Raw genomic sequence first — 70,985 nt, 5'->3', positions numbered from 1 at the left:
CTTCGTTGGTATTTCGAGCTGTCTGCGCTTCATTGGTTCCACGACAGAACTTGTACTCGAAAACATGAATTTTTGATTTATCCATGGTTTCACAAAAAGTGCTCTAAAAGAATTTATAAGATAATCACAAGCCAAAACCATGCATTTGAAAAAATGAGGATGTGCCTTCACAATAAAAATAAAAAAAGAAGTGTCAAAGTGAAATGTCAGAAGTATCAACTGTCAAACTTAGTACTTAAGGAAATCGGACATTTCATACTTACTAACCTAACCGTGCACGTCCCTCGTGCTGTGTGAATTAACTTTGTGTCATGAAGTGGTGTCGCTGTGCATCTCGGCATTTGGATGGGTTAGAGCCATGTTCGCATGGGGCCTTGTGCAGATTTGGACAGTGCCCATCCAGTTATGGCCCATCAGTTAGTTAGCCATAAAACCTCTGAAGTACTTTTGGCTCAGACACCTGATAAGAAAGGTTTGAGCACAAACCTTGATTGAAGCCACGTCGTAGGGAGGGGAGCCAAAACCGCGCAGCGTCCTGTAAGTGGAAAGAGCCTCACTGCTGGTCTTGAATAGGAGGGAGCGGGGCGGAGCTCTTCCTAAAACCCCACCCGCCTCTGGAGCGCAGCCAAGCTTGTTGGGCAAGGCGAGGACCATGCAGCGAAGGGGAATGAAGTGTCCCATCACCATCAGGGCCCCAAGCAACCTGGGTGCGTGGCCCCATATAAGAAGGGAAAAGAATTTCTCTCAGGTTGGGAAGAGAAGAGGTGTTTTTTTGTTTCTTTGTTTTTTTCTCTTAGGAATGGGTCCACTGGCTCCACGCACTGCTGTTCTGGAAGTGGAACTCTGTAAGAGATTCCTTAAAAACTAACCCAATGAATTCTGCTAATATTTCTTTGGCCAGGATTATGATAGATGGCCATTCCTGTTTGCAAAGGAGGCTTGGATACGAGCAGTTTAACTAGACACATAAGCACCTCAAGTCGGGTCTGTGGGTAATGGGGTTTAACCAGCACCATTGCCCACAGAAAGGCTAGACTGCTTAGTGGTTTTGGAAAATCATGGGCATACATTATTTTGATAAAAGTTAATTTTAAAATTTGAAAACAAACTCAGTGCCCACCAGTGTTGTTTTACATTATCTTCTCTTTCATTACATGATTGGCTTAAGGTTGTACTCTACCAGGTTTTATTTTTTCTTTTCCAAAAAGTGGTCATGGAAATGGTATTTTAAAATTTCTTATCTGTTTTGAAAATAACTTTTTCTTGACTTTTTGCATGAATTAATGTTGGCTGCCTATAAAATTCTTAGGTCAAACTTTGCTTTGAGATTTCAACTAAATGATGTTAAACAGAAGTCTTGATTGTTATCATCCATAGATGCCTTCATTTGTCTATTTTTGCCCATAGAATTATTTCTTAGTCTTTGAAAGGTATTCCCAAGTGTTGCACATCCTGAATCCGTTTTTCGTGAGACACATTCTGCCTTTTCAATTGATAGATCAAAGCATTTCTTTATTTCAGGAAAGTTTTTTTTTAAGTCTTTAATGTTTTTTTCTGTTGCATTTACTTTTGCTTTTGTTTCAGAAACAACAATTATTTACAAGTTGGTGTGAGGAGGGTGCTCTGTGGCTAGCGTGTGCTCTGGCGAAGCCTTCAGGAATTGGAAGAAAAGGCGAGTGGCAGCATGCAGGTGAGACATGCTCTTTATTGATGGGAGGACACAGCAGTGGCGAAACACATGGCCGAGAACGTGGCGAGCGCTTACATATGGCTCTGAACAGTAGTGGCCACACGCCATGGAGAAGCGCGATCCCATTGGTTCACGCACGAAACAACACCTTGGTTACATGAGTGTGCTGACACACACCTCCCCGGAAGCCCAGCAAGCCAGTGGGGCTGGGCCAGAGAAAACAGTATGGCAGGCATCTTCGTTTGGCCTAAGAAACCTGTTGGCTATACAAATGCACTTTCCCTTACATTCCACCCCTGAGGTAACGGGGCTGACACACGGGCCCATAGGGAGGCCCCTTGGGCACAAAGGCCACCACAACAATACAGGGAACAACACAGTATCACCAGACCACAGCCAGCAGCTCCTAACACTAAAAGGGTCCAACGCCGGGAGGACTAGAGACATTCCCACCATTGCTATAGTGGGTCTCCAGTTAACTGTTGGATGGCCTGTACCTCCTCAACTTCCTTCAGTGCGGAGGAGATATCCTCCTGGTGATCAGGTATCTACACCACACTCAGTATGTACGACTGCGCATGGGCCTCCTTGAGCTGCAGTGAGGAGAGCAAGGGCCATGCGGTTGTGCAAAACCACTTTCCTCATCTGAGTGACCTCATCCATCAGGAGGGCCGAGGCCTGCCGGGTTTGATTCAGGGCCCGAGCAGTAGCTCCACTAGGGCACCCACTTCTATCTCTACCTTAATGGCTCCACCCCCAGGAAAAAGGATGGCTACTGGGAAAACCACCATGGAGTGGGTTTCACCTGATGCCAATGGGAGAACACGGCATCCCAGTAATGTGGCTCCTCAGTAAAGGTGCGGAGGACCTTCCCTGGGATGTGTGGCCGTCCCCACGAGCATCTTCTCATCCAATGAGCAAGAAGATAAAGCCACCCATGTCTTCCACATACCCACGGAAATCCTGGGGACACTCTATCCGTAGGGACAGTCCCCACCAAAGGTTTTCCACTCCACCAGCGGGTAGCATAATTATTCTGAGTAATGTTTTCACAAAACTCTTTCAGGATCCATCCCATAATGCGGTTTCTCAATCCCATTCCCTGTTCTATACATAGAGGGGCCACTTGGCACAATTCTACTTGTTCCCATAATAGCCAACCCTGACCTTCCCAAACAGTGTATCCCAAAGTGGGATGTGGGCGCGGAGTTCATTGTAGGTGTTTTCTGACTACCCTGCGAATGGGGTGGTAGTCGGTGTCCTGGGGATGCCACATGGTCAGGAAAGGCCGGTTCTGCAGAGAAGCAGGGGTGATGCTCCAGGCCAGGCCACCGGAGGTTTCCACCAGGAACTCCGTGCAGACCCAGCAGTGAGAAATGTTCTTGACTTGAGCACAAGTCCAGGAGGTGATGCTGTCAGCCTGGATTACCTGGGTCGGTAGGAAAGAGCAGATGGGGGACCGCTAAGGATAACTCACATCCTTCAGGCTGCACACAGGCTACCTGTCTGTCCTGAGACAAGATTGCGGCCAGAGTTGCCTTTTGTCCTGGGCGATGGTGCCACACAGTCTCACCTAGAACAGGTCTGGTGGTTTCAGGTGCCAAGACGAGGGGAACCCGGGGAATTACCCAAAGGGCAAGAACTAAGGTGCCCATGAGAAGGGTGCCCTTTCCATAGTTGCCCGCTGTGACTGTCACCAATTGCTGTTCAGAGGTGAGCACGGTGGGTGACATGTTGGAGAGGTACTGTAACCCATCCCCCCACAGGGCTAACAGTCCAATCCACTGGGGTTCAGGGCCCGTTATACTCCACGACCGTGTCCAGGTTTTCATCTCTCCTTCCTTGAGGGGAGTTGGGGCCGGAAGCAGAACAGTTTCGTCCTGAGTTACCTGGGGTCACAGCAACGGGTCCTTGGAGACATCTGTCAGTTGGAGGGGAGTGGTCTGTTGTAGGTTAAATAATCTAGGGGGCAGGCCCACCCTTTCAGGGCTGCTCTTTCAGCACCCAAATGGCCAGATCTCACCTCCATGTCCAGTGCCAGAGAGATGGGGGAAAAGTCCCACTTTTTAGCTTCCCCTTCAACAAACCATTGTATCACTCTATCATGCAGCGGTCTGAGGCCGGTAGGGCACATGGGCTATCCACTCAGTGTCCATTTGGCATGCCCACTGTTGGACTTCATGTCCCATAAAATGACTACCCCAATCACTTTCTATAGTGAGGGGCCACCCATATAGAGCAGATAAATGTTCCAGTGCCTTAATGGAGGGTGTTTGGTCAGCCCAGGCCGCCGGGTAGGCAAAAAGGAGGCCGGTAGCGGTATCAACCGCTGTGGAGGCGTACACCGCCATGTTAGACCAAGGCAGGAGACTGAAATAGTCAACCTGCCATCTCTCCAAAGGACGGTCTTCCCGTCGGACATAGCCAGGAACAGTGGGGGGATGCCTAGGACGTGGATACTGTTGGGCACATACCTCACATTAGCGACAAGCCGTCCATAAATCTGCCATAGGTGTGTGTAGATTCTGCCTCTGGTTCACTTGAGCCATAGTCTTTACACTGGCATGGCCCAGACGACGGTGTAACCACACGGCTTTGTCAGCCAGCAAGGGTGACCTGATCCATCACACTCTTGCCAGGGTGTTGGCCTCATCACTGCCGGGGCTGACTAGAGGTCTATGTCCTGAAACACGATACACCCAGACCTCCTTCTGGTGTCCTTGCTGCAGCAAGTCCTCCCACATTGCCTGTCCCCATACTGGGCGGTGCCCTATTAGCCAACCTTGGGCTTTCCATGTAGGTAACCAGACAGTGAGGCCCTTAGACATGGCCCAGCTGTCAGTGCAGACATGCAAAGGGGACGGCTCATGCACAGCTACGATCCACACGGCAGGCAATTGAGCCCATTGGCTGCTCTGCCCTGCCCTGTTTCAGACCAATTTCATCATGATCCAACTGGACGGCCCTTGCTGTCCACTGGGCTAAGGGGCCATGACTGGATCCGTGGGCATACGAGGCCTCCACTGGAGAGTGACCCCGTCCTACAAAGTACGGGCTCTATTCCCTTAGTATTACCATGGTCTGAGGGTTGGTTTAAGACAAAAATTCAAGAGGACCCAGTACTGTCTGCAACTCTGCAGTTAAAGGGCTGGAGCTGAACTCTGCTCGTTGCTCCAGGGGAGCTCCCCACTTTGCCAGAGTAGGTGTCTGGGCTGCCCTTGATCGTGGGCCGGTTATCCATGACCTCACCCATCCTGCTATGGGGTATGTGGTGAGCACCAGCACCTTAGACTGCCCAGTTATAGCTTCACAGGCCTGAAAGGCAGCACACACAGCCACCAGCTGCTTTTCCACCAAGGAATAGTGCTCCTGGGGCCCCTTCCAAGCCTGGGACCAAAGCCCAATTGCCACAAACCCCAGCCCATCCCGCTTGAGTCAACTGTCACATCGAGGTCAAATGGCTGTGCTCCGTTCTACAACTTTTAGCGTCTGGGCCTGTGCAGCAGCCCTCTTGACTGCCATAAAAGAGGCCTCTGTCTCTGGGGACCATTCCCACTGTGCCCGCTTTTTGCACAATGAATGCAATAGCCGAAACAGTTGGGCCAAGTGGGGAATGAGTATACACCAATACCCCAAAAGTCCCACAAACACTTGTAACTGTTTCACTGTAGTGGGTCGGGGAAGGCTTGAATCTTACCTATAACTACCTCGGGGTTTGCTTTTGTCTTACCTGACCAGACAGCACCCAAGAATTTGACTGACAAGCCAGGTCCCTGGACCTTGGAGTCATTCACCGCCCAACCCTATTGTTCCAACAGGTTCAAAGACTGGTGGCGGCTTCTTCTAGATCTGTAAGGGAATCAGAGGTTAACATTATATCATCAATATAATGAAACAGAAACACTGAGGATGGCCGACTCCATGTGGCCAAATCCTGTGCCACCAAACCATGACCTATGGTTGGTCAGTGGAGGTAACCGTGCTGCAACACCTCAAATGTCCACTGTCGTCCTTCCCACCTGAAGGCAAACTGGTCTTGACTGTCTGTAGCCATGTCTGTGGAGAGAAAGGCGTTGGCCAGGTCCACTGCACAGTGGTGCTGTCCAAGCACCAGTCAGTTGCTCCCTCAGATCCAGTATCGATGGCAGTACCATGGCACGCAGGGGGGCGTCACTTTATTCAGCTCCCGGTAGGCTCCTGCCATTCTCCAAGTTCCACCCAGTTTCTTAACCCGCCAAACAGGAGAGTTGAATGGACTGTGAGCTGGGCGTACTATGCTGGCCTTTTCCAGCTGTAATATGGTTTGTGAAATTTCTTTGTGCCCCCCCACCGGGCAAATGATACCGTCGGGTGTGTACCGCACGACGAGGTGTGGGCACAACCTGTGGTGGGTGATGGGGGTGGCCATGCACCACCAGCTTCACACCCCTAACTCGGAGGCGGAACTCGCCTGTGGAGGTGGTTAGGGTTAAGCCACGCAGAATGTCAACACCCAGGGTATTGACACAGGGGACACATACACAGTGTAAGGCCTGGGGGCCAAACGCCCTATCCTCAGTGGAATACTCACTTGTTTAACTTTGACAGTTTGCCACCACAGCCATCTATGTGGGCTGTCTGCCCAGCAAACCACTCAGAGTTTCCATAGATTAGGGAGCAGTGAGCTCCCGTGTCCACCAAGGCAAAAACCCTCTGCACATTTGTAGGGGACCAATGAACAGCAAGTTCCACATGTGGCCTCTGGTCATCTGGGGTCCCCTCTAACTGGGTGCCTTGGCCTAACCCTAGTCTATATCCAAGAGGGGGTTTCAACCATAAAATCTTGCAGCTGCACATTGTAGGACTCTTTGCAGGTATCTTAGCTCCCTGCCTCTTGGGTGCCTTCTTGAACCGCTGGTGGGAGCCAGCTGATCCCACAGGGCCAGCAACACCTCATTAGGCTGTTTTTTTCTCTTTACGCCTGCTAGTAGGAGGTCTAGCCACGTCTGGGTTCCAGACGCCTTCTGGGATCCTTGTACTGCCTTCTTCTGCAGGGGCCCTGAGCTCCTGGGCCCTTCTTGGGTCCTTGTGGCATAAGCACTTGTCCCTTCCCCCCTTTCTGCTCTTCAGCGTCTCCCAGAGTTGCCACGGCCGTGGTGACCTCGTGTGTCTGCTTCCCCACGTGGGGAGTGAGCACAGCTGCCAGCGAGCCAAACGAGCCTGGGGGAGCTGTAGCTAAGATTGGGTCGCGTGTGCATGCAGTGAAGCGCTCCTCATCTGCCCCCGCCAGTTATCTACTGCAAAAATTGCTTGGTGCATTCCCAACTCCTGAAGAGTCTGAATTAAGTCCGCGTATGAAGTCCACTTACTCACGGTTTCAAGTAGTTTTCCGGCGTCATCCCATGCTGTGCGAGCGGCAGCCAGAGCCATTCAAGCAAGGCGTGGTCGCCCTCACCACAGTGACTGCTTGTCTGTAACCTCTGCCTCAGGGAAGGACGTATAGTCATGGATGCCAATTGCTTCGCCTCCCTTGGGGAGCACAGGACGCTATCCATCCCTTCATGTCATAAATGCAACCACCAGGCAGGCAGTCACCCCAGGACGCTGTCTGCACTGTTTCCCCAGCTCCCGCAGCTCCTCAGGGGTGTCTGCAGAGTAAGAGACACGCTCTGTCACTGTCGGGCGCCGGCCCCCAGCCCCCAGCCCCCAGCCCCCATGGGCTGTGCACGCTCCATTCTCTGTTTTACGACTGGGCGGGCTCTCAGCAGAGGGGACGCCCGCCCTCAGTCTCTGCATACTTTTTTGCTCCTTAACTCTTTCTCCAACTCCTGCAGGCGGGCTTCCAAATTTTCCTCTATCTCTTGTAACTCCCTTACCTGGGCTTCTTGTCACAGGATGTCTTTATGCTGCTCCCTGAGGGCTGTGAGGAAGAGCCGGCCGACCCGACCAGCTGCTGCTCACTCCCCAGGCTGCAGCGACTCCTCCAAGGCCTTTTCCAGGACTGCAGGGAGACATTCCACCTGCTCCCCATTGCAGAAGCCCATGACATGAGGACCATTGCCACTGGCTGCCACAAGCTCGTAGGAGGCCACATGTCCTCCCTGCTGGGGTATAGGGGACACTTACCCCTCTGGATCCTGCCGACTACGCTGGGTGTGAGGAGCATGCTCTGTGGCTAGCGCGTGCTCTGCCACAGGCTTTGGAAATTGGAAGAAAAGGCAAGTGGCAGCAGGCAGGTGAGACATGATGCTCTTTATTGTTGGGGGGACACGGCAGTGGTGAAATGTGTGGCCGAGAACATGGCGAGCGCTTATATATGGCAACACGCCATGGGGAAGTGTGATCACATGGTGATCACATGGGTTCACACAGAAGACAACACCTTGGTTACATGAGTGTCCTGACTCACGCCTCCCCGGCAGGCCGGCTAGCCAGGGGGCTGGCCAGAAAAAACACTGCAGCAGATATCTTAGTTGGCCCTAAGAAACCTGTTGCCTATATGAATGCATTTGCTCTCACAGTTGGGTCTCCTTTGACTTAAACATCTTTCATTTGACCTTAAAATGCTCCTAAATATTTTGTACTTCCCTGTTTCTTTTGCTCAGTTCCTCAAGCATGTTCTCTACCACATGGAATGATTTAACAGATTTTGTTTTCTTTTTTGCTGCTTTTATTGCAGTCTTCATTTCCGCAAAGCTTTCCTGCTTTCAGTCTGAGTTTGTCAGCCTGTCATTTCATCTCTATTTGCTCATGTCCTTAATGCCCAACCCTATGTCTCTTCTTCAGACTTTTATTTGTGATAGACAATCCTTCCTGTAAATTCTTCGACTTCACAGAGATCTAGTTGCTACTAATTGTATTAGTTTTCTGTGGCTGGCATAACAAATTGCCATAAATTTATTGTCTTAAAACAACAAAAAATTTAGTATCTTATGGTTCTGCATGTCTGAAGTAAAATATGTCTCACTGAGCTAAAACAATGGTGCCGGCAGGGCTGTGTTCCTTTCCGGGGGCTCGAGAGTCTCCCCTAGAGCCCTTAGAGTCTAGCTCGAGGAAAAGGCCTCCCTCATTCCTTAGCTCATAGTGCTTCCGTCTGAGTCCTCACATGGAATCACTCTGACCTTCCATCTCCCTCTTTCACTTGTAAGGACCCTTCTATTAGGGTCTTTATGTTAGCCCCACCTGGATGATCCAGGATAATATCCCTACCTTAAGGTCAGCTGATTAACAAACTTAATTCCATCTGCTACCTTAATTCTCTTTAGCCATGTGTCTTAGTTCGTTTTATGTTGCTATAATAGAATACCACAGACTGGGTTATTTGTAATGAACAGAAATGTATTTGGCTCATGGTTCTGGAGGCTGGGAAGTTCAAGAGCATGGTGCCCGCATCTGGCGAGGGCCCTCATTCTGCAGTATCCCGTAGTGGAAGGCACAGGGCAAGAGAGAGCCAGACTTGCTTTTGTAACAAAGCCACTCTTGCAACAACTAACACGCTCCCTTGATGATGACATTAACTCATTCATGAAGGCAGAGCCCTCAGGACCTGATCACTTCTTATTAGGCCCCACTTCCCAGCACCGTTGCCTTGGGGATTAAGTTTCCAACACATGAACTTCAGGAGACACATTCGAATCATAGCACTGTGTGTCATAACATTCATTGTTTTCAGGGAGTAGGTTGTGGGCATCTTTGAGAGCCATTATTGTGTCTGCGACATGAATTTTCACCTGGTTTATGGCATATTATCATTGTTAAGTATTCTTCATTTATCTTTTTGTTTCCTATATGCCTTTTTTCCTGTTATTTCTCCTCCCACATTATCTTTTTGTAGTTTCCATGATGGTTCCTTTAAAAATATGGTCACTTTTCTTTGAGATAATGGATTTTTTCCTGGAGTAGCTCTTTTTTGAAGAGTAGTTGGAAGAAAGCCTAGCAAATATCCCCAAGGAGTCTGGGGATACAATTCAGGGGATCTGTGAGCTTGAATGGGAAAAATTATCATCTTTAGTTTTTTTAATGTATGCAGGCAGCAGAGCTCATGGGGATCGGTAGATACATTTTTCACCAGTAGAAATTACATATTTTTATATCCCTTTACCGTTGTTACAGATATGCTGAAATGTCAATTGCCTTCACCACTACTTTCAAATTATACCAGTTATTAGGCCCACTGCTAGATCTGATTAATCAGTGTATAAATATCACAAACTTTTAAAAATATTTTGAGATGATATTCCCTGTGTGCTCTCTGTGTTTTGTCTCATGCATTGGAAGGCATTATTCTGAGGGGATGTGTGCGCCACGGGGCAGCAAGGATGTCCACAGGAGCAGGCGCGAGGCCCAGGGCTGGAGGTGATCTGGCAGGGCAGGCACCGTGGGTCCAGCATCCCTACCTTCCTCCTGTCCTCTCTCCTCCTCTCCGCTGGGTGTGGTCCTCTCCAGACTAACAGGAAGTCTCGCTGACTCACAGCAAAACCCTGCATGTTGCAGAATTGGGGTGATTTAGCTTGCACTTCTTCGCTGAGCAGTGTCCATATGGGTTAGGCTCATACTGACCCTCAGTTTCTCCCCACATGGGTGACAGATAAGCACCTGCTCTTGCGGACGCACACGCCTGTTTCATCTCAGCTTCCTGCCACTATGGTGGTCCACACGTTCAAAGGTGTTTCAGGGTTTGCCCACGCACTGAACCTTGCAGCTCCAATAAGGGCGGGGCTTGGGGTTGCTGATTCGCACTGCAGTGCGCCCCGACTGGCAAAGCCTGGATTCTCTTTACTGCTCCCAACCAAGGTCCACAGAGAGTCTCGCTCATCACATCCTCCTCTGTCCGGTCCCAGGCGCCAGCCACCTGGGGGCTAGTCCTCTCCTGAGTTGTGGCTTCATAGAAGTGGAGATTCCTCTCTGTTTCTCTTTCTTGTAGTTCTTAGTTGATTTCAGAGATGACACAGGGGCTAGAGCTTTCTCCTCTGCCCTCTTTAACAGGGAGTTATTTTAGCTTTTCCATAACTTTTTACAAATTGCTGACATTCTCTGCAACAAACACAGATGATACAGAATTGCATAAAGCGGAAACTTCTCCTCTTTCTTCCCACCTAGTCACCTCTTTTAGTGATCATCTAAGAGGCAAAAATGGTGTGTATTCCTCATTCTTTTCTCTATGCTTATATAAATATTTTAAGTATTCAGTTCATTTATTATTTGTATTGGTGTATGTGATAGAGTGAAATGTAATTGCTTTCAGCTTTATGAGTGGTAGGAACAGCATCTATACCACAGCTCGTTCCTCTCTCTGGGCTAAATGAAAGAGAGAAAATGAGGGGTGGAAATGTATAAGATGACTGTTTTTATGCTTGAGTCCAGGAGTTCCAGATCAGCCTGGCAACATAGCCAGACCCCGTCTCTACAAATAAAAAAAGTTTGAAAATTATCCTTGCGTGGTGGTGTCCCAGCTACTCAGGAGGCTTTGGCCCAGGAGTCTGAGGTTACAGTGAGCCATGATTGCACCACTGCACTCCAGCATGGGTGACAAAGTGAAACCTTGTTTCTAAAATAAATATGTAAAAAATAAAATTAAAAGTAACTTTTTCTTATTTTTTATATTGGAAAAAATATGTCACATAGAATGTACCATTTTCATTATTTTTAGTGTACAGTTCTGTAGTGTTAAATACACTCACGTTGTTGTACAACCAATCTCCAGGGCTCTTTTCATCTTGTAAAACTAAAACTCCGTACTCATTAAACACTAATTACCTAATCCCCCTTTCCCCCAGCCCCTGGAAACCACTATTCTGCTTTCTGTCTATGAATTTAACTACTGTAGGAACCTCATATATGTGGAATCATATGGTATTTGTTCTTTGGTGACTGGCTTATTTTACTCAGCAAATGTCCTCAAGGTTCATCCATGTTGTAGCATGTGTCAGAATTTCCATCCTCTTTAAGGCTGAATAATATTCCGTGGTGTGTGTATGCCACACACTGTTTTTCCATTCATATGTTGATGGGCACTTGGGTTGCCTCCACCTTTTGCCTGTTGTAAATAATGCTGCTATGGACAAGGATGTATTAAAATAACTGGAGTTTTCCCCCTATGATTAAGTGAACTTTCTCAGAGGTGGCTTCTTTCTGATGAAGTAACTGGGTTTTTGTTGTTGTTGTTATTGTTGTTTAAAGATAAGACTGAATGTCATGAGTTGTGAATTCAAGTTCCTGCAGTTTCCACCAGACAATATAAATATGAGAAATGGACTGAATCTGAGATGTATTAGGGAGTGGTGGAGACTGTGGAAAACTGAAGTGTTTATGCTCAGTCACTGGTTTTTAGTCAGCTGATGTAGGCCTCACAAGTACCACCTACTACTTCTGTAACCAAGAATATTTATCTGTTTTCCTTCTGGTTTTGAGTTTGCAATAAAAGCTCCTCAATTTGGTTTAACTTGGAATGTGTCTTGCAGAAATATTGGGAGCATTGGCAGGCATCACTTACAGGTAGCTGAGGTGAAGAACCACAGTTGTAAGGCCACACCATGGGTCTCTGACTCTAACATTCTTTGTAAGTTCTAGAGAACAGATTATGAACACAAGAAAATGACAATGAGAAGCTGATTCCAAACATGGCACATGGGACAGTCATATGGAAAACTTGTCTCTTATGAAGTAGAAATTGACAACTTTTTGCATGATGGCCAGCCAGATCTTTAATCTGTGTCTCAGAAGGTGTAGAGATCCAAGAATTGGGGGCCTCTGGAACTCTTGGGTCATAAACACATGAATAAAACCCATCTCAGCTGGGGAAGCTGAGTGACTGAATAGGGAAAGCGGCAACCCCAGCAGTCCAGGCCCCAGGGAAGCAGCTGTGGTTGGTGAGAGAGAAGCGCAGCAGAGTAGCCGTAGCAACATAAGGTGGCATCTCCTCACGAGAACTCAGACTCAGCAATGCAGCGTTGTGACTGCACTTGCTAAAACTGGATTTGTTTTCGTTCATGACTTTTACCTTCCTACCATGCCACCTTTCTGCTGATGATAGAAAATGAAATTGCCATTTTTAAGGTCAGCCACTTTCAGTTTCAAACACAGTCTCCTTTTTGATAAACTCAGATGCTTTGGCCCTCTTCACGTCCCATTTCTACCATTCTCTCTGGTGGGAGAGGGTGTCTGGTTGCTGGGCTGATCTCAGTCTTTGCTGAGCCCATCTGAGATCACCCCACCCATCAGGGCTTGTGTCTTAGTCCGTTTGTGCTGCTTTAACAAAATACCCAAGACTGGGTAATTTAAAAAGAGCAGAAATTTATTTCTTACAGTTCTGGAGGCTGGGAAGTCCCAGATCAAGGTGCTGGCACCGGTGTCTGTTGAGGGCTGCCCTCTGCCTCCAGGATAGTGCCTTGCTGCTGTGTCCTCACGTGCCCAAAGGCCGAAACGCCTTCTGCCTTTTATAAGGGTGCTAATCCCATGAGGGTGGAGCCCTCGTGATTTAATCACCCAAAGGCCACACTTCTTAATGCTGTTACTTTGGGGATTAAGTGTCACCATGAATTTTGGGGGACACTATCATTCACACCGTAGCAGCGTGAGTACCAGCCCCCTTCCCAGCTGCATCTGGCACTACATCCTCATCCCAGCCTCAGGCCTCTTGAGATTTCCAGTAATTCTAGAACTTTGGGTCTGGGCCACGCAGGATTTTGTGAATATGTCCTGGCTGCCCACCTGGCCACCATTTTTTTGTTGTTTTAGAAGAGGGATTTCTCTGAGAGGTATATACTCTCTCTAGGCTCCATCTGGGACAGTGAGGCGTGTTGTCTTCTGCTAGACCCTAGTAGGTTCTGTCCCTGCCCAATGCTGGTACTATGGTGCATCATAGGACAGAGCACATACTTAGCCTTTTGCAATTCATGCCTTGACTTTAGGAAGAATTAGCACTTACTGGGGAAGGGAAAAAGAACAAAAAGAGGAGCATTACTAGAGGCAGGACCGGTGTGCTGATTGTTGTTAAAAAAGCAGGAAATATCCATTGTTAGCATCTTCCTATTTCAGAGCCACTCAAATTACACCAGCTTGATCCCTGTGCTAGATAACACCCCTCTTTTAAATTACAAAAAAATTACTTTAAATTACAAAGTTATATGTACTTGTTGGAAGAAAAAAGTCAATCCATACATAAATAGATAATGTAGAAAATAAAAGTCCTCTTTGTTCTCCCACTTCCTACATGGAGTTTCAAATATATAGATCTTCCAGATTCATCTACACATGTACTAGTCAGTGGAAATATGTTTTATTTTATTTTTAATTGTTTCCCTTTTTATTGTATTAAGATGTACAACATAATATTTTTATATTCATATACATAGTGAAATGATTATGACAGTCAAGCAAATTAACATTCCATCATCTCAGTTACCGTGTGTGTGTGTGTGTGTGTGTGTGTGTGTGGTGGGGGGAGGTTAAAAGTACTTAAAATCTACTCTCTTAGCAAATTTCCAATATACAATATTTTTAACTATAGTCCTCATGCTGTACATTAGATTTCTATGCTTATTAATATTTATCCTGCCTAACCAAAACTTTGTACCCTTTGATGTCCATCTCCCATTTCTTGCACCCCAAGTAACCACTATTCTAGTGTTTCTATGTATTCAAGTTTTTGTTTGGTTTGTAGATTCCATATATAAGTAAGACTACGCAGTGTTTGTGTGTCTGCCTTACTGCGCTTTGCATAACGTCCTCCAGGTTGACCCATGTTGTGACGGATGGCAGGGGCTCTTTCTTTTAAAATGCTGAATAATATTCTCTTGTGTGTACATGCCACAATTTTTTATTTATTCCTCTATCAACAGACACTTGGGTTGTTTCCGTATCTTGGCTGTCATGAATAATGCTGCAATGAGCTTGGGTGCACAGGTATCTTTACAAGGTGGTGATTTTATATCCTGTGGGTGTATACCCAGAAGAAGAATTGCTAGGTCATATGGCAGTTTTATTTCTAATTTCTTTGGGGGTATCTATATTGTTTTCTTTTCTTTTTCTTTTTTTTTGAGATAGAGTCCCACTCTGTTGCCCAGGCCTCAGTGCAGTGGTGTCAGCCTAGCTCACAGCAACCTCAGCCTCCCGAGTAGCTGGGACTACAGGGGTACACCACCACACCCAGCTAATTTTTTCTATTTTTAGTAGAGTCGGGGGTCTTGCTCTTGCTCAGGCTGGTCTCAAACTCCTGAGCTCAAGGGATCCTCCTGCCTCAGCCTACCAGAGTGCTAGGATTACAGGTGTGAGCCACCATGCCCAGCCACCTCTATTGTTTTCCACAATGGCTGCATCAATCTATATTCTCACCAACAGTGTGGCCACACCCTTGCCAACTCTTGTTATCTCTTGTCTTTTTGATAATGGCCATCCTATTGTTGTGTGAAGTGATAGCTCATTGTGGTTTTGATTTTCATTTCCCTGAGGGTTAGTGGTGTTGAGCACTTTTTCACAAACCTGCTAGCCATTTTGGTTTCCTCTTTGGAGAAATATCTATTCAGGTCCTTTGCCCATTTTGATTGGATTATTTGTTTTATTGTGATTGAGTGGTGTAAATTTCTTACATATTTTGGATGTTAACTTTTTATCTTATATATGGTTCATGAATATTTTCTCCCAATTTATTGGCTGCCTTTTCACTGTGTTGATTGTTTTCTTTGCTATACAGAAACTTTTCAGTTTGATATATTCCCACTTGTTCATTCTTGCCAAAGCCAGTATCAAAGAGTTTTCCCATTAGGCTTTCTTCTATGAGTTTCACAGTCCCAGGCCTTACATTTAGGTTTTTGGTCCATTTTGAGTTGATTTTTGCATATGGTATAAGACAACGATCCTGTCTTATTCTTCTGCATGCGGAAAGCCAGTTCTCCCAACATCATTTGTTGAAGAGACTGTCCTTCACCCATTGTGTCTTCTTGGTGGCCTTCTCAAAAATTAGTTGACTGTATATGCTCGGGTTTATTTCTGGGCTTTATTCTGTTCCATTGGTCTATATGTCTGTTTTTATAAAGGTGTGCATTTTTACTGTATATAAATTATACCTTAATTCACCTGACTAAACAAACAAGCAAACAAAAATCCTTGTTCAGCCAATGAACACCTTTCATTCTGAGCATATTTGATCTGCTGTCTCTCTAGCTTTAGCATCTGAAGTCCTTGCCACTCCGGCCCCAACTCCTAGCAATGTGCAGCACATGGTTCATTGAAACTTGGGCCTGCTCTCATGCCCTTACTTCCCTCTCCCTCATCTCTCGGAGCGTTCTGTACGTGCAAATCCATAGCAACTGCAGTAGAGTGGGACCCGACCGCCGGCACCGGCTTCTCTGTCGCAGTCTCGGTTCTAAAGGCCTCACGTTTGCCCACTCACTCAGTCCTTCTGACAGCCCTTGACGTATCATGCCATTATTGTCCCCATTTTACAGATGAGGAAACTGAGGCACACAGAGACTAAATCCCTTGCCAACACCCTTCCACTGAACTTGGACACTCGTCCTTCTCGCTCCAGGGTCCCTGTACTCACCCAGGAGGCTGAACGAATGCCTCTCCCTCACCAAGCCCTGTTGAACTCATGCGTCTGTCAGGCAGTTGTCCCGCAGCCACCGTGTGGAACTGCAGAAGCAGGTCTGTGTGTCTGTCTCTGCTCTAGCTCCTTAAGGGTAAGGCTTTGTGTTCGTGCCTGGCATGTACAGGCTGCTCCATAGCTGTTAGTCCGACAGGTGGGCCGGCAAGCCAGGGAGGAGAGTCTGTGCCTCAGAAATAACACATGGTCGAGAGAAGCTGCACTGCCTGCAGCTGCCTCCGCGTGGGCAAAGAGCACGCAGTCTGGGCTTTGAAGGCCGGTCACGCTCTAGATCCTTCACTTACTGGCTCTGGTATGTCCTTAGTTTCCCTTGCCTCACCATCGCCGGGGCAGTCACAGCACTGACTGGGCTGCTGTGAGTGCCAGAGGTAACACTGATCGAGCACCACCAGTTTCAGCCCCCGCCGGACGTTCCTGGCCTTCCCTTCTGCAGGGCACCTCGGAGGCGAGGCGAGGCGGACCCAGCTGCACAGCCCAGGCTCAGTTCTGAGAACACTGTTGATTCTGTCTGGAAAATCCAGCTCTGTGAGTAACCATTAGTCCCCCCGACTTTGCCTGTGATGCAAGCTTGTTCACTCCATGCTGAGACCACATCCTTCCTGCCGCTGCTGGGGCTTTGACCGCTATAAATTCATTGCATTTCCTCTCTGGCTGTTCCTGAGTCTGGTGTCTGGGTGAGTCCAGCTCCGTGGAGCAGGGCGGGCGAAAGAACTGGGGGAGCAATGGGGAGGGTGTGTTGAGGGGGCACAACTTGTCTCGGTTAATGGACTAAGAATTTCTCCTGCTAGCCTCCAGGTCCATCCTTCAGCAGTGTTTCTGAAATGTTCTTTTTTGTTTGCCGTGATTTGGGCCTCTGTGTATGCAAGTGCATGTGTGTATGTGGGTGGGGAGGTAAAGGCCAGAGCGGAGGGCGCCAGGGTAAGGGTTAAAGGAGCACAGAGCAGAGGTGGAAGCTGGTGTAGAGGGAGAGACTGATGTGGTGGCAGCTGGGAGGGGCTGTGGAGCCGAGAGACCTGTCTGGAGACCAGCTCCCCTAGGATATATAAGGGATGGATTTGGGGGTGCTCCTGAGGCCAGGAGTAGCAAGGCATGAGTGGAGATAGAAGGGGACAGATGAGTGAATTTGAGGTGTCTCGGACATCGAACTGCAGTCGCATAAATTCCCATTTGGGGAGTGTTGCCATTTTCTCGAACCTTTCCCTCTCTTGAGCATCACTATAGCTTTGTGTCGATGTGTTGCTTTGCCAAATAGAGTAAAATGAAGGCATCAAGAAGGGAACAATTCCAAACAAAGCTAACTTGTTCATCCATCCAAACTCTAGGAGATACAGAAGATCAAAAGATACAGCAGATGATTACTAGCTTTTGTGGAATTCAAACTCTAGTTAGGAAAATTATGTTGGTGAACACTACAATAAAAACATTTGCGATAGATGTTGGGGAAGTGTATTTGTCTTTTTGCCATCTATTTTGTTGTCTCCGTTTTTGTTTCTGTCCGAAACACCTAGTTAAGTCAGACCTCTGCTAGAAATCCTGGCCCTGTTCCTTCCTGGCTGCAAACCGCTGGGCAAGTTTCTTAGTCTCCTTAAGACTCAGTCTCTACATCCATAAAATGGGGCCAGGAATATACACACCTCACAGAGCTTTGTGCAGGTTAGATGAGAAAAAAACATTGGTCAGTGCCTAGCCCATGAGAAACTCTAAGTAAATATGAGTTATAATAATTATTATAATTGTGAGTTTTGCAAAAAGCCATTAAGGACATGTGTGTGTTTATTATTCCCCCTTATGCACCCAAGTTCCAGTTTCTGTCAATGAACGGATTGAGAGAAGGGCAGTTGAAGGCCGTCCCCCTCCATGGTGCCTTGTTCTCTCTCCTCCGTCCCCAGCCAGGTACCTGCCGTGCTGTTATCACCATAGAAACTCATCTCCTGGTCTCTTCCTTCCCTCGTCCCACATCCATCTTCCCTCAGGTCAGGACAGAAGTAAGGAGCCAGAGCCTTCATTTGGAAGGAACTCGGAAACAATCTCTTCTGCGTGCTCATTTTATACATAAGGAAATTGAAGTGGAGGAATAATAAGACGTTTGTCCAGGCCATAGCCCAGGAACCAATGTGACAGAGGTTCTCTTGGTGACAGTCAAGGAGGCATTATGACGTGGTGGTTCATTGTAGCCTGTAATAGGATCATGTTTTTGGGTTCATTTACATATTTTTCCTCCATAGGGAAACTTTTCTTCCATGGCTCAGGACATACTCCTGCATCCAGCCAACAGGAGAACTTTCAGGTAAGCCTTTGGCTCACTTCTCAAAATTAGTGATGGTGACTTGGTATAGTCATGTAATATTTTTTCCTTTGACTTTTCTGAGTTTTTGATCATTTAGTTTGCTTTAAGTGGAAACTTTTAAAAAGACTGTTCTTATACATATGCTGTTGTCACCGCGTGGTATCCCAGTGTGGACTGGAGCCCAGGGACCCTGAGAAAGGCCGCAGATGAAGATGGCAAGCATCCGCTGCAGACTGGCCAGATACCTGGAGGACCTGGAGGATGTAGACTTCAAGAAATTCAAAATGCATTTGGAAGACTATCCTCCTCAAAAGGGCTGCATCTCACTCCCGAGGGGTCAGACAGAGAAGGCAGACCACGTGGATCTGGCCACCCTCATGATTGATTTCAATGGGGAAGAGAAGGCATGGGCCATGGCCATGTGGATTTTTGCTGCAATCAACAGGAGAGACCTTTATGAGAAAGCTAAGAGGGATGAGCCGGAGTGGGGTGAGTGGAAGGAGGTGTTTTTTTTTTTTTTTAAGTTGTGGTAAAGTACGTATAACATAAAATTTACCATCTTAATAATTTTAACTGTGCAGTTCAGTGGTGTTAAGTACATTCATACTGTTGTGCAACCAATCTTCAGAACTCTTTACATCTTGCAAGACTGAAATTCCTTACCCATTAAACATTCATCCCTCCCCACTGGCCCATCCTCCTAGCCCACGGGTGGGGAGCCTGTGGCCTTCTGAAGCCTTGAATGCAGCCTTTTGACTGAATCCAAATTTTTCAGAACAGACCCTTTTAATAAAGGGGTTTGTTCTGTGAAGTTTGGACTTGGTCAAGGGCCACGTGGACCTAGCCCCTAGCATGGTAACCACCATCCTGTTTTCTGTGCATTTGACTATTCTGGGCACCTCATGTAAGTGTACTCATATACAGTATTTGTCTTTTTATGACTGACTTATGTCACTGAGCATAATGTCCTTAAGGCTCATCCATGTTGTAACTCATGTCAGAATTCCCTTTTTAGGGCTGAGTAATATCCCACTGTATGGACATAACACAGCTCGTTTATTCATCTGTCAGTGGACACTTGTGTCACTTCCACCTTTCATTATTGTGAACAATGCTGTTGTAAGCATTACTGAAATATCTCTTTAAGGCCCTGCTCTGAATTACTTTGGGTATATGGCCAGAAGTGGAATTTCTGGATCATATGGTAATCCTATGTTTATTTTTTTTAAGGAAATGCCATGCTGTTTTCTATAGCAGCTGCACCGTTTTATATTCCCACAGTACACAAGGGTTCCAACTTCTCCATATCCTTGTGAACACTTATTATTTTCTGTTTTTTCTTTCTGATGGTAGCCATTCTAATGAGTGTGAGGCGGCATGTCACTGTAGTTTTGTTTTCATATCCCTAATGGCGAGTGATGTGGAACACCTTTTCAAGTGCTTCTTGGCTTTTTGTATTTATTTCCTTGAAGAAAAATATGTTCAAGTCTTTTCCCCATTTTTTAATCAGGTTGTTTGTTTTTTATTCTTGACTTGTAGGAGTTCTTTATATATTTTGGATATTAACCCATTATCAGAGATATGATTTGCAAATATTTTCTCCCATTATGTAAGTTGCCTTTTCACTTTGTTAACTGTGTCCTTTAATACACAGAAGTTAGTATGTTTTTTTAAAAAAATCACTTCTTGTGTTGTCTTGGCTTCTTCCTTTCATGGTAGTCCTTTGAGAAGATGGAGGAAAATAGTTTGCTTTTTCTAACTCCTTTAGGAACCCAACTCAGATTTCACCCACCTCTAGGAGCCTGCCCTCATTACTCCCACCTTTTGCAAATCTCTCTGTGCCAGGACCTGCCTCCAGGTTTCCATCCAGCTCCTCATACCACATGTGGTTGTGCTTAATAACACAGTTATAATTGTGTCGGTACTTACATACCCATATAACCAAATGAAAGTATAACAATCATCGCTGCAGACGTACTTCCCTAAGCAGTGTTTATGGATTCTGTTTCACATTCAAGAACCCCATGTGGTAGATACTGATACTGTCCCTATGTTCAAACCAATGAAGTGAGCCTGGAAGAGTTCTCACTGCTTCTTTTTAGTCAGAGCCGACGCCGGGTTAATAAGCCAGGTGTGTCTTTGACCAAAGCCCAGCCGTTAACCACTATGTCTTATGGGCTTCCATATCTGGATTTTGAGGCAGAAAAATTATTAACGAGGGTTAGAAATTATTATTATTTTTTTCTGAGCTAGGGTTAGGCTATAGGTAAGAAGTAGGCTTTGGTTTTGGTTTGAGTTATATGTTTGGATTTTTTTTTTTTTTTTGTGATCAGCGTACCAACGGCATTTGCTTTCAGAATAAGTGGACAATTACCAAGAATCCTTTATGTCACTCTTGGGTGGTTCCTACCCACCTAACGCTATCTGTCTCACACATTTCCCTTCGTGACTAGCTCTTGTTCTACCATGCTGCCATTTCTCCTGTGACACTCCTCTTTGGGATGTGTTATCTAGTGACTGCTTAGATCTGTGGTTCTCAGCTGTGGATGCACGTTGGAATCACCTGGGAACTTTGACTATGTAAGGGTGCCTGGGCCTCACCTCAGATGGATTGAAAAAGAATTTCTGGCGGTGGAGTCCTGGAGTTGGCATTCTAAAACCTTTTTAAACCTTCCTGGGTGACTCAGCCAGGACTCTGAACCACCAAATTAGACATGAAACAGATTGGTAATTCTTACTCTTAAAAACCCAGAAACCTAGACCTGAAAGCGCAAGATGTGGGTAAAATAGATCACAGGCATTTGGAGTCAGGGACGGGTGATCCTTAGCCCAGGGCCTTCTTGGGGATATTGGAGGATATTGAAGATGGCCTCAAAATCAGTGTGCCAGGGACTGCCAAAGACAAATGAGGGTAAAAGAAGCGTTGCCTTCTTCACACATTTGCTGATCGATTTCTGGGCCTGGGAAAGAGATTCTGAGCCTGGATACAGTGGGGGGACACAATGGTTGGCAGGTAGGTGACAGCCATTGAAATTTGTGCAGGAATGTTCCCAGCTAGACTTTTGACTACACACCTGTCATCTGCAACTCTGAGCCATGTTTTGATTTGGGAGCTGTTTGGGGGATCTTGACCCATGCCAAGTATTAGACTGGGTGTCAGTTGCATCCTCTGAGTTAAGAGTTCTGGTTTCTGACACTTTGTATTTTTTTTTCCTTTTATGTTCAGACAATGCACATGTTTCTAATCCCCCTGTGATATGCCACGAAGAGAGCATTGAGGAAGAGTGGATGGGTTTACTGGGGTACCTTTCCAGAATCTCTATTTGTAAAAAGAAGAAAGGTAAGCAATCGGTAGTGCTTCCAATTGGGTTTTGAGACCTGGTTCAGGAGGCGCTGGGAAATCTGGCCATTGTACATAATCCTGCTCTTTGGGGATGCAAAGGCCTGTCTCAGGAAATGCACCATCAGCTGAAGAAATAGATGCATGTTTGCCTGGTTCCTTACAGCCCCAGAACCCAGGGAGAGGGGATTGGCTGTTTCACGTTTTAAAAGGCATGGGCTACAGATTACTTAAGATTGAAAAAAAGGGTTATCTGGCTGGTGGCTGCATAGACAGCACTGGTCTTTTGCTCAACTGTATATATGAAAAATGGACACCAGAGTTTCTGGGACCTTCCGTACTCAAGCAGTAGAGAGGAACTACCCTTGCCATTTCTCCATTCCAACTGCCAGTCGCTCAGGGTCACGGGCTCCTGTCTGGGTGGATGTGCGCGGGCTTTTCCCAAAGCCTAACTTTCTGTCTCTGCTGTAGATTACTGCAAGCAGTACAGAAAACACATGAGGAGCAGATTCCAGTGTATCGAAGACAGGAACGCCCGGCTGGGTGAGAGCGTGAACCTCAACAAACGCTACACGCGGCTGCAGCTCGTCAAGGAGCACCCAAGCCAGCAGGAGAGGGAGCACGAGCTCCTGGCCATCGGCAGGACCAAGACGTGGGACAAGCCCGTGAGTCCCATTAAGATGGAGCTGCTGTTTGATCCCGACGACGAACACTCGGAGCCTGTGCACACGGTGGTATTTCAGGGAGCGGCAGGCATTGGGAAAACAATACTGGCCAGGAAGATTATGTTGGACTGGGCGTCGGGCAAGCTCTACCAAGACAAGTTTGACTATCTGTTCTACATCCACTGCCGGGAGGTGAGCCTGGTGACACGGAGGAGTCTGAGGGACCTGATCGTTAGCTGCTGCCCTGACCCAAACCCACCCGTGTGGAAGATCATAAAGAAGCCCTCCAGGATCCTCTTCCTCATGGATGGCTTTGATGAGCTGCAGGGCGCCTTTGACGAGCACGTGGGGGCACTCTGCACCGACTGGCAGAAGGCTGAGCGTGGGGACATTCTCCTGAGCAGCCTCATCAGAAAGAAGCTACTTCCCGAGGCCTCTCTGCTCATCACCACGAGACCCGTGGCCCTAGAGAAACTGCAGCACTTGCTGGACCATCCCCGTCACATAGAGATTCTGGGTTTCTCGGAGGCCAAAAGGAAGGAGTATTTCTTCAAGTATTTCTCAGACGAGGCACAAGCCAGGGAAGCCTTCAGGCTGATCCAGGAGAATGAGGTCCTCTTCACCATGTGTTTTATTCCGCTGGTCTGCTGGATCGTGTGCACTGGACTGAAGCAGCAGATGGAGAGCGGCAAGAGTCTTGCCCAGACGTCCAAGACCACCACTGCAGTGTACGTCTTCTTCCTTTCCAGTTTGTTGCAATCCCGGGGAGGGAGCCAGGAGCACCCCCTCTCCCCCCACCTTCGGGGGCTCTGCTCTTTGGCCGCAGATGGGATCTGGAACCAGAAAATCCTCTTTGAGGAGTCCGACCTCAGGAATCACGGCCTGCAGAAGGTGGATGTGTCTGCTTTCCTACGGATGAACCTGTTCCAGAAGGAAGTGGACTGCGAGAAGTTCTACAGCTTCGTCCACATGACCTTCCAGGAGTTCTTTGCTGCCATGTACTACCTGCTGGAAGAGGAGGAAGAGAGAGGGACAAGGACCGCGCGGGGCAGTTGTTCAAAGCTTCCGAACCGAGATGTGACGGTCCTTCTTGAAAACTATGGCAAGTTTGAGAAGGGGTATTTGATTTTTGTTGTCCGTTTCCTCTTTGGCCTTGTAAACCAGGAGAGGACCTCCTACTTGGAGAAGAAATTGAGCTGCAAGATCTCTCAGCAGATCAGGCTGGAGCTGCTGAAGTGGATCGAAGTGAAAGCCAAGACCAAGAAGCTGCAGATCCAGCCCAGCCAGCTGGAATTGTTCTACTGTTTGTTCGAGATGCAGGAGGAGGATTTTGTGCAAAGGGCCATGAACCACTTCCCCCAAATTGAGATCAATCTCTCCACCAGAATGGACCACGTGGTTTCTTCTTTTTGTATTGCAAACTGTCGTAGCGTACGATCACTTTCCCTGGGGTTCCTCCATAGCACACCCAAGGAGGAAGAAGAGGAGGAGGAGGAAGGTAGATACCTTGACATGGTCCGGTGTGTCCTCCCAGGTCCTCATGCTGCCTGTTCTCATCGGTAAGGAAATTCGGCTTCTGGCAGGTAGAAGAACATGGCCTCTGCTTTCTGGTCACCTTTTTCTTTTTCTTTTCTTTCTTTTACGTTTTCAATTATTATGGGTACATAATAGGTATACATGAGGGCTGTCCAGAAAGTATCCAGCATGTGGCCGTGATTGTTGTGTTAACGGTGGCTGGATACTTTCTGGACAGCCCTCCTATATTTATGGGGTGCATGTGATGTTTTGATACCTGCGTATGATGTGTAGTACTCAAATCAGGGTGACTGGGTATCCACTGCTTCAAGCACTTATCATTTCTTTGTGTTTGGAACATTCCAATTCCACTCTTATAGTTATTTTAAAGAATACAATCACTTATTGTAAGTCACCTTATTGTTGACTATAGTCATCCCAGTTTGCTATCAAATGTTATATCTTGTTCCTTCTATCTAACTATATTTTTGTACCCATTAAGCATCCCCACTATATCCCCACCTTCCTGCTACCCTTCTCAGTCTCTGGTAACCATCATTCTACTCTCTGTCTCCCTGAGTTCAATTTTTTAAATTTTTAGCTACCACATATGAGTGAGAGCATGTGACATTTGTCTTTCTGTGCCTGACTCATTTCACTTAACGTAATGACCTCCAGTTTCATCTCCATGTTGCTGCAAATGACAAGATTTCATTCTCTGAAATGATATGGTATGAACAACATTCCATTTTATATGTACACCACATTTTCTGTATCCATTCATCCATGGAGCACTTAGGTCGATTCCACATCTTGGCTATTGTTAATAGTGCTGCAATAAGCATGGGGGTGTGGATACCTCTTTGATGCACTGATTTCCTTTCTTTTGAACATACACCCAGTAATGGAGTTGCTGGATCATATGGTAGTTCTGTTTTTAGTTTTTTGAGGAACCTCCATACTGTTCTCTGTAGTGGTTGCACTAATTTACATTCTCACCAACAATGTATGAGAGTCCCCTTTCTTCACATGCTCACCAGTGTTCATTACTGCCTGTCTTTTAGATAAAGGGAATTTTAACTGGGATGAGATGATATCTCACTGTGGTTTTGACTTGCATTTCTCTGCTGATTAGTGATACTGAGTGTTTTTTCATATACTTGTTGGCCACCTTTTTCTTGGCACTTTCTTCCTCTCCTCTCTTTTCAACTATTATCTAAATACAATAACCAGAACTATATAGTGCCACCACCACCCATTTCTGCCAGAGCCCTAAATTGGCAGAGATTGACTTATGTTGGGTAGATAAATGGGATGAGAAAAAAAAAACAAAACAATGAAACAAGAAATAAGAGTTTAGGGAATGCCAGTCCAGCACTAGGTATTAGATGGGGCATGGGATTCCATACAAATGTTTGTCAACTTAAATTGCTTGTAATCTACTTGGAGCGCTAGTGCTTGGTAGTTGGAGCCCAGTGGACAAAACAACCCCGAGTTTCTGTGTCCCAGGAACACAGAGGACTGGGGTTCCTTCAAGCTGGAGGCTGGGGGAGCTTTCTAAGAAAAGTAAAGTTTGATCCTCTCTTAAAGGATTGGTAGGACCTGGGTGAGCAGAGGAGAAGGTGAAGGGTTGAACAAGGTCATGAACGTAGTTTGAGAAAATAAAGGACATGCACATGACAGTGGGGAGGGACACAGGTTTCTTGGAACAAATATAACGAGGGTAAATCGAGGGAAACAGAGCTGGAAAGCTGAGGGCCTTTCTCCTGGGCCCCCGTGTTGCTTTGCATGAGGCTGTTGCCAAAAGCACCCCCTGTCGGGTGTGTCACAGACTTGCTAGGGGATTGGAAGCCACTGGAAGCCAGTTGCCGAAGTCTGCACAGTGAAGTGGTTGAGTCACCTGACTTCTGAGTCCCTCCCTGGTTTGGGGTTCAGTGCCTCCCGCCCTGCTACCCAGGGGCCACCCGCAGTGGCCGTGGGAGGGTGGCCGCCCTGCTGATGTACGGCTTTGCGCTCTGCAGAAGACGCCTCACGCGGGGCAAGAGGAAGGGAAGCAGGCGGCTAGGCCCTCCCGCCGCCACTACCGGGATGACTTTCTCGTCACCATTTGGCCATGGAGGACTGACTGACCGGCCACCGGGGCTGCGGTGGTGGCTAAGATCCAGGTCCCGCTCACAGGGGCTCGAGCCTGGTTGTGGGGATAGTCGGGAAACAAGGGCGGGCGGCGGAGGGCCGGGGGCCGCGACAGGGGCCCTTGCAGAGCGCGGGGCACGGGGCCTTGGCCAGCAGGAGGCGGTTGAGGGCGGCGGGCACCTCAGCTGGATGCTGAAAGATGGGGCGAGAGACCCGAGTGTGGGCGAGGGGAGGCCGACCGAGGGAGCAGTGGGTGGAGGGCAGGCGTAGGAGAGCAGGGCACATTGAACGGCGGCAACGGCTCAGAACGGCTAGGAAAGACGTGGGGTCTCAGTCCATTTGGGCCGCTCTGATAAAGTGCCATGGGCCGGGTGGCTCCTAGACAGCAACAGAAGGTTATTTCCCGCAGTCCCGGAGGCTGGGAAGTCCACGCTGGAGGCGCGTGGTCCGGTGAGGGCCCACTTCCTCGTTCCTAGGTGGCACCTCGCTGTGTCCCGTGTGGTGAAGGGGCACGGCGGCTCTCTCGGGTCCCTTTTATCAGGCCAGTGACTGCTTCCGTGAGGGCCCCACTCTCATGACCTGATCACATCCCAAAGACCCCAGCTGCCCAATGCCATCGTGCTGAGGGGCAGTGTCTCAGCATATACACTTTAGGGGGACACAAGCATTTAGAGCGTAGCAACGGGAGAGCGGAGAGAGAGAAAGGCAGAAAGCCAGCCAGACCCGCTCGTTAGGGCCCTAGGAGCGAGGCGCAGAGGACGAGCGCCTTGGCCAAGCCCGCAGGCTCGCGGACACCCTGACTAAAGCCCCTGGGGAGAAGCTCGGCGTCCGGGTCTCATGACAGCTGCCTTCCTCTGCGGGCGGGGGCTTGCTTCGTGGCCCGGGACCCCCCGAGGACCGGCTGTGTGGGCCTCTGCCGGGCGCCTGTCAGAAGCCCGAGTCACAGACCCAGTCCCGGACCTGCAGAGCCAGACTCCGCGACGGAGCGCGAGCCACGGGTGATTCACACGTGACTGCGCGTTGGAGTCACCTGGAATTTTGAAGAATATCCGTGTACCCTGGCTCCAGACCTTATTGCCACGGCAGTGGCCTGGGCTCAGGACTCGAGAGCACCCCTGATGCTATGTGCATCCAGTGTGAGGACTGCTTTCTGGAACATTCAGCACAGAGTATGTGGGGTCATGGGCAGGAGAGCGGACTGACGAGGGAGGGAGGAGGACACCAAGGGAGAGGCTAGAGGTCACCCATGGTCAGCCGGGGTCACAGGCTCACACTCTGCCCAACAGAAAGTGTGAGAGCCGGTCTTACCAGGCTCACTGGCCTCTTTGTTCCTCCGGGAAGGATGTTTGGCTTCGTGACCCGTGTCTTCACCCTGGGAGTCGCTTCTCCGAATGGGTGCCCCTGTCCCCCGCTCCAGTTTGTTACCGTGAGAGGCTGATTTCTTTTCTCTCCTTCTCCCTTCCAATTTCTAGACTGGTGAACTGCTATCTCACCTCCAGCTTTTGCCGGGGCCTCTTCTCGGTTCTAAGCACCAACCAGAGCCTAACTGAGTTGGACCTCAGTGACAACACCCTGGGGGACCCGGGGATGAGGGTGTTGTGTGAAACGCTGCGGGACCCCGGCTGTAACATTCAGAGACTGTGGTAAGTCCCCGTGCGTGTGCATCAGAGAGTGCGTGTGACAGGGAGAAAGAGACAGGCGGCCTTTGGAGAATGAGCCGAGGGACTGGGTCAGTGGTGTGCTACCTTCCTAGCCATTCCTTTACTGCGCTGCCATAGCAGAGTACCACAGACTGAGTGGCTTAAACAACAGAAATTTATTCTCTCACGGTTTAGGAGGCTGAGTCCAAGGTCAGGGTGTTGGCAGAGCGGGTTCCTTATGAGGCCCCTGGCTTGTGTTCCAGACGGCTGTCTTCTCCCCGCACCTGCACGTTGCCTTGCTTTCGGGTGTGTCTGTGTCCTGCTGTCTTCCTTTAAGGTCACCGGTCAGAGTGGATGAGGGTCCACATGGGTGACCTCATTTTAACTTAAATACCTCTTTAAAGACCCTATTTCTAACACAGTCAACGTCTGAGGTCCTGAGTGTTAGGGCTTCGACATGTGCATTTTGAGGGCCACAATTCAGCCCTTAACAAGTGAGAAGGCAGAATGACCTGGAGGCCTGCTGTTTGGGAAGTTTTGGATGGGGAAGTAGAAGGGGAAACTGAAAAGAAAGTCATTTCTCGGTGGTACAGCAAAAAATCATGACTTTCAATATCTTCTGTTTCCTCATGGCCATGTACATAGATGAGAATTGAGAGAGTTTCATCATATACAGCAATGGTTTGAGCTAGAAACCATCAAAATACTTGGTATTGGTTGAAATGTCACAGGGACTCTCCTGTGACTTTATTAGTGATGTGCCTGCCCTCAGCCTGCACCGTGAATCAGACTCACATGCCCCGTGCTGCGCACGGAGGTGCCGGGCCACGTCGCCGGCTGTTTCGTCGCTTGCTCTGTGGACGCAAGCAGGCGTCTGCATGTTTCGCAAGCCGCGTGTCCAGTATGAAAGCCTTCCACTCTAGGATGCTTTATACCTCTCTGTCTTGCTCGTCATACTCACCTGTCACCGGTCTTGTCAATTTGCACACTGCACAAGCCACTGCCCACTGTTCCTCATCCTCCCTCCACCCGTCCAGGTCCAGCAACCACCGCCGCTTGCCTGGACACTGCAGTCACTTCCTAGCGATCAGCTCACCGAGGGCAGGATTCACGTTCGTCTGTCTTGCCATTATCTTTGAACTGTCTGGACAGCTTAGTACGTGTGAGTGCTCAAGAATGAGGATTGAATGAACTTTGGCTGTTTGGTCTGCCTTTATCTGCTTTGGCCTCTACCAATCCCTTCTGCACATAAAAGGCAGAGGATCATTTAGAAAATCCTAATGTGATGGTGCCATTCCCTTGCTTAAATACTTTCTCTTTGGTCTTTTGATAAGTTACAAATCCTCTTCTTGTCTTCAAGGCTCTGGCTGTTTGGGGCACTTAACCTTGCTTCTCCAGCTTTATCCATGACACCATCCTCATCACCCACCAGGGGTGGCCCCGCATGATTCCAGAGAGTGAGACGCAAACAGGGAGGCTGGGACAATAGTGAGAGGGTTTGCAGATAAGTGGAGATCTAGTTGTTCATTTGCTTGGAGTTGGGATGAAGATGGGGACAAAAAGGAAGGTAGTCACCAGGCCGTCTAGGACAGATGAGCTATTGCCCTGGAAAGGAGCTGGAATGTTGTTCTTGTCCCTGTCACAGGGACAAAGTATTGTTTCTGTTGTTGTTGGTGGTGGTGGTGGTAGTGGTGTGTGTGTGTGTGTGTGTGTGTACACTCATGTGGTTGTAACACAAATCAAGAATCAGAGCTGCTTGCTCCTTCAGGGTAGAGGGAGGGCTGGGATTAACTCATCGAACAGGACGGGGGACAGTGTTGGCAAAGACAGGAAGTAGATGAGTACAACTGTAGCGAGGCTTGCTCACAATGTGCTTGGCATTATTTGCTGCTGGGAGTTCCCTGGCGCTCCACACTGTGGTCTCAGGGGGCCTGGGAGCTGCGTTGCCAGTGTATGCTGGGCTGTATTCAGGAGTTCTTTGATCAGATGGTGCTTCCATGAAAACTTCGTTACACTTTTCCCTTTACAACATGGGAACACGTGTGTCCTCCCTGGTGCCGAGACCAAGCACAGGCTGGAAGGCAGCGGCAGAGAGGCAGGCCGTGTTCTGACACTCTCTGCTTCTGTGCTTGGCGTGAAGGTTGGGGCGGTGTGGCCTTTCCCATCAGTGCTGCTTCGACATCTCCTTGGTCTTGAGCAGCAACCAGAAGCTGATAGAATTGGACCTGAGCGACAACGCCCTGGGAGACTTTGGAATCAGACTTTTGTGTGTGGGCCTGAAGCATCTATTCTGCAATCTGGAGAAGCTCTGGTGAGTCTGTTCGCATTGCCCGTGAGAAGCCCTGCCGGCAGCCGTGTCTGGGGAGCTCTGGCTTCAGGCAGGCACGGCGGGCCCGAGTTTTAGTGTGAGAGTAGCTTGGCTGCCCGGACGACTTCCCATGTTTCTCTCTGGGTGTTTGTTGATAACTCAGTCAGTGTTTGTTGTGGGGAAAGCCACATACTAAGCCCTGGCAAGGAGCATAAATAATAATAAGAAAAATGATGCCTGTCTTTGAGGTATAATACTTACAGCCTGGCTGAGAAAATGAAACAACATAATGCATTGCTTTCCAAGAGTTTTGGAACATCACGACCTAACCTCGGTCCCCACACTGAGTAGGAAAAATGGTGCCAAAGCAATGCAGACACTTGAGGTTGTATGCAGCCCTTCACTGAATGCTTCTGGAAGAATTGAAGTTTGAAGAAGGAGAGAAGAAGGCACTTAAAAATAGTAGGGCTGATTAGCGCCCATTAGGATTGCTGTTATAAAACAAAAACAAACAAACAGGGTAACTGGAAAGCCAGTGTTGGCAAGGGTGTGGGGAAATTAGAAGCCTGGGCATTGCTGGTGGGGGTGTAAAATGGCACAGCTCTGAGGGAAACAGTACGGTGATTCCTTAAAAGACATAGGATTCATTAAAGATGGAACTACCATTGGAGCCAGCAGATTCTGGGTATATCTGCGAAAGAGTGGAAAGCGGGGACTTAAACGTGTGTTCCTAGCCCACATTATAGCAGCATTAATAATAGCTAACAGATAGAAATAACCCCAAATGTCCATTGATGGGTAAATGGATAAAAAGGGCTATTTGTATACATTACAGCCTGGATGGCCCTTGAGGACATGCTAAGTGAGACAAGCTAGACACACAAAAAAGCAAGTACTGTGTGATGCCACTTATAGAAGGCACACGTGTGAAACGCACAGAGACAGAAAGTAGAATGATGGTCGCCAGGGGCTGGGGGAAGGGGAAACGGGTGGTTGTTTCATAGGTACAGAGTTTCAGTTTTGCAAGAGGAAAAAAAGAGTTCTGGAGATATTAATAGATGGTGGCGATGGTTATGCAACGATGTGAATGTACTTAAGGCCATTGAATTTTGTACTGAGAAATGGTTAAATGGTAAATTTTATCTTACATATATTTTGCCACAATAAAAATAAATGCAGGATGGCCGGGCGCGGTGGCTCACACCTGTAATCCTAGCCCTCTGGGAGGCCGAGGCGGCTGGATTGCTCGAGGTCGGGTGTTCGAGACCAGCCTGAGCAAGAGCAAGACCCTGTCTCTACTAAAAATAGAAATAAATTATCTGGACAACTAAAAATATATATATGCAAAAAATTAGCCAGGCATGGTGGCGCATGCCTGTAGTCCCAGCCACTTGGGAGGCTGAGGCAGGAGGATCGCTTGAGCCCAGGAGTTTGAGGTTGCTGTGAGCTGGGCTGACGCCACGGCACTCACTCTAGCCCGGGCAACAAAGTGACACTCTGTCTCAAAATAAATAAATAAATAAATAAATAAATAAATAAATGCAGGGAGCTGGGGAGGTGTAGTGTTGGGATGAGCTTGGGAAGTGCTTACTTGTTATTCCACCAAAGAACGGAAATCAGAAGTTGATACAGAGCTTGGACTCACTGCCTTCCAGGTGTAGACTGGAGCAGAGGCAGCGGCAGGTACAGGTGCCTCCTTATTTCTTGGTGCAGCGTGGGTGAGGGGCGAGACTGTGACGTTCCTCCGTCTTTGCGCAAGGTTGGTCAGCTGCTGCCTCACGTCGGCGTGCTGTGAGGATCTCGCCTCAGTCCTGAGCACCAGCCGCTCCCTGACGAGACTCTACATGGGGGAAAATGCCTTGGGAGACTCGGGAGTCAGAGTCCTGTGTGAAACGGCCAGGCAGCCACACTGTAACCTGCAGAAACTGGGGTAAGTCTTGGTGGGCGTCTCAGCAGAAAAGCAGCTTCTCCTCAGCGGTGAGTTGGGCAGATGTGCAGCGGGGTCACTCTCGAAAAGATCAGTCAGTTGGAGTTGAAGGTAAGGAGGTAACACTGTCAGAGGGCTTTGAAGCACTGGATGCATGTGACACGTACTATCACTAATAAGGTAATTTACGCTAACTTATGATTATAGAATTGGAGTTTCTTAGACTTGGAAGAAACCTTAGAGATTGCATACTGCCCACTGAGTAAACAACTCGCTTCTGGAAGACAACTGCATGAACAGTCACCAGTTTATTGCTGCGCAGTGAGGCGTCCGCACCGGGAGAGAACTCTTACACCATGCAGCGCCTTCTCTGGTTTCTGGGAATTAGCCCTTGTGCTTCTGCCCAGGGCTTTGAGGAGCAACCCTGTCCCAGTTCCCCAGAAACGACACCCACAGTCTAGGTCGTCTTATCTTGCGTAGCATCTCTAACCCCGGCCGTGGCACGGCTCAGCACCTTCAGCGGTTTAGTCGCGTTCTCCCAGGTGAGGGCTGGTTCGTGAATGGCCCTTTTTGAAACGAGGAGCCCAGACCTGAAGGTGCTTGGTGGGACTTTTACCTCCCGCGGCAGCCCTCTATGGTGCAGCCTGTGGCTTCCTTGTTTTGGGCAATCACATAAGATTTTTGGTTCATGCTGGAACTCTGCAGTAAGTAATAATGCAGAACACTTGCTAGTAATCGTGCGCTTCCCGGCGTCTCGCCACTCTTTCATGTTCTTTGCATGGGTTGTCTCGGTTGGCCTCATGAAGATGATACAAAGTAGGTATTAGTGTCTCTAAAGGAGGAAAAAAAGGCTTAGGGAGTCTCATACCTTTGCCCAAGGACACCGGATGGGTGGGAGGTGGTGGACCTCAATGTGACACACGTGTGACCCCACCGGCCACTGCCTTAATTCCCAGTGGGGATTTTCGTTTGGCTCTCACCCTAAGTGTGGGGTCTCCCATTTAGCTCTGCTAAATTTCTTCTTATCTCTCTTTTAACCCACTGTCTAGGCATTTTTGAATCTTGATTCTGTCAATATTATCTACAAATAATAGATTTCACATTACTGATATAAATGCCAACCAGATCAGCATTCAAGACAGAATATAATACTAATAGAAAGAGTCTTTCCTGAAGTAATCCATTAATCTGTTACTAATCCATAATTAACACCCAATATATGTTCACAAAGCTCTGCTGCTTCCTTGAACTCGTCCCGTCAGCCCCTCCCCAGATGTTGCCGTGTCTCTTCTGTGAATGCCTGTGTGCACTGCCTTCATTTCTTCCCCTTATGTTATTACTCGTTTTTTGTTTTTTTAAAGCAGTTTGGCTTCTGCTACTCTTGGTTTGTTCAACAGACGTGATTTGGCCTGTTTATTTTGCAGGCGTGCTGGGGGCTCTGTTGTGGGTGCTGATGGTAGCAGAGAGTAGGACAGACCAAGACCCTGTTTTCACAAACACTCATTCTTACAGGGAGGGGCTGACATACAGTAGACGACACACCAGCAAAGCAACGTGCACATATATAAGTTCTGCAAGAAAAACTGGAGTGACAGGGAGGGCTGCTTCTTCGCCCAGGTCGGGTGAATGGCTCTCAAGCAGGTGACACCAGAGCAGGCCCTAAACGAAGCGTGAGCAGGAGCCGCGAAGGAGCCAGGGCGGAGCACTGCCGGCAGAGCAGGCAGAACTGAAGAGGCCCAGGGCCCGGGCGCTCAGTTGAGCCTCGGTGACCCTGGTTCCGACTGTCATAGATCCATCCCAGTCCTTATCTTAGCTGACATCTGCTGCCTTTAATTCGTCTCACTTCCTCTTTGAACGCCTTCTTCTCTCTTGTTTTTAGGTCACTGCTCAGTCTTTCCTGCTGATGTTATAGCTTCCCCTTCCCTGGAATCTGCGTTGGCTTCTCTTCCTATGGTCTGGGGATTTCACCACTGGTTTTCTTTATTTTGCTAAATGTTTCCATATTCCCTGGGATCTCTCATACACCCTTCTGCTTGAGAACCAATCTGTAGACAGGTGGCTCCCCAAACAGGTCTCAAACCCAGGTATCGCTCACCAACTTTTTATTACAAAACTAACGCATGCTTAGTGTAAACATACCATAATTCACACAAAGTAAACAGTGGAAGCTCCTTCTCAGCCCACTTCTGAGAGAGCCATTTACAATGGTCTGAGGAACAGCCATCCAGATATATGTTATAAGACAGATTGTTATGCAGTCCATCCATCCGTCTGTCCGTCCATCCATCTGCATTCTAATACACTTTATATGGTGTTATTTGACCTAGTTTGCTAGGGTCTTGCTCTGTCACCCACACTGGAGTACGATGGTGTGATCACAGCTCACTGTAACCTCCACCTCCCAGGTTCAAGCAACCCTTTTGGCTCAGCCTCCCAAGTAGCTGGAACTACAGGTCTGTGCCATCATATCTGGCTAATTTTTCTCATTTTTTGTGGAGATGGGGTCTTGCCGTGGTTCACAGGCTGGTCTAGGACTCCAGGCCTCAAGCGATTCTTCTCCCTCGGCCTCCCAAAGGGCTGGGATTACAGGCATGAGCCGCTGCACCTGGCTACATTACCATAATTTATTTAGCCACTTATCAAATAATGAATTTTGGGATGAGTTTCTACTGTTTCACTATTATAAACAACTCTGTAAATTGTAAAACAACAATTTGCATATACAATTTTATGCATATGTACTTTTTTAAGAGGGATATCTATAACAGGAATTAATGAGTCAAAACTTAGCCTGAGAAGAGCGAGACCCCCATCTCTACCAAAAATAGAAAAAATTAGCCGGGCATGGTGGTGCATGCCTGTAGTCCCAGCTACCCAGGAGGCTGAGGCAGGAGGATCGCTTGAGCCCAGGAGTCTGAGGTTGCTGTGAGCTATGATGATACCACAGCACTCTAGCCCGGGCGACAGAATGAGACTCTGTGCCCCCCCCCACCAAAAAAAACCAAAAATGAGTCAAAACTTCTAGGCATTTTATATTTTGTTAGGCATAGCCAGTTTTCTTTTCTTGAACTTCAGATCCTTATCTCTGGCTGCATATTTTGTGCCCCCACCCCAATATTATTAATATGTAAGCATCACATACTGAACATTTGAAAAATTGGTTTAGTTATCATAATCTACCCCCCAAGCCCCATCCGTTGACCTGCTCCTGCCCTCCTTTTTCCTGCCTTGTTGAATAGTGGGACTTTCCGGGAGCTGCCCAGCTAGGGCAATCCTGAATTCTCTTTACTTTCAGTTCCCTACGCCTCTCATCTTTCTTACGTAACACCAAGGGAACTTTATAAAATGCAAATTTTGAAAATATCGAGCCTTTGTTCAAAAACCCACAAAAACTCTTCTCTGAAGTCAGGGTGAATTTGGCATCTCTTAGTTGGCACAGGGGTCATGCCTGACCCTGCCCTGTCTCCTGCCACATCTTCCCGTCCATTCTGAGTCAGACTGAATTAGGTTTTGGTCTTAAGAACCCGGCCTGCTTTTTGAATCTTTCTTACGCTTACCTACTCTTTTCCTTTTGTCTGGAGGGTAAGTTATCCCCACCCCCATTTTCTACCATTCATCTAAGTAGCTCCACTATTATTCTTCCAGTAATTGCTCTGATTCTCATTTTTTCAATTTAAAAGTGGGATGAAAATAACACCCCTTGTTTTGGGTTTGTAATAATTCAATGAGATAATCTTTTTTTTTTTTTTTTTTTTGGGACAAGGTCTAGCTCTTTTGCCCAGGCTAGAGTGCAGTGGTGGGATCGTAGCTCACTGCAGCCTCAAACTCCCGGCCTCCAGTGATCCTCCTGCCTCGGTCTCCCAGGATGGTAGGATTACAGGGGTGAGCCACTGCACTCAGGTGGTAATCGTGTTTAAAGTCATTATCCTATGGTCAAGCACATAGTAAATACTCAAAAAATATTAGTTCTTCTTCAGTTTTCATTATGAGATATTTTTGTGATATGAGGTAGATACTTAATAAATTTTTAAAACCCGCCAAATTAACCTTATGCAGTACATGGCAAGATATATGTGCTCAGTAAAGGCAGACTGGAGTTGAGTGGGTTGGTTGAAGCCAAGGTACATTGCATTGGTCCCATTCTTCTAATCCAGTGGATTGGTTGGTGGGACGTGGTTGTTTGATTTTCTAAATACTTTATTATGTGCTCCATGTACTCAGCGCTCAGCCTTCATGGTTACCAACATTTGGACAATTTGTGTGGCTTTTTCTTAACAAAACCGTGCTGTGTGTTTGTGACTGCTGCCACTGCCCTGTGTGGTGGTCCACAACATCTGCTGAATAATCCATTCTACTCTTTTTCTGGAAATAGTGATAAAGCTTGCCACTATATAACTTATTTATTTTTGCTCTTTCTTTGAAGACCATCTCTAGTCTATTGCAATGTTCCTGATTTTTGCAAATACCTGCTGCATGTTCCGTTAAGGACTCTGTATAGAATTCTTACCCGGGAATGAGAGCTTAGTAGAAGCCATTCAAAATTTGCTTGTTTTTATTCATCCCCCCTTGGGCTTCATTTCCCCCCTAGCCTTGCTTAATCTGCCTTTTTAATTTGATTCATCATTGACAGGGAGGATGGAGACCAATGGATGGATAAATACTTCTTCTTCCTTCTGGCCATCTGTTCATGCCACACTCTCTGAACGAATTCCTTCTGTATTTCTATTTTTCTGAATTCTTAGATACCAAGATACCAAAGAGTGTAAAAAACATGCCGTTGTCAAGACCTCTGACAGGGAGGAGCGTAATGTGTATGTAAGATGCTCTCAAGCGAAAGCTTTGTTGAATGCCTGGCGTACACGGTTTTCTATGTAACACACCGCCCTGTGAGCCCCGTGCGGCAGGGACACAGCTGTCTGTTTCAGAGCCTTCATTCCCTTTTGAGGTGACAGAATATGCTTAACTTGACCCAAGAATAGTATTAAGCTTAATGCAAACCTGGGGCTTTATGTTCTGCCACACACCTCCTCTTTGACCTTGCGAGAAACACAAGATTTCATGAGGCTCAAATGTCTGATCTGTGAAAGGTGTGTGAAGGTTCCAGCTGCACTGCCACCTTGCCAGGTTGACACGGGGCTCGGGTAAGACAGGTCTCTGCAGGGTTGGGGCATGATTGGTCAGGGGCACGCGGGTGTCTTTCTGGAAGCAGTGGTGTGAGGGGCATTCACTGCCGGAAGGAATCTGTGTAAGAAGGTAGGGGAGTGTGGGCGGGAATCGGAGCAGTTTGCTTTTGCTCTTCCTGCCGTACTGATCCCAGCAAAGTGTCTGCTGAGGCTGCTGTCTGTCTGTCCTGTGGGGGCCGGAGGAAAGGCTCTCCTCGGATGATATCCAGGATCCTGGCTCCTGACCTTTAAGTTGAAGGATGCAGCCGCTGAGACAGGACACTGAGGACTCTCTTCCTGTTCCTTTTGCAGGTTGGTGAATTCTGGCCTTTCGTCAGTTTGTTGCTCGGCTCTGTCCTCGGTGCTCAGCACTAACCTGAATCTCACGCACCTTTACCTGCGAGGCAACGCTCTTGGAGACGCAGGGGTCAAGCTGCTCTGCGAGGGGCTCCTGCTGCCCAGCTGCAAGCTGCAGGTGCTGGAGTAAGTGCCTCGGCTCACTGCGCGGCAGGAGTCCAGGGGGCAGAGGGGAGTTTGGGGGGAACAGCCGCGAGATAATCTGCATCTGAAAAGTGAGGTGTCTTCCTGGGGTTTAATTGATTACAGGATCTTGGGACTGGGAGGAGTTCTTCTAGATCTGCGGTCCTCAACCCCTGGGCCACAGCCCATTGCCAGCCCGAGGCATGTTAGAAACAGGCGCGAGTCACTCCCTGAGTTCCGCACCACGCCCCGGCCCACCCACCACACCCCCACCCCAGTCCATGAAAAAATTGTTTCCTGAAACTGGTCCCTGATGCCAAAAAGGTTGGGGACTGCCATTCTAGATGGTGTTAAGGTACACACTTGAGTCCCTTCTGCCACAGTCCTTTGTACCACAAACAAGTAGGGCCATATGGCCCTTGCATTTTATGGTAATTTAGGGGAAGACACAGAATTTGGGAAAAATCAATTCACAAACCACTGCTACTAATTGGATGTGCACAGTCTAGTAGACTTGGAAAAGATACTCCCGTGTAAAAAGGAGAGAAGAGCAACTGTGGGCATACAAGAGTGCTTCAAGCAAGTTCATCTCGTGCTTGGTTTTTTAAGTTGCATTTGGAGCAGTACAGGTTAAGACCATTCGATCCAGCAATCCCATTATTGGGCATCTACCCAGAAGAACAAAAGTCATTCTATAACAAAGACACCTGTACCCGAATGTTTATAGCAGCACAATTCACAATCGCAAAGATGTGGAAACAACCCAAGTGCCCATCAATCCATGAATGGATTAGTAAACTGTGGTATATGTATACCATGGAGTATTACTCAGCTATAGGAGATAACGATCATACGACATCTCTTTGGTTCTCATGGAAAGAGTTGGAACCCGTCATATTAAGTGAAGTATACAAAGAATGGAAAACCAAGCATCACATGTACTCACCAGAAAACTGGTTTCCCTGATCATCACCTAAATGTACATCAGGGAAGGATACCAATTGGATATCAGACTGGGATGGGGGGTGGGGGAGGGGATGGGTGTATGCCTACATGACGAGTGCATTGCGCACTGTCTGGGGAATGGTCATGCTTGAAGGTGCTGACTCGGGGAGGTGGGGGGGAGGGGATAGAGGTATGACTACATGGTGAATGCCAGATGCACTGTCTGGAGAATGGACACACTTGAGGCTCTGACTCAGGGGGATGGGCGGGACATGGACAATGCATGTAACCTGAGCTTTTGTACCCTCATGATGAGCTGAAATTAAAAAAAAAAAAAAAAAGATCTTGGGGACCTGGAGGGATGGTTAAGCAGACATTTTTCTTAAATAACCCCCTTTCTTGCAGACTAGACAACTGCAGTCTCACCTCACACTGCTGCTGGGATCTTTCCACACTTCTCACCTCCAACCACAGCCTGCGAAAGCTGAGCCTGGGCAACAATGACCTGGGTGACCTGGGCGTCATGATGCTCTGTGAAGTCCTGAAACAGCAGAGCTGCCTCCTGGAAAGCCTGCAGTAAGTGTGCGCTGTGGACATTCAGGTGGTGGCATTCAGAGTTCTAAGAAAAATTGGACCAGTGACCAAAATTCAGGATGGCTCCGGCTTCATTTGCACTCAGGGTTAGGTTGGGCCTGGGCCAGTCATTGAAGATTTGTTTTTTAATAGCTCATGAACTACCTATTTAACTTCATGCAGACATTTAGAGTAATCAGGTTCAGCTGGGTGTGAAAAGACTTTGCACCCATATTCCCCAGAGAGACACAAGTCCTAATGAGATAATGGCCAAATCGGATTATATTTCTATGCAAGAGATTGTACTTTGTAGAAGTAGTCTGTGGTTCATCCTCACTGCCAAAGTCTTTGCTGTTAAGATGTTGTTTTGCTTCTGAGGATTTCTAAATGGGAAAAGAGTGCTCTGGAAACACCAAGATTAGACAGTCCAGCAGTGTGTTAGGGGACTGTTGGCTCACTTCCATCTTTAGTGGTACCACTAAGGTAGTCATTACTTCTCTAGTAAGAGTTTCCTAGTGAGTCTCGTGGCTTTTGTCAGCCATGATGATCACAGTTTTCACTTAAGACATTTTCATTGCTTGGTTTTGGGTTAATATTCTCTGAATTTTCTCCTACTTCATCAGCTATTTCTGTTCAGTCTCCTTTTTGGTCTTTCCTTACCGTCGTGACCTTTATGTGTTGAATCCTCGAGCTCAGTTCATGGGCTAATTTTTCTTCTCTATACTTTCTCCCTCATTTAAATCATCTGGTCTTCTTGCTTTACTGTGTATGTGCTATGCCCTCCACGTTGCATCTGCATGAATTCCACGTCTGAATGTCTGTCTCATCTGTCCAAATCCAAACCTGTGTTATTCATTTCGTCTAAGACCTGCTTCTTTCCCATCTTGGTCAAGGGTAACTTACTCCTGGTTGCTCAGGCCAAAAAATACCTGGTGCTATTTTTGACGTCTCCTTTTTCTCCTACCCACATCCAATCCACTGGCATGTCCTGTTAGCTCCGCTTTCACGGTCTGTTCACTCACTGGCCATGTCACGGCTCCCGCCCTGCCTGAAGCCATCCTCCCCGGCGTCTGGGTTGTCGCGGTGGCGTCCTGACAGACTCCCTGCACCTGTTGTTCTGACTGTAGCAGACAAAGGGTGTAGCTGAAACACAAGTCAGATCGTGTCACCGCTGTCAGCATCCTCCTGTGACTTCCCGTCACTTTGAAAGTAAGAGCTACAAACTCCTGGCGGCTTCTGCGCCCCACATGATCCAGTCCCTGCTGCTTCTGAAGACTCATCTTCCAACCTTTGCTCATTCTGCTCCAGTCACAGTGATCTGTTGTTTGCACTTGCTCTTCCCTCTGCCTGGAACTCTCCCCTTCTTGTTCCCACATCCCTAAACTCTCTGCATGGTGATCTTTGGGAGGCTGTCTTCCACCATCTTACTGAAAACAGCGGCCCAGCATGGCCTTTCCTCTTCCCTTCTTATTTTCCTGTGTGTGTAGATCACCATTTTTGTGCTGTGTTGTTTTGTTGTTTATTTATTATCTATTTCTTTTCCCCCAAATATAAATTCCTTTAGTTTAGAGACTTCAGTCCACATCCATGACCTCAAGGCTGAGGATCTGCTGGAATGCACATTTGAATAAACAGAAGTTTATGTATGTATGTATGTATGTATTTAGAGATAGTCTTCCTCTGTTGCCCGGGCTAGAGAGCAGTGGTGTCATCACAGCTCACAGCAACCTCAGACTCCTGGGCTCAAACAATCCTCCTGCCTCAGCCTCCCAAAGTCCTAGGTTTGGGATTACAGACATGAGCCATCGCGCCTGGCCTAAATAAACAAAAGTTTAGATAAACATTGCATCCTTGTGCAAACACAGTGGAACATGTTTGCTGTAGGACAAGCTGACATTCCCGGAGCTGAGAAAGATGAAGGAACAAAGGGAGGAATTAGTGTGGCTGAAGCTGGAGACATTGCTATTTGTGGGATCACTGACCCAGTCCTGGGGGATGTTCAGGACTGGTGGTGGGGCCAGAAGGCTCAAAGTAGACTGACGAATCCATGGATGCGAATCATCCTGTCTTGTCTCAGGCTGCCATAGCAAAGTCCTATAGACTGGGTAGCTTTAACAGCAGCAATTTATTTTCTCACAGAGTTGGAAGCTGGAAAGTCCAAATTCAAGGTTTGGCTATTTCAGTTGCTGGTGAGGGTCCTCTTCCTGACTTGCTAATATCATCATGAGGGCCCCACTCTCGTGACTTTGTATAACTCTACCTACCTCCCAAAGGCCCCTTCCCCAAATACAATTACATTACGGGTTAGGGCTTCAGTGTATGAATTTGAAGGAAGACAGACATTCAGTCCATAATGCAACCAAAGCAAGACGGCTGGAGATGATGCAGGACAAATGGTTGATTCCTTAGTTCAGTTGCAAGGGAGACTTTAATGCGGAGGAGCATGAGCTTGTATCAAAGACCTGAGGCATAGCAAGCACGGTGAGGTGCATACTTCAGAGGGCCCCTGAGTGAATGAACATGATGTAAAAAATTTGACAAGACAACTGAGGACATTTAAACACTGGATATCTGATGATGTTAAGAAATTATTGTTAAATATTTTTGTGTGATAGAGATACTGTGGTTATTTTTTAAAAGCCTTCTTTATTCAGTGTCACAAAGAGAAATGTTTGTAGAGGCATGAAATGCTGTTTTTAAAATAATCCGTTGATGTGGGAAGTGGGTAGGCAATAGCTGAAACAAAGTTGGCCATGAACCGTTTCAATCCTTGAACTTGGGTAATGGGCGCATGGGGATTCATTATACTGTTCTCTCTACTTTTATGTATATTTAAAATTTTCCCAACTTGAAGGTTAAGAATATAACAGAAGCCACACTGGACACAAAGCTCAGCATTTTAGAGCTCAGAGGTGTGTGGGTTAAGAAGCATGAGATGCTAAGATTTTTAAGGCCCCAAACTCCGAGCTTTCTGAAGAGTACAACCCAAGACTTTCTATTTGCTTCTACAGGTTGTGTGAAATGTATTTCAATTATGAGACAAAACTTGCCTTGGAAACACTTCAAGAAGAAAAGCCTGAGTTGGCCATTGTCTTTGAGCCGTCGTGGTAGGGGTGGATCCGGGGCTGCCGGATGCCGGTGTTCCTGGCCCCCACCCGCCAGGCGCCCACAAGTGGAGGGAGCCCTCATCCAGCCTGGGCCAAGACCGCTGCCCTGTGATCCTGCCGGGCCGGCGTCAGGGGACAAAAGCTTGCCGATGGTGCCTTCGCGTGGGGAACCCGAGACTCTCCTTTCCCTCTGGGCGAAGGCACCAAGGCAGGAAAACCATCTGGGTGATGCTGCTCTCACCACAGCGCCTCAGTCAGAGGGTGCTCCTCGTCATGACCTCACGTAATTAACTCGGTTAATAAAACAGTTTCTCTTTTCATCTTCTTACACTTTCTAACTCCCCCTAGCATTTTTCCATCTTTGTTCTGTTTCCTTTTGCTCATATCATCATTCGTGTTCTCTTTCTAGTAACTGACCACGGCACAGAACTAGTTGACTATGTATTATGTTGCATTTTGGGGGAGCTACTTATTTATTTTTAATTTTTGTAATAGTTATGTTTTCTAATAAGAAAAAATCAAACAACCCCATTAATAAATGGGCAAAGGACATGAACAGAAACTATTCAAAAGAAGACAGACTAATGGCCAGCAAACATACAAAAAAGTGCTCAACATCTCTAATCATCAGGGAAATGCAAATCAAAACCACAATGAGACATAGCCTAACTCCAGTGAGAATGGCCCTTATCAAAAACTCTCAAAACAACAAATGCTGGCTGGAGTGGACGTGGAGGGATTGGAACACTCTTACACTGCTGGTGGGACTGCAAACTAGTACAACCCCTGTGGAAAGTAATTTGGGGATACCTCAAAGAGCTAAAAATAGAACTACCATTTGATCCAGCAATCCCATTACTGGGCATCTACACAAAGGGAAAAGAGACATTCTATAATAAAGACATCTGCACTAGAATGTTTATGGCAGCACCATTCACAATTGCAAAGATGTGGAAAGAACCCAAGTGCCTGTCAGTACGTGAGTGGATTAATAAAATGTGGCATATGTATACCATGGAGTACTATTCAGCCATAAAAAACAATGGTGATCTAGCACCTCATGTATTATCCTGGATAGAGTTTGAGCCCATCCTTCCAAGTGAAATATCACAAGGATGGAAAAACATGCACCACATGTACTCGCCATCAAACTGGTACTAACTGATCAACACTAAGGTGCTCACATGGTAGTGATACTCACTGGGTGCCGGTCAGGTGCGGGGCTGGGGGCTGTGGGTTGGAGAGGGTGGGGGGTAAACCTAGAGCTAATGGAGACGGAGTGCACTGTATGGGGGAAGGAAACGCTTGTGCCCTGGCTTGAGCAAGACAAATGCATTTCATGTAGCCAAAACGTACCCCCATAATATCCTGAATTAAAAGAAATAAAAGCGTAATTCATGCTTATTGTAGCTAGTTGAAAATTCAGAAATATGTAACATGTTTTTGTATTTATTGAGTTTAATTCTTTCCTTTTCTTCATTTTAAAAGAGTGCCTACAAATCTTTTAAATTATTTATCTAAACTACTAAAGATAAATTGCTTTATGCATTTTAAAAATGTCTTTGCCATCATCAAAATGTAAATATGAACACATCTGCATACTTCTCTCCTTTCATACTTCCTTCTGTCCCTCTGCTGCCAACCTAATGAACAAGTCGTGGTATACACTGCTCAGAGGTGGTTTAACAATTCCGTGTCCAAGATGCATCTTTTCTATCAATTATAACAAAGATACTCACAAAATGGCTATTCACTAGTTCTACTTTTTATCATACATTGTCATCTCAAGACATCTCCAAAGCTTAGATGTTGCAAAATAATGAAGTTTGTCCACAATAAACAGATACTTTACTAAAAATGCACATTGATATATGTGCATCCCTTTTGGCTATACCATAAGAATATATTAAGTAATTAAATAGAAACATATCTTCTTGCTAATACTTTAATAATATAGATCTGATAATGACTTTGCTTAGAAACATTATACTTAGTGTGCTCTGTTGCTTTGTGTTTGACTTTAAATTGAGCATTAAGGGAATGTAATATTTTAATCGGAACTCTGCAGTTGTTTTATCTAGAGGCCTGTTGCCATTTTTGTCTTCTATGAAATTTTTGTCCCAAGAAAGGCAGGATTACATTTTTTCCTAACAGATTGAGTTGGTGTAGTGTATTCTTGGTTATCAAAATACTCACATAGCTTTGGGATTTTCGATTGGTAAATATTCATGGTGTGTGAAAAAGCATGATGCATACTGTACTATCTCAGTCCCATAAAATTGGATGTTGTGTATGTGTCAGGATCTAGAAGGACACGTCCAACTGTAAACTGCTTATGATTGTGGATGACTTTGTTCTTTGCATCTTGTGTTTTTCAGTTTCCTATATTGTATATATTAACTTTAAAAAAAAAAGGTTATTTTAAAAACTTGAAAAAAAAAATCTCTTTGCCAAATGATTCAGTCATAGTTAATGGAAAAAGAAATCACCTCACCCTAACTCTGACGGCTGAAATTTCAGCTGTGATAGGACAGGAGGATGAAAGTCATTCAGAGGTGGGTTTTAGAGTGGTTGAGCCTACACTCATAATTAAAATGTTATGGAGGAAGTGCATCTTGTCTGCAGCTGTTACAACTTAATCTGGATTTATCCCATGCGACGAACAGTTCATCTATGACTCTTCACAGGCTTTAAATCATGAATAAATATTGATTAATTGCTTCTCTACAAATGCACAACTCTTGAACCGTCTGGAATTGCCCAGGATGGAAATATTACTTCCTCTGCACAATGAGCCATTCATGATCCTGCACTGAAAGCGTGGCCTCTGAACTGTTGATAGGAGGAGCTTGTACAAGAATGTATTAATGAATCAATCACATTACTAAACATGCTTTTTAGATAAACTGACTTTTTTAAGAAAATAGTAAGACTGTCTTAACCAAGGCAGCAGTGTGTGATTTACATTCCGGTGTAAACTCTTTGTCTTGTCCAGCACTTTTGGGTAGCACGGACTTAGAGATTTGCTTTCTGCATCTTGGTGAAGTGAACTGTTGCAGACTGCCCCTGCTGCAAACGCTTCCACACGCTCCATGACACGCTCGATACATAATGTGACTAAAACACACAGCTGAGCTTGAAAGAGAGAAGAACCTCTGGACATTAGGAAAGAAAAACTGGCTTGATAAGCTTAAGAGTTTACCCCCAGTGGCTCAGAGGAATATCTGGATAGATAAAGACCTCGCAGGACTACTATTTAAATCCATGAGGTTTTCCACGCTATTAGAACTAAAAAATGAGTAAAGTGGCTGGATAGAATATCAATCTGCAAACGTCAACAGCGTGAAGTTGGAAAAAAAAAATCATTCTTTTCCACCACAGTCGTAAAGGTGGGATCAAGAATGAAGCACCAGTGGATGCTGACTACACCCAAGGGGCATTTTAATGAAGAACAGGATACTCGCCTGAGAGCATTTCTGCACAGATGACTAATCAGTTACAAAAGACAACTAGTAACTATCTCTGGTCCAGAAACTGGACAATACCTTGATCATATAATAAAAAATAGGATCAATGAGAGCAGATGGGCATTTGCTTTTAGGTGAAATACCCTGAGAACCCGTACCGCCTGTGCAGACTTCTGGATGAGAATGTGTACCCAGAGTCTAATCATCAGGCTACATCAGAAAAACTCCAAATGGGGAAGTTCAACTGTTAATAAAAACGGGAGGAGGACTGTATTCTTCATGAATGTCAATGTCAATGTTGACAGTGGCTAAATCTGGTGGGGGTTATGCAGCTTTTCTGTACCCATGGTATTATTTCCAAATGGAAAGTTAAAAATTAAAATAATTAACAGCATTCCTAAGTACCTGCAATTCAAAATGTAGTAAAAATCCTACTAAATCATAGCAATAAAAATGATCAGGTATCTGGAATAAATCTATCAAAAATTATTCAAAAATCATACAAAAGAAAACCTAAATAAAGGGAGAGATGTGTCATACTTATGGATGGGAAGATTCAAAAGCAGCACGATGCCAGTGCCCTTACAGTAAACTAGGATCCAGTGTAATCGCAACGAACATACTAAAAAGGGTTTTCATGGGATTAAGGAAGGTGATTTTTAAACCACTTTGTTTAGGTATGATTGACATACAAAAAACTGAACATAGTTAATGTCTACAACTTGGCAAGTTTGGAAATAAATATACATGTAATAAACCATCACCACAATCAAGGCCATAAACCCATCCTTCACCTCCAAAAGGTTCCTCCTGCCTCATTATTAATTAGTTAATTAATTTATCAATATGTTTTCCTTTGTAATAAGATCATCTTCTTAGCAAATTTTCATGCATACAACACAGTATCAGTAACTATTGGCTCCATGTTGTGGTAGTAGATCTCCAGAACTTACTCATCTTGCATAACTGAAACTTTGTACATTTTGAGTGACACCTCCCCGTTTCTCTTTACCACTAGCCTCTAGTAACCACCATTCTACTCTTTAGTTCTGTGGATTTGAGTATTTTATTATCATCTGACATGTAAGTAAGGTCCATCCATGTTGTTGCAAATGGCAGGCTTTCCTTTGTGAAGGCTGAATAAAATTCTGTTGTATGTATACATCGCATTTTCTTTATCCATTGATCCGCTGATGGACATTTAGGATCTTTCCATATCTTGAGATTGTAGATAATGCTGCAATAAATGTGGGAGTGCCGATATCTCTTAGAGATTCTGAATTCAAATTCATTGGATATATACCCAGAAGTCAGATTGTTGGATCATATGGTAGTTCTATTTTTAGTTTTTCAAGGAAACTCCATGCTAATTTCTGTAGTGACTGCACTAATTTACATTGCCACCAACAGTGTGTAAGTGTTCTCTTTGCTCCACATCCTTACTAACACTTGTTATCTTTTGTCTTTTTGATAGTAGCCATTCTAAGGGATATGAGACAATATCTCATTGTGATTTCGATTTGCATTTCCACAGTGATTTGTGGAGGCGTATGTATTTCTTCATCTCCATTTTATACGGATGAGAATGTGACTTACAGAGGTTGCATTAATCAAGATAGGCATGGAGGCAGGCAGGAGCCTGAGTGAGGATGTGCCCACCGCTCCCACTGAGCGGTGCTTCTCGGGGGGTGGTGGGCTCCCTTCCTCAGAATCACTTAAAGCTCTTGTTTATAGTATTCCTCCTGACTCAGTGCCAGTGCGACAGACCTAGAGACACCAAGGGCGGGCATGTAGCTGTGCTCCTTTAACAGTCTGGTTTCGTTTGGGAGGGGTGGGGGCTTGTGATTGGGAAGGGCAACTGAGGGGGCTCTGACATGAGGGTAGGTTATGTGAGTGTTTGCTCTATAATTTTTCAGACTCTACATTAACATTTTTAAACTTTTGATTTTGAAATAGTTATAGATTTAAAGAGGTTACAAAAGTGATAAAGAGGTACCATGCACACTTCATCCAGTGTTTGCCTACATCTTACATGAGTATAGTACGGTATCAAAACCAGGAAAGCGACATCAGTGCAGTGCGCGTGCGTGTTCTGTGCTGTCTCGTTGGGCATGTCGACTCCTGTAACCACCACCACAGTCAAGATACAGAACGAGTTTTTCCATTTATTTTTAGTTGATATGTAACAATTGTACATATTTATGGGATGGACAGTGATATTTTGATGTATGTATAAATGTGTAATGATCAAATCAGGATAATTAGTATTACAATCACCTTGGATATTTATCATTTGTGTTATGAACATTCAAAGTTCTCTCTTCTAGCTTTTTAAAAATATTATTAACCAGATTCACCCAACACTGGAACTCATTCCTCCCATCAGTCGCAACTTTGAAGATACAGAACTATTCTGTCACCACAAAGGACTCCTTCCTGCTGTCGCTTTGTAACCACACTCCATACCCGTCTTTCAATATCCCTGGGCTCCGACAACCACCAATCTCTTTTTTATTTCTATAATTTTGTCATTTCAAGAATTTTACATAATTATATATAAATTAAATACTACAGTGTGTGACCTTTTGAAATTACCTATTTTACTCAATATAATGCCCTTGAGATCTAAGTGGGCACAGTTATAGCTATTCAGCTCCTTTTCATTGTGGAATAGTATTCTATGGTGTGGGTGTAGCACAGTTTGTTGGATGATTCACCTGCTGGAGGACATCTGGATTGTTTCCATTTGTGCCTGTTACACAATAACCTGATAGAAACATTCGTGTACAGGTTTTTGTATAAACTTACATTTTGTTTCTCTAGGATAAATGCCCAGGAGTGTAGTTGCTGGGTGGTATGTTAGTTGCACACATAGTTTTTTTTTTTTTTTAAAGAAACTACCAAACTGAGTAACTGTACCATTTAGCATTATCACTGGCAATGTATGAGTGATCCAGTTTTTCTGTATCTTCACCTACATTTGGTCTTGTTACTATTTTTTTTTAAATTTTAACCAATCTGATATGTGTTTAGTGATATCTCATTAGAGTTTCATTTTGCATTTACATACTAGCTAATGATGTTAAACACTTTTAAAGTGCTTATTTGCCATTTGTATATCCTCTTTGGTGAAATGTGGTCATACCTTTCTAACTGAATTATTATTTTTACTGTTGAGTTTTAAGAGTTCTTTCTCTATTCTTGATATGAGTCCTTCATCAGATAGATGTGTTGCAAATCTTTCCTCCCAGTCTGTAGGACTGTCTTTTTGTCCTCTTAACAGGGTCTTTCTCAGAGCAAAAGTTCTAAATGTTGATGAATTTTCATTCGTCAAGTTTTTCTTTTATGGATTGTGCTTTTTACGTGTTATCTAGGAACTGTTTATTAAGTCCTAGATTGTGAAGATTTTCTATGTTGTCTTCTAAAAAAATTTGTTTTGGTTTTACATTTAAATCTTACATTATTTTACAAATATTTTCTGTAGGTATTTTGTATTTCACAAATACACACACACAAACACACGAACAAGGGTGGCAGGATAGAGAGTGGTTATGCTTGGGAGAGAGGTTTGCAGTTTTGATTTTGGGGAAAGTGACATTTAGCAGGGCTTCCACGGAGGCGGGGAGGAAGGGCATGCAGCTATGGGAGGGGACAGTGGTCTAGGGAGAGAAAACCACAAGTCCAAGTGTCCTCATGGGCCTCTGGTTTGAGGAACTGCTGAGAGGCCCACGTGGCTGGAGTGGAATGAGCTGGGGTAGTTGAGGGAGATGATGTTGCTGAGTGGGAGGGTCTAGGAAGGGGCCTTAGCTTCCACTCTGCATGAGATGAGGGAGTCGCTGGAAAATCTTGAGAAGAGGAGTGAGGGCATCTGACATATTTTAGCATCTTAGCTGTGGCTGCTGTGTTGAGAAAAGGCTGAAGGGAAAAGGTGAAGGTGGGAAGGCTGAAGTCTAGACACGTGGGAGCCAATCTACAGGCATTCGTGGTGAGACATCAGCCCGAGTCAATGGAGTCCCAAGCAGCAGACGTGACAGGCATGGTCCGATTGTGGCTACATATATGAAGAAAGACGTCTAATGATAGTGTACGAGAAATGAAGAGAAGTCATGGCAACAAGGGGTTTTCCTGAAAAATTGGCAGGGTGGAGTTGTCATTGATTGGGACTGATAAGATGATAAGACCCTAAGAAAAGCAAGTGGGGAGGGGGAGATTAGGAGTTAGGATAAAATCAAATCCAGTTTATCCATCTGCAAAGCCTCCTTTTCTTAGAAACCGTGCCTCACAGAGCAGCCACAGGTACTGCCACCTGCTTGTCATCCACAGATAGACAAAGCCTCCTCGTCTTTTACTGAGGATGAACTGATTGTTGACTCAGCAAAACCGAACCTTCTGCTTTGCTCCAAGATCTCATCCACTCCTGGCCAGCTCAGAGGTGCAGCTCCAGCAGCTCTCGCCATGTAATTCTCTCTCCCACTGGAACATTCTCATCAGCATAGACGTGTGCTGTGGTTTTTCTAACTAAAGTTTCAAGAGACACCCTTGGCTTTTTACGCCTGATCCTTCTGGGACCATTTTCTTTCTTTTCTCTCTTGACCAAGTATTTACCTACTAAACTATTTCTCTTCTCTTTTTATAGCAAAACATCAAAAATATTCAATTTCTCTTTTCCCATTTTTCTCTTTTTTAGAGCTCACCCAGCTCCACCCTTCCTGGCTCCCCTGCTGTTGTTTACATCTTGTCACCATCCTACTTGTCTGTGACATTCTCTCTGGCAAATCTCACAGCTTTTTACCTCCTTCAAACTTTTCTTCAGATGTCGCTCCTGCTTCCTGAAGCCTCATCTGATGAATCCATTTAAGTTATTTCCCTCCATCCTTACACTTGCTTCCTTCTGTGACCTTTATCCTTCAGACCAACATATCTAGTTTATTTATTGCCTCTTTTTCTCACTTTCATGTAAGTTCCATGAAAGCAGGGATTTCTATTTCACTCCCTGTTGATCACCCAGTGCCTAGGACGATGTATTAGACACGTTAGGCACTCAGTGTGTATTTGCTCAATTAATGTTCCTGTGCTTATGGGTCAGCCGCGTAAAGCTGCACACACACACACCCCTCTGTTGAACTTAGAGTTTAATTTGAGGAAAAATTACATTTTTATGATGTGTCACACCAGCTGTGATCAATTATACATCTATCCCATTATCCTCCTTTCTTATCTTTCAGTAATTGTTTTTTTAATTTTTTTATTTCATCAAATTATGGGGGTACAAATTTTGGTTACACGTTATAATTTTGCCATATCCCAGCCTTGATTTGAGGTGTGCCCTTCCCCCCTACAATGCTCACTGCGTCCATTGGTTGTGAGCTTACCCCCCCAACCCCCCTACTCTGAAAGAATATTGCTACCGTGTGAGCACCTTAGTGTTGATCAGTCAGTGCCAGTTTGGTGGCAAGTGCATGTGGGGCCTATTCTTCCATTCTTGTGATACCTCACTTTGGAAGATGGGCTCAATCTCTATCCAGGAAAACATAAGAGGTGCTAGATCACATCAATTTTTTTATCATTGAGTAGTATTCCATTGTATACATATACCATATTTTATTAATCCACTCATGGATTGACGGGCACTTGGGTCGTTTCCACATCCTTGCAATAGTGAATTGTGCTGCCATAAACATTCGAGTGCAGATGTCTTTATTATAGAATGTCTTTTGTTCCTTTGGGTAGATGCCTAATAGTGGTGTTGCTGGATGAAATGGTAGTTCTACTTGTAGCTCTTTGAGGAATCTCCAAATTCTTCCCACATACGTTGCACTAGTTTGCAGTCCCACCAGCAGTGTAAGAGTGTTCCAATCTCTCCACATCCTTGCCAGCATTTGTTGCTTTGGGATTTTTTGATAAAGACCAATCTCACTGGGGTTAGGTGATATCTCATTGTGGTTTTGATTTGCATTTCCCTAATGGTTAGAGATGTTGAGCATTTTTTTATGTTTGCTGGCCATTATTCTCTCTTCTTTTGAAAAGTTTCTGTTCATGTCCTTCGCCCATTTATTGATGCTTAGTCATTGCCTCAGTATGTATTAATATCTTCTACAACTTTTAAAGTTAGAATTATATATATATATATATATACACACACACATATATATATTTTTTAGAGTTGGATCTTTATTTAAAAACCTGATCTGTCAACTTAGCATTTTCCACCAACTCGGGGAGCAGAAACCTTCACAGGCTTTACAATCTTTTGCTTAGGTGCTGCCTTTGTAGGTGCCTTAGCAGCAGCCATTGCAGTCTTTTTAGATGCTTGCTTAGCCTTTTTTGCTTCCTTTGCAGCCCTGATAGCTTGTTCTCGTTGAGCCTTTCTAACTTCAGATTTCTGATTTCGCTTGCCCATTATATCAGCAAGAGATGCACCAGTGATGGCCCTCTGGAATTTCACTGCATGGCGAGTTCCTTTCTTTTGAATTTCCTCCGACTGTCCCTTTTTGTGCTTCCTTCTGTAGAGTACAGTCCAGTTTATCTGCCGAGGATTTCTCTTAGAAAGGAACGCCGACTCGCATTTTGCATTCAGAAATTGGAAAACCTTGCCATCTGCTCTGGCCTAGCATCTCCCGTGTCTGGGGTAGATCTTGTACCCGCTGAAACTGCACAGCTCGACCTTCATTGCTGCAGCTCCACGGAAAAAGGAAAGATGGCGAAGAGCTATTTCTATATATTTTAACATTTTTGTAACCGTTATAGATGAGATTGTATTTCTATTACATTTTGTTATAGCCATTGTTGGCTTTTGAATGTACTGTATACAAGTAATATTTCATATTTATGTATAGTCAAACAATTGGACGGAGCTGACTTATTGTTCTAATAGTCTGCAAATGTTCCTGTCTTTTCTATAAGATATCACCTTCAAATAACATTTCTGCATCTTGTTTTCCTTTTCTCATACTTCTTATTTTTCCATCTTAGTTTATTAGATTATGTGCCTTTTACTATTTGGGGCAATAATGAATATCTTTGTTAAGTCCCAAACTTTAATGGGAATGAACCTAAGAGTCACAATCCCTGGTTTCTTTTAGAGTAAAATGCTATTTAGAAGTCACAATCAGGACTCTAGGTCCTGATTTCTTACTGGGTTTTATTTTATTATTTCAAAACATTAAGGGGGTACAAATGTTTTTGTTCAGTGGGTCACTTTTGTAATGCTTGAGTCATGGCTGTAAGTGTGTCCATCACCAGAATAGTGTTCATTGTACCTGTTAGGTAGGTTTTTGCTCCTTCCCTCCTCCCCCTTCCGCCCTGCTTGATTTCCAATGACTTGTACTTCTCTCTTGCACATGTGTGCCCCTCGGTTAGTTCCGACTTATTAGAGAGAACATGTGGTATTAGTTGTTCCATTCTTGAGATACTTCACTTAGGATAATGGTCTGAAGTTCCATCCAAGTTATTGCAAAAGGCATAAATTCATCATCCTTTTTTATGACTGGGTAGAACTCCGTGGTATACATATACCACATTTTGTTAATTCACTCCTGAATGAATGTGAACTTCGGTCGATTCCACATCCTTGCAATTGTAAATTGTGCTGCAATAAACATTTGAGTGCAAGTATCTTTTTGATAAAATGACTTCTTTTCCTTTGGGTAGATACCCAGTGGTAGGATTGCTGGATCAGATGGTAGGTCTACTTTTAGTTCTTTGAGAAATCTCCATACTGTTTTCCATAGAGGTTGTACTAATTTGCAGTCCCACCAACAGTGTATAAGCATTTTTCTCTCTGCATCCATGCCAGCATCTATTGTTTTTGGACTTTTTAATAAAAGCCATTATAACTAGGGTAAGGTGTTATCTCATTGTGGTTTAATTTGCATTTCCCTGATGATTAGTGACATTGAGCATTTTTCAAGTATTTGTTGGCCGTTTGTCTATCTTCTTTTGAAAAACTTCTCTTCATGTCTTTTGCCCACTTTTTAATGGGGTTGTTTGTGTTGTTTGTGTTGATTTGTTTGAGTTCTTTGTAGATTCTGGATATTAGCCCTTTATTGAATACATAATTTACAAATATTTTTCCCATTTTGTAGGTTGTCTATTGGCTCTGTTATTTCCTTAGCTATGTAGAAGGTTTTTAATTTAAACAGGTCCCATTTATTTATTTTTGTTGTTGCTATAATTTCCATTGGGGTCTTAGTCATAAATTCTTTGCCTAGGCCAATATCTAGAAGAGTTTTTTCTACATTGTCTTTTATAATTCTTATGATTTCATGCCTTACATTTAAGTCTTTTATCCATCTTGAATTAATTTTTGTGAGCCGTGAGAGATAAGTGTCCTGTTTGAGTCTTCTGCATGTGTCTGTCCAATTTTCCCAGCACCATTTATTGAATAGGGCTTCTTTTCCCCAGTGTACATTACTGTCTGCTTTGTCAAAGACCACTTGGCTGTATATAGATGGTTTAACAGCTCTGTTTTCTGTTCTGTTCCATTGGTCTGTGTGTTTATTTTTGTGCCAATACCATGCTGTTTCGGTTACTATAGCCTTGTAGTATAGCTTGGAGTCTGATAATGTGACCCTCCAGATTTGTTCTTTTTGCTTAAGGTTGCTTTGGCTATTTGGGCTCTTTTCTGGTTCCAAGCAAAGCATAGAATTATTTTTTCTAGATCGGTGAAATATGACGTTGATATTTCCCTGGGAATTGCATTGAATCTGTAAAGCACTTTGGGCAGTATGAACACTTTAACAATGTCGATTCTACTGATCCATGAGCGTGATATGTTTTTCCATTTGTTTGTGTCATCTGAGATTTCTTTCCTCAGTGTTTTGCAGTTCTCCTTGTAGAGATCTTTCAACTCCTTTGTTAAGCATATTCCTAGGTATTTTATTTTCTTTGTAGCTACTGTGAATGGTATTGAGTCTTTGATTTAATTCTGAGCTTGACTGTTATTGGTGTATAGAAATGCTGCAGATTTGTATGCATTGATTTTGTAACCTGAGACTTTACTGAATTTATTTATCAATTCCAGGAGTCTCTTGGTGGAGTCTGGATTGTTTTTATAAACAGAAAAACAAATCATTACTTCATAGTGGTGTTTCCAATTGTTAATTTCCTTGATTTTATATCTTTATTCTATTTTGTCTTACATGGAAAATCTTGGTTTCTGAGCATTTTATATATTTGATATAGATGAAACTGTCTATCTATCATCTATATATTTCTAAATAATTTCAAAATAACACAAAAAATCAAGGCCACTGAATGTCCTTTAATATTTCTTCATGGTTCTTTTTTTTCTTTAAGATTTCCCTGTGCTGGCAGGGCGCGGTGGCTCACGCCTGTATTCCTAGCACTCTGGGAGGCCGAGGCAGGAGGATCGCTTGAGGTCAGGTGTTCAAGATTAGCCTGAGGAAGAGCGAGACCATGTCTCTACTAAAACATAGAAAAAAATTAGCCGGGCATGGTGGCGCCTGCCTGTAGTCCCAGCTGAGGCTGAGGCAGGAGGATCACTTGAGCCCAGGAGTTGGAGATTGCTGTGAACTAGGCTGATGCCACAGCACTCTAACCTGGGCAATGGAGCAAGACTCTGACTCAAAAAAAAAAAAAAAGATTTCCCTGTTAGGCACTTAGGCACTTGCCAGCTATAAATCCCTATAGAGATTATGCACTTTTGGCTGGGATTGAAGCCCATCCTGATTTTTCTTCACTGTAGATGAATTGCTTTTCAGACTAGATACGCTTAGATTATTTTTTTTATCTTTGAAGCTAAGTAACTTCATTACCATTTCTTTCAATGCTACATGCTCTGTTTCAGTTCTTGCCTTTTAATTTGGAGATCTTTAATTTTCTTTGATTTCAGAAACAACTTATTTTATTTTTAAGTAATTTCCAGTTGCATTAGTTTTTACCATTCTCTTCAGTGGCAAATACTTTTATGTTCATGAGATACCCTTAGTTTGCTATACTGTCATCTTTCTCTATTCTCATGATCTCTTTTATCTTTGCTGATTAATTTTCTGTAATTTTTCCCTTGATTGTTTTCTACAGCAGTTACTTTGCTTTTCATTCCTCTAAAGTGATTTTCATGGTGTTACAAGATTCAAAGTCTACAGACTTCAGAGCTCCAGGGGTCTGATTGGACCCTTGTTTACAATGTTGCCGCTCATGTTGCCCAGAAGTATGTCCATGTCACAGTGCTCACTAAAGCCACAGGGTTCCGAAGTGAGTGGGTTGAGGCCACTTCCCTTCTCTCCTCCCTCTCAACCACGGCACTTCCAGCCAGAGGGGGTGTCTGCTTCCCTCCTCCCGGGGCCAACCTCCTTCCACTGCAGATGGGGACCTCACATTAGCCACAGCCTGTATCCCTGCCTTCACCACTGTCTTCACTGCCAGGTATCACAGGGCAAGATCGTGACACCCCGACTCAACCATCGTCACTGTTACACCTCACCATCCATTTACTGTGTGACCTCGGGAGTTCCTTTATCTCTCTGTGTCTGTTTCCTTGTCCGTCAACACAGTGAAGGTTATTGCGTCCACCTCAATGGGTGTATGCGGATCAAATGCGTTAGCGTCTGTAAAGCATTTAGAATAGTGTCTGGCACACAAGAGGTGCTCTTAAAATCTCTCTTAATTATAAGTATTTCCAAGGAACTGGAACTGAAATCTTGGAATGGGATCACAAGTTAAGGTTGAATTGTTTCCACAATAATGGATCACAATGTGCCAGTGGTTAAGGGAAGTAGATTAGAATGGGGTCCCCAGGTTTAACCAAGGACAGATTTGTGATTGTGTGTGAGGCAGGACAAACAATGCCTGTTTTCAATCCTTGTGGCTTCACTTACTCCCATCCAGAACTCTCTTAATGGGCATATGCTTCCTAAATTTTTAGGAGTTATTGTCCTCATGGTCATCACCATATAGGTCAGTAATGTTGTTATTTATGATAATGAGCTTTTGTTTAAGCATCTTTATGTGTTTTGAACTCTGCAGCATTCTCTGTAACTCTATGTTGTACTCTCTCAAAAAATCACGTTGAAGTCCTAACCCCCAGCACTTCAGAGTTTGTATAGTATTTGGAGATAGGGTTTTTAAGGAGGTAATTAAGTTAAAATTAGGGCCTGCTGGAGTGGGCCCGAATCCAATATGACAGGTGTCCTTCTAAGGAGAGAAGATTGGGACCCAGACATACTCAGAGGGAAGACAGCCAACCACAGGCCAAGGAGAGAGGCCTCAGAGAAAGCAACCCTGCTGACTGATGCCTGGATCTCAGATTTCTATTCTCTAAAACTACGAGGAAATGAATTTCTATTGTTTAAGCTACCCAGTCTGTGTTACTTCTGTATAAGAGCCCTAGAAAACTAATGCACTCTACTTAGAAGAGTTACTGGGCAAGGTCTACGCCCTGTGGTACTGATACAGATACCTAAATGAGATAGAGATAGCCAAATGAGCATGGGACACAGAAGTGCTTTTGATGATCAAATCAGGGATAATGAGATTTTAGCAGCACTTGTATAATGTGAATAATTGTGGTGAAAGGAATCAAGTAAAATTTGAAAACTTTCTTTCGCTAGCAAATCGAACTTCATCAAAATTTAAAACATTTGCTGTGTGAAAGATCTTGTTAAAAGAATGAAAAGACAAGTTACAGACTTGGGGAAAATATTTCCAAACCACATATGTGGCAAAAGACTTATATCTAGACTATATAAGGCAATCTCAAATTCAACAAACAAACCAATTAGAAAATTGGCAAAATAGGTAAAAGACAAGGAGATGCACTAAAGAAGATAGACGAAGAGATGTTCATTACTAATGGCCATTGGGGAAATGCAAATTAAAACCCCAATGAAATGTCACTACACACTTGTCAGAATGGCTGAAATTTATGTGTGTGCATGTATGTATATATGTATAAAATGACGACACCAAATGCAAGGATGCAGAGAAACTGGATTGCTGAAACATAACTGACAGGAAGGATAAATTGCACAGCCACTCTGGAAAGAATATGACAGTTTCTTACAAAATTAGACATTCATTTATTATACAACCCAGCAATTGCACTCTTGGGCATTTAGCCCAGAGAAACACAAGCTTAATGATCACACAGAAACCTGTTAACAAATCTTCATGGCAGCTTTATTCATAATATCCTCAAACGGGAGACAATGCAGATGTCCTTCAATGGGAAAATGACTGGTACATCAACCCAGAGAATATTGTATGGCAATAAAAAGGAAAAAACTACTGATACATTCAACAACCTTAACGAATCTCCAGAACTATGCTGAATAAAAAAAGAAATTTTGAGATATTACATATTGTACAATTCCATTTGTAAAAATTCCTGAGTTGACAAAAATGTAGAAATAGAGGATAAATTAGTCATTGCCAGGACTTAAGGGGGCGGGTCTGGTGGCTCTGTGAGGGAGGGGGTGTGGCTGTAAAAGGCAGCAGGAGGCTGATATGTTCTGTGTCTGTGTGCGTCGGCGTCGGCATCCTGGTGACATTACTGCACTTCAGTTCCACGAGATGTTACCGGGGCATGAAGTGCTCGTGGGATCTCTTCCTTAATTCTTACAACGACATCGGTATCTATAATCACCTCAACACGCACTGTTTAATTGGAAACGAATCCATTGTAGCTGACACATTGAAAACGCCTGAATCATAGGCTTGTGTAAGGGTTTTGAGATTATTTTTTTCTTTTGGGTATTTCGTGAGTGGGAACTTGTATATCTGCTTCTTGTCATGATTCTGATCAGACATGGTGCTCTTTCCCAAGAGCGAGTGGCATGCGGGAATTACATTGAATAGGATCCATAAGCTGGCCCTAGCTTTGTCTTCCTCCTAATTTGCATTTTGTATTTCTTTTGTAGTGTTAAGAGCTGTGTGTCACATACGGGAGCCAGTTTCTAACCCATGGTCTTGCTCTAAACTCACACTTGTATCGGCTCCTTTGTGAGTTGGGGCTAGGAGTGTGCCTGTGCATTTCTGCTTTGCTTCTGGTCGGTTCCATATTAGTCTTTGCCCACAATGGGTGAAATAGCCAGATAGGCGGCAGGCTGGCAGGCAGGACGGGAAGATTTATTTTGTTTCGTGTTATTTTATTATTTTTATTTTATTTTATGTTATGTTATGTTATGTTATGACAGAGTCTTGCTCTGCTGCCCAAGCTAGAGTGCCGTGGCGTCAGCCTAGCTCACAGCAACCTCAAACTCCTGGGCTCAAGTGATCCTCCTGCCTCTGCCTCCCGAGTAGCTGGGACTACAGGCATGCACCACCATGCTTGCCTAATTTTTTCTATTTTTAGTTGAGATGGGGTCTCACTCTTGCTCAGGCTGGTCTCAAACTCCTGACCTCAAGTGATCCTCCCACCACAGTCTCCCAGGATTACAGGCGTGAGCCACCATACCCGGCCTTACAGAGGTGGCTTGCTCTTCCCTGTTTGTGTTCTGTTTGTGTTCCATTCTTGTTAATTTGACCCTAGCAACGCTTTTTTCTCCCTGGCAGTTGCAGATTATTAAGTAGCAGCAGTTGCATCAACTTACATCAAGATTCCTCAATGTATTGAGAGCACAGCCAGCATCTCTTTGATAAAAGCACAGCCAGCCACGTCCCCTACTCATCAGTAGGAGGTCTAAGAGTTTCTGCTCCTCAGGGCCACCAGCTTTTAACAATTCCAATCTTTCTCTTGTGTTCTTCCAGTACTAGGAGTTGTGGCTGCTTCCTTTTTGCCTTTTCCCTCCTTCAATATTAGTTAATGATTTCTTATAAAAAATTCTCTCTTTTAAAATGACTGGAGTGGTTTTCATTTTCTGATAGTAGCCTGACAGGAGCAATGCTATACCTATATTTAAATTAAAAAATAACATTGAAGACCGGGCGCAGTGGCTCACATAATCCCAGCACTCTGGGAGGCTGAGACGGGAGGATCACTTGAGGCCAGGAGTTTGAGACCAGCCTGAGCAAGAACGAGACCCCGTCTCTGCTAAAAATAGACCCCCATCTCTACAGGTGAGGTGGTGTGTGCCTGTAGTCCCAGCTACTCAGGAGGCTGAGGCAGGAGGATCACTTAAATCCAGGAGTTTGAGGTTGCTGTGAGCTATGATGGCGCTATTGCACTCTAGCCAGGTGACAGAGTGAGACTGTGTCAAATAAATAAGGAAGGAAGGAAGGAAGGAAGGAAGGAAGGAAGAAAGGAAGGAAGGAAGGAAGGAAGGAAGGAAGGAAGGAAGGAAGGAAGGAAGGAAGGAAGGAGAAAGAAAAGAAAGAAAGAGAAAGAAAAGAAAGAAAGAAAAAGAAAGAAACAAAGAAAGAAAGAAAAGAAAGAAAGAAAGAAAGAAAGAAAGAAAGAAAGAAAGAAAGAAAGAAAGAAAGAAAGAAAGAAAGAAAGAAAGAACGTACATTGCTGGTGCATCAAATTTTACTTTTGATCCTTCCGCTGTCTAGATAAAGCCCTCCCGTTGGCCCTTTTATTGTAGTTAGCACTGATAATTGAGTCTCTCTGATGCATGAAGTGCCACGTGTTAAATCCTGTGAGTAACTGAATCAGACGAAAGCTGATCTCCCCATTGATTCTGAGCCCCTCACCCCTCGCCGGCCATTCTGTCTTTCCCAAATAGCCTCTTGAGAGCTCCCTTCACATCCTTGTTCCTCAAAGTGTAGATGAGGGGGTTGAGCGTGGGGGTCACCAGTGTATAGAAAGGAGTTAGGAATTTCCCTCCCTTCTGGGAAAATGGCTCTGGGGCTGGATGTGGACAGCAGTGACACCGCAGTAGAAGAGGAAGACGACCGCCAGGCGGGAGAGCAGGTGCGGGAGGCCTTGCTCCTCCCCTCGCGGGACTGGGTGGTCAGCACCGCCGGGGCGATGCGACCGTAGGAGACGAGGACGAGCGGGAGCGGCCCCATCAGGAAGACGGCTCCGACCACTGAGGTCTCCAGTTCGTTGGCCCGCGTGTCCCCGCAGGCCAGGCGGATCAGTGCGGGGGCCTCACGGACAAAGCCATCCACCCGGTGGTGGTGGCAGAAGGGCAGCTTCATGGTGGTGGGGGACTGCACCAAGGTGCCAAACACCCCGCTAGTCCAGACCAGGAATGCCAACTTCTGACACAGGTGTGGGTGCATTATGGCCCCAGAGTGCAGGGGCGGCACACAGCCACGCAGCGGTCGAAGGCCGTGACCAGCAGCAGCACACACTCGGCAGCTCCCAGTCCCAGGAAGATGTGGAGTTGAGCTGCACATCCCAGGAAGCTGACGGTCTTGTCTGGGCCCCAGAGGTTGGCCAGCATCGGGGGAATGCAGCTGGTGGTGAAGCCGAGGTCCGGGAAGGAGAGCTGCCCGAGGAGGAAGTACATGGGGGTGTGCAGGTGGGGGTCTATACGGGACGGGATTATGATGGTGACGTTGCCCGCTAGGGTGACCATGTAAAAGATAGTCACGGCCACAAAGAGGATCTTTTCCAGCCTGGGGGGATCTGAGAAGCCCAAAAGGACGAAGCTATCGAGGATGGTGTCATTGTCCATGTCAGCACCCACCTGGCATCAAGAAGGGCAACACATCAAGTGGAAAACTATCTGCAGAAGGCAGAGAGAACTGGGATTTGATTTTAGTAAAATTGCCTATTCTGTATTAATATTCTGTCTGCACATTTACTGGCCTTTCCTTCATATCATTTCCTTCTTGGACATTTCACAGGCTTATTTCTTCAGACTCGGGTGACTCTAGCAAGCTGCTACAAAGCTAGAATATAGCAGGTGACCCTTTCTATCTTTTGGGCGATAGCATTACTTGATTCTTCTACCCTTTTCTTTAGAATCAAAGCTATCCTTTCACTTCTGCTTAAGTGACTTCAGGTTAACAGTTGTGTTTTCCAGTTCACAAAAACGAAAACGAAAAACCAATTTTACTTCTGTTGTCAGCCTGAGTCATATCCACCTCTTTCCTACTGAGCAGAATTCTTCATCTAATGCTGGCTCACTCAGTGACATTTTCGTCAGGAAGTAGCGATGACACCGCCATGATCTCAGGAGCTGACGCTGCACTGCTCACGTCTCCTGCTTGCTGTTGTGGCAGAAACTGTAGCAAGCGGCCACTCAGCTGCTCTCTTCCCACATCGGCAAAAGCCTAGGTTAGTTGATCTTCCACTAGAAAATTTTAGTTTACTAGATGTGCTTGTCCTATTTTGCCCTCAACTCCATGGAGTTGGCTATGGTTTTCTATTAATGTCTGTGAGTCTCAAAACCTCCTATTGATTGAGTTTCAAAATTGCTTTAGGACCTTCTCAAGTTGCCGGCCCACCCTGCCAACTTCATGCTTCCTTTGGTGGGCTGCGACCCTCGTGGGAACGTCTGCAGGTATGAGGCACTGTTACTATTGGTAATTTGTTATTACCAATGGTCTCATTTGATCGAGCTGGGTTTAAAAAAAAAGCCACGGACACGCTCCTCTGTTCATGGCAGATCTCTCCTCTGTAAGCAGCCCTGGCTTGTCCAGTGGACTGGGCCCTGGACCTAAATCCCGCCAAGTCCCTGAGGCACTGGCCGTGAGGGTCGTCAGGAGGCTGGTCCCTGCCCTTCTTGCGCCATCTTTCTACTTGAACTCATCTTGATAGACCATGGAAAACCCCAGTCAAGACCTAAATAAACCACAGAGAGAAGAGCAGAGAACCCAGGCCCATGCCTTGTCTGGCCAGACACATTTAGCAAAGAGCAGAATAACAACAAAGAGGTAGACGTTGAGGGAAGGGCTCGGTCTCACCTAGATTTTGTGCACGTTGTCCATTTGGGGGGGACCAGGAAGTATGTCTGTGTCGAGCACTATGGATGTGATGACATGAGGCTACGGCAGAGGGGAACAGCGAAGCTCAGAACACCCCTCCTCCATGCTCTCTGTGGAACATGCTCCCTGAGTCCCCTCTAGAGTCTCCCGTCTGTTGCTGGCAGCGCTCCCGGGCCCCTTCCTTTCTGCCACCCACTCCCTCACACTGCAGTGTCAGCTTCCCTCAGTCAGGGACGCTGCAGCAGGCCCTGATGTCACACATCTCCTCCGGGGACACCTCTCTGCCATCCTCCTGGTTCAGGACTGACGTTTACAGGCTGTCTTCCCATAACGCAAATTTAGCATAATTAGCTAAACAATCATAACTAGGTCTCTCTTTGTTCCCTGCCCAGTGATCTCTGGCTCGTCCCCAACTCCGCACGCCTCCCACGGCCACAGCACTTGCGCCGTCTCTCGGAACGTGCTCCCGCCTCCCTCCGGCGCCCTGGCCGGCTTGCACCGTCCGTCCGTCCTGCCCAGCCTCCGGCCACTGTCGCCGCGCCTCTGTGGTGTCCGCCGCCTGCCCCGGGGGCCTCACAGTAATTGGTTTTATATCAGTTCCTCGGAATCTAGGGAAATGTTATCCTGGCTGCCACCTAACGATTTAATAGGATACATTTAAATCTCTCCCTATCTACATTCCAAATACTAGGACTGAAAATAATTTTTCAGCTTGTTTGTGTCATCCATGCTTACCTGCTACAGTTCTTTGTTATTAGATATTCAATAATTTAAAAAATAACACGTCTGATTCACACTTATTCATCCAATTTCATGCTGGATCGTATTTTCTCTCTCACGTGAGAATGACCTATGCTGCTCTCCTGCGAGTGGCCACGCTAGGCGTGGTCCCACCGTGGCAAAGCCCGGGAGCTCCAAGCAGACGCCAGCCCGCTCTGCTCATTAACCGCAGACCCCGATTTCTCAGGCTTCCGAAAACGCAGAGAACCTTCCGTCTGAACTGGGAAAACACACACGCTGGTCTTGAGGGATACCTTTGGGTAAGAAGGATGTGATATTTGTGCGTGGGATTTTTAATTCCTTGAGGCAGGCGTCTCGCTTTATTCACTGCAGCCCCCTTGGAAGGGCCACCCGGGCGGGCACCCGCCAGGCACTCCCTGAGCCGCGGCTTCACCGGACCCTCGTCGCCTTCCCGCGCCTTCCCGCCGCCTGCACCGCCGCCTCCCCGCGCCGTCCCGCCGCCTCCCCGCGCCGGCCCGCCGCCTTCCCGCCGCCTGCCCGCGCCTTCCCGCCGCCTTCCCGCCGCCTTCCCGCGCCTGCCCCGCCGCCTTCCCGCCGCCTTCCCCCGCCTGCCCCGCCGCCTGCCCGCGCCTTCCCGCCGCCTCCCCGCCGCCTGCCCGCGCCTGCCCGCGCCTTCCCGCCGCCTGCCCGCGCCTTCCCGCCGCCTCCCCGCCGCCAGCCCGCGCCTGCCCCCGCCTGCCCCGCCGCCTGTCCCGCCGCCTGCCCCGCCGCCTGTCCCGCCGCCTTCCCGCCGCCTGTCCCGCCGCCTGTCCCGCCGCCTGTCCCGCCGCCTTCCCCGCCTGTCCCGCCGCCTGTCCCGCCGCCTGCCCCCGCCTGCCCGCGCCTTCCCCCGCCTGTCCCGCCGCCTTCCCCGCCTGTCCCGCCGCCTGTCCCGCCGCCTGCCCCCGCCTGCCCGCGCCTTCCCCCGCCTGCCCCGCCGCCTGCCCGCCGCCTCCCCGCCGCCTGTCCCGCCGCCTGCCCCGCCTGTCCCGCCGCCTGCCCGCGCCTTCCCCCGCCTGTCCCGCCGCCTGCCCGCCGCCTGTCCCGCCGCCTGTCCCGCCGCCTGCCCCGCCTGTCCCGCCGCCTGCCCGCCGCCTGCCCGCCGCCTTCCCGCCGCCTGCCCGCCGCCTTCCCGCCGCCTCCCCGCCGCCTTCCCGCCGCCTGCCCGCCGCCTTCCCGCCGCCTTCCCGCCGCCTGCCCGGGCCTTCCCGCGCCTTCCCGCCGCAGTGCGGGCGTGGCAGCAGTAACGTTCCTCTTACTTTTCAGTAATAACCAGAAATAAAGGCAATATCACTGAATTATTGTTCAATATTTTTGAACAATATATTTTGAATAATTTTGAACAAAGTCAACCATTGACTTTCTAGCTGATATAATTGACTTCCTGGTCACCCTCCACAACCTTGAAACAGTCATTATGATGCATTTCATAACAATATTATTACTATGCTGCAGGAGGAGGTTTGTGCTTTGTTTCATTCTGTCATTACTCTCTGGCCTGTGAGCACTTCTGGTCGGAAGGCGTTCCCTACCTAGAGCTACAAGACGAATCTGGAAGATACTAGCACAACGTGGCGTCATGGAAGTGCAGGGAGAGACGAGGAAGTTCCTGGGCCATCCTCCCCTACAGCAGTCACCAACCCTTTTGGCACCAGGGGCCGTTTTCATGGGAGACAATTTTTCCACAGACCAGGGATGGGGGTGGTTGCGGGATGATTCAGGGCATTACATTTATTGTGCACTTTATTTCTATTATTATTACATTGTAATATACAATGAAATAATTATACAACTCACCATAGGTTGGGGACCCCTGTTCTAGCAGGGACATGGCAAAGTAGATTACATTTTGGGGGTTGGCTTCTTCCCTCCCTTTCCCATATTCCTGATTCTTCAGCAAAAGTTCCCTTAATCTGGATTATCTGTGTTCTCTTGTGCCTCTGGGTTTTTTCTTTTTGATCTGACAGTGACATTGGTGAGTGCCTCCATTGCTGACGGGAGCAGCCTCTACCGGGAGGTGTCGCGAGACGTGAGCTCCAGTCCTCGCTGGGCTTCTGAGCAGGTGCTCACTCACAGTGGCTGCATGCACAAGCTCTGTTTGCTCCAGCACTATTCATTTATTTGAAGGATGTTCATTTGGCTTATATTCTCTGATTTTCTACATTTCTAAACAAATGGGCTCCTTCTAGTCCAAGGATTATATTATTCTATAAACCCTGGTCATCACACTGCAAGTTCAGGAGCTGTCGTCCGTTATTTGTTCTGGGACCTCTTTTCTGTGGTAGAATGTCCCCAAGTAGACCGTGTTTCCTCCTCACTGCTGGGCTGCGTACGTGCCCGTATCATTTCACAGCTGTGGTGACCCTTCTAGGCCAAGTGTTACCCACTCACAGTGATCCCCCCAACACTGGCTAATAAGTCTACATGTCATTACAGGCCCAAAGACTTGGGAGATTTTTTCTTCTCCTTTTTCTTACCAGCAACCAAGTTTTGTCCAGGACACTCTGAAGTGAGCAAATGTGTACACACTTGCCGTGGAGAATATGCCGTCACGGAATGACATGTCTGGTGCTCACCGCGGCACGTGCTGGAGCAGACAGCGCAGATCGGGGAGGCAACAACAGACTGTGAGGGGCAGAGGCGGACTGACTGTGTCACCCCTCTGGGCCCCAGCTGCCACAGCATAGCAACTGGGGACCCTCTTTCTCTGGTTTCTTACATCCTCTGAAAACCCACCTTTAGCTCTTCTTGGATTTGAGAAATTCCCCGCCTCCCCCGGACCATGTATTCTGCATGGCCAGCAGAGGTGATGACGCTTAGGAGAAATGTCAGAACACGGCAGTGTGAAAAACGCCAGCCAATCTTAAGGCCCGTTATTGCCAGCCGCAGGGCTCATTCGTGGTGCATTAACATCTCTACTGTTTATTTTGAAAAAATAATCTAATGTGAAATGAATATAAAGCAGTAACACAGGAATCATAAGGCTGTGGTTATATAGGTAAACTGTCTCTATTATGATGAACTTCTGGTCCTAAGACCGGCTAAGGAATTAGTAATAGAAATGTTCAGAATGATTACTGAAGTTGTTCGTTTCTAGAGGTTTTCTCCGTCTCACCCTCCAAACCCAGGCAAAGATACGCACATCTGTGGCAGAATTTACCACCTGTGCCAAAGACCGTCATTCCCATTGGCTTCTGTTCTTTCAGAAGAGAGTCCTTGCTTCCATCCCCGGACTAACTTCCCTGCCTTCAAGTGCCCTAAGCATCGTGTTTGAACTTCCCTTCCTCAGAATGCATAAAACATTTCTGATTATCATCATTTTTATCATTTACCATAACGGCCTTGCTCATATTGTCCTCTCTGCCTGGAGTATGTTCCCTTCCCCTCTCAATCTGCCATACCATGCTTGTTCTCAGTGGTATCACTCAGGTTCCTGCTTCCTTCTCAGATGCATTTTATAGTGTTTCGAACCAGGTTTGGCCACCTGAGCAGGAGGGCAGTTGACTCATCTCTAGGACACTGTGCTTTAAGGGGGACTGGGATTAGACAGCTGCTTTATTAGCATCCTGGGCTGCAGAATTCAGGGTAACATGACCCCAACTGGCTCTTTCAGGAGCCCTGGAAATTTCCTGTGTATTGCAGGAAGATTTAGCTTGCTGAGACTGATGAGGCCATTGGGACCCCTTCCCAGGTGCAAATTAACCTCCAGTCTGATTGCCTTCTGCAGTGGGCTCTTAGTCTCCTTGGGACCGAACGATGCCTGCTGAGCTATTAGAGCTAGGAGACCCGTGGAAGTGTCCCACGAAGGACTTGGCTCCTGTCTTTCTGAGCTGCTTAACCACTGCAGTGACTATAAGGCTCAATAAATCCATCCATCTTTGGAGACCTCTCCTGGTTTCATTCCTGTGCTTGCTTCTGGTCAGGTGTTTGGATTCAAACTGTTGTGGTTTCTTCCTCATAGAAAAAAAAATAGGTATTTGAAAAGACTTTGAGACCCAGGGAAAAGGATATCTTATTTTTCATTGATTCTAAACTCTATGTGTTCTTACAGAAAAAATCCATATGTACTGCTGGATCCTGTAAGTAGAACAGTCAAACTTCCCCATTCTGCCTCCATTTTGTGTTCCTTCAGCAGCCACTGTTACGGCTTTGTGCCCGTGTGTAAATAAGAACACACGTAAGATCAGAGATGTAGGTCTTCCTAAAGGTGGAGAGGAAATGGTAGACTGGAAACCCTCAAGGGGAGAAGATCTATTCTTAGGTTTTCTGTTTTTACTCCCGTTCACCAGTGCAAAGACAAATATATATATACATATGCCACATCATGCAAGAGGGGCACCATTGTGTTTTATAAAAGTGCAAAAATGTTTTCTAAGTTCTCACCTCAGGTCGGTTATGAATTAGCTACAGAAACTTGAGAATGTCTCCTCGCCTTTTTAGACACTCAGTTTCCTCTTCTTTAACACTCTGGCCTTGGATGCGAGAATTTCCTGTACCTGGCCATCATCACGATCTTCTCAGATTTGTTATGGCTGCAATATCAAGTAAATCAATAGTAATGACAGCACTAGTAACATGTCTGCCTGACTGTGAGATGAAAATATATCTCACTAGCAAGTGCGTATTTGGGTGCCGTTCGTGTAACAGGAGTTTCTGCCTTTACACGGGAGACGCAGAAGTCACCGTCACCCTTGCTGTTTCCATCTGCTGCCCCACCACATGCTCATCTGACTATGTGAAAGCATTTAGGGCCAGGGTGCTATGAAAAATTTCTCTCATCCACAAAATTGTGATAGCATAGGCAAAGTGATCATTCGTGACATTTTATATGGTTCTCACTTATGAAATTTCCTATTTTTGCCTCCTGTTTTGTCCCTCTGCCCCCACAGAGTTGCGCTGGGGGACCTACCCGAGAACGGCATGTACACCCAAGCTTACCCTCTGACCCCGGAACCCCACAAAGGGAGACCTGAGCCCCCCTTTCTTGGTGAAAGGACCATCCACCTCACCCTACTTTCTTCCCTCTGTTGTCCTTGCTCAGTGCAGGTGGCCATTGGCCTTGGAAGTGTTGTACATGCCGACATTGAAATGAGAGCGCGGCGGTCCAGGCAACGGGAGAACTCCCCCTTTCAGAGGCCCGTTGATAGCTTCTGCCTTGGAGTATGTTATCCGTCACTGCAGAGGCTGCTTCAGAGCAAATGAGGCCCAAGTTGGGACAGGCACTGGGGTCTTGGAGGCACAGTTAGATGGTGTCTGGTGCTTAAAACCCTAGTGCCATGGAGTGAGGAGGAATGTGCATTTATGATACACTCTATTTCATGCCACGGCCTGGGGGATTCCTCACGATCTCTAGTGGGTCTAGTCTGTTACAGGAGAACCAGCCATGCCAAGCTTTCATCACATCTGTGATGCTAACATCAAGTAGCAAGTGGCATTAATCTGTCACTCAGAATTCCACTCTATGAACCCACGAGGAACACTTTCTGAATGCCCCACCAGTGGGAGGCCCGTGCACCCTTTGAGCATCTTGTTTGCTCTTAGTTTTTGTCTGTGTGAGTCTTTGATTGTTGTCTCCTCTATTCTCTGGCTGCTGTGAACACAAAGCCTTTTTTATGGCCCACAAATGTTGTTGTTGTTTAATTGTGAAATAGTGTTTCTCATTCTTCCTCATAAGACGGGATAATCCTTATCTTTTTAGTCCGGCCCCTTCAGAGAGGCTTTCTTTGATTACCTTAACTGAAGTGGTCTCATCTGAATACTTCCACATTTAAACAAATTATTTTATTACTTTTTTAAAGCTGAAAAATAAAAATTGCATATATTTATGATGTACGACATGATTTTTTGAAATATGTACACATTATGGAATGTTAACTAAAGCTAATTAGCCTATGCATTACCCCACATACTTATTTTTTGTGGTGAGAACATTTAAAGTCTATTCTCATAGTGATTTTCACGTGTACAATACATTGTTCCTAGCTATAGTCACCGTGTTCTGCGACAGATCCCCTGAACTTATTCCTCCCGTCTAATCGAAACTTTGTATTCTTTGAGCAACATCTCCCTGGCCTTCCAGTCTAGTAACCGCCATCCTACTTTCTGCTTCTTTGAGTCAGACTCTTTTAGATTCCACATATAGGTGAGATCATGTGGTATTTGTCTCTCTGCACCTGGCTTATTTCACTTAACATAATGTCCTCCAGGTTCACCCGTGTTGTCATAAATGACAGGATTCCCTCTTTTTAAAGGCTGGATGGTGTTTCATGGTGTATATACACTGCATTTTCTTGATTCCTTCTTCCATTGATGGACATTTAGGTTGATTGCATACTTTGGCTACTGTGAATAATGTCACAATGAACATATATGTCTTTGACATACTTATCTTAGTTCCTTTGGATATATACCCAGGAATGGGATTGCTAGATCATATGGTAGTTCTAGTTTATTTATTTATTTAATTTCTGAGACAGGGTCTCACTCTGTCACCCAGGCTAGAGTGCAGTGGCACAATCATAGCTCACTGCAGCCTCAAACTCCTGGGCTCCAGTGATCCTCCCACCTCAGCCTCCCAAAGTGCTGGGATTACAAGAATGAGCCATCATGCCTGGACAAGCTCCTTTATGTTGCTTATTAAAATTTCCATGCTACCATGCATATTGGCATAAGTGTAATTTTCTGTATTCTCATATAGCTGAACTCTACTCACGTACACACTGATATTTCTGTTATAGCCTCCCCAAATCAACACAGAAGACTTGGCCGTGTTGTCTCTGATTATTTCAGCAGTAAACAGGGCATACTCCCCTCTCATCTTGGATTTCCAAACCTCAAGAGATGGCAAGAAAACTGGCACTTTTTTTAGTCTCATCTCCCTTGGTCTCCTTTTCCTCTGTTCCCTGGTTTTGCACTGCAGTATGTTAACAATGGCTACAAAGTCTTTCTGGGTCCTCCCATTGAGAAGTGGATTTTCTCTCTCCTGAATCTGGAGGGTGTTTGACATGCATTAATTAGTAGAATGTGGTGACAGTAGCATCTGGTCTTTATGGTGACTATCAGTTTACTCTTTGCTTCCTTAGACTGTTCTTGGAATCTAGCTGTGATGCTGAAAGGCAGCCCCTGGTACCACATGAAGGGACCCTAGAGGATGAGAAGTCACATGGAGAGAGGCCAACCCAGACTCCTCACCCAGCTGAACCCAAACAAAGGGAGGGACCCTGCACATGCCACAAGCTGGAGATTCAGTCAGTGGAAATCTGCCGAAGTTCCCAACCCAATTATAACACATGCTTTATGTGTTTGAAAATGACTCTCACAGCTAAGAATGGCTCCTTCTCTCCACTGAAGCAATGGGTGCTTCAGCCTCAGGGAAGAAAGCTCTAGGGGTGTCGGTAATCACAGGTGATGGAAAATATACCATAAAATATTTCAGAGTGCTGCCTCACTGCCTGTGTTTTCCTCTAGATTCAGTCCTTGACACTTTTCTTTCTCTATAGACTTAAAAAGATTATTTGGGTAAAACATGTAACGTGAGATCTATTTTCTAACAAATTTTAAGTGTACAGACAGTATTAACTATGTTGTACACCATATGTCTAGAACT

At 46.0% G+C, this 70,985-nt stretch overlaps 1 protein-coding gene, 1 long non-coding RNA gene and 2 pseudogenes across 6 annotated transcripts; 1 reads left to right on the top strand and 3 right to left on the bottom strand.

The window, feature by feature from the left end:
• Window positions 1-1,685: 1,685 nt before the first annotated feature.
• LOC123649354 lies at window positions 1,686-11,089 on the bottom strand. 2 transcript variants are annotated; one of them, XR_006738998.1, is made up of 5 exons: window positions 7,546-11,089; window positions 7,043-7,317; window positions 5,421-5,539; window positions 4,165-4,373; window positions 1,686-3,611 (listed from the first exon to the last, which is right to left on the bottom strand). It is a non-coding gene; the product is annotated as an uncharacterized LOC123649354 (long non-coding RNA). The 2 variants fall into 2 exon arrangements; XR_006738997.1 differs by having other exon boundaries at window positions 7,039-7,317; window positions 7,546-11,087.
• A 5,837-nt stretch (window positions 11,090-16,926) lies between these two features.
• Window positions 16,927-42,896, top strand: NLRP3 (NLR family pyrin domain containing 3). 3 transcript variants are annotated; one of them, XM_045567432.1, is made up of 11 exons: window positions 16,927-16,945; window positions 18,497-18,558; window positions 18,727-19,047; window positions 21,785-21,898; window positions 22,370-24,122; window positions 27,684-27,854; window positions 30,052-30,162; window positions 31,919-32,089; window positions 37,561-37,731; window positions 39,079-39,249; window positions 42,258-42,896. In XM_045567432.1, the coding sequence occupies exons 3-11, from the start codon at window positions 18,765-18,767 to the stop codon at window positions 42,355-42,357; spliced, it is 3,045 nt and encodes a 1,014-aa protein (XP_045423388.1). In that variant the 5' UTR covers window positions 16,927-16,945; window positions 18,497-18,558; window positions 18,727-18,764; the 3' UTR covers window positions 42,358-42,896. The 3 variants fall into 3 exon arrangements, 2 of the variants coding, with proteins under 2 accessions (XP_045423388.1, XP_045423387.1); XM_045567431.1 differs by having other exon boundaries at window positions 29,992-30,162; XR_006738996.1 differs by lacking the exons at window positions 39,079-39,249; window positions 42,258-42,896 and adding an exon at window positions 32,294-32,628 and having other exon boundaries at window positions 29,992-30,162; window positions 37,561-37,630.
• A 9,077-nt stretch (window positions 42,897-51,973) lies between these two features.
• Window positions 51,974-52,490, bottom strand: LOC123649352 (annotated as a pseudogene). The gene has a single exon (XR_006738995.1). The product of XR_006738995.1 is annotated as a 60S ribosomal protein L24-like (transcript).
• A 4,721-nt stretch (window positions 52,491-57,211) lies between these two features.
• LOC123649438 lies at window positions 57,212-61,344 on the bottom strand (annotated as a pseudogene).
• Between the last annotated feature and the right edge of the window lie 9,641 nt (window positions 61,345-70,985).

This window comes from Lemur catta, chromosome 13 (genome assembly GCF_020740605.2).
Source record: "Lemur catta isolate mLemCat1 chromosome 13, mLemCat1.pri, whole genome shotgun sequence".
In the NCBI taxonomy this organism is placed as follows: domain Eukaryota; kingdom Metazoa; phylum Chordata; class Mammalia; order Primates; family Lemuridae; genus Lemur; species Lemur catta.
The sequence above is the reverse complement of the archived record's forward strand: the minus strand, read 5'-3'. Positions and strand labels throughout refer to the sequence as shown.

Bases quoted from the DNA above. Each gene is read 5' to 3' on its own strand.
- NLRP3 (XM_045567431.1), top strand. From the start codon at position 18,765: ATGAAGATGGCAAGCATCCGCTGCAGACTGGCCAGATACCTGGAGGAC. The intron at 24,123-27,683 runs GTAAGGAAATTC...TCCAATTTCTAG, and splicing joins CATGCTGCCTGTTCTCATCG to ACTGGTGAACTGCTATCTCA. The intron at 30,163-31,918 runs GTGAGTCTGTTC...TCTTTGCGCAAG, and splicing joins TGCAATCTGGAGAAGCTCTG to GTTGGTCAGCTGCTGCCTCA.